This window comes from Bufo gargarizans, chromosome 5, assembly GCF_014858855.1.
Source record: "Bufo gargarizans isolate SCDJY-AF-19 chromosome 5, ASM1485885v1, whole genome shotgun sequence".
Lineage (NCBI taxonomy): Eukaryota > Metazoa > Chordata > Amphibia > Anura > Bufonidae > Bufo > Bufo gargarizans.
In genome coordinates, this window is record NC_058084.1 from 55,250,264 (window position 1) to 55,322,352 (window position 72,089).

Sequence of the window (72,089 nt, forward strand, 5' to 3'; positions counted from 1 at the left end):
TACTTTCCTTAAGCATTTGCAGAATTTCCTTCTGGTGAATTTTTCTAAACAGTCATATTGATTCCTGTAAAATCAGTACTTTTTTAAGGTGGAATTCCCTTCTAAAGGGGTTCTGCCATGGAAAAGTTTCAAAGGGCACCAAAAACACATCATAACAGCTAAGTTATCTGGAGTCAGAACCTGAGATTCCAAAAGTGGCTCAGTGGTTAGCACACCTTGGTTGCATGAAATTTGTATGTTCTCCCCCTTTTTGTATGGGTTTCCTCCCAAAAACATAATTTAATTAGCAATTAAGGGAGGCTGATTCCCAGGGGCCACCGACGAGGTACATAATGATCTGATACTCTCGGCTTTAAATTAATGCTTGGGGCATTAGACACTTCTGCACCTGGCTGTTGGCTGCAGGTGTCCTCCAGAATTCAACTGTATGGCAGTCCTCAGAATGCTTGGGGCCCCAAAGATCAGGGGAACCCCCTGCTGCTGCAAGTGATTGGCTGAAAAACTGAAAGCAATGACTAAACCAGAGGTGGACATAAGGCCTGTGCAGCTGGTTCCTTTGCAGAGGGGTCCAGTGGGAGAGGGGGACCTTCCCTGCTGTAGAGTAGTTGGAGAAGTGCCCAGGCTGCACTGCTAAGCAGAGAGCGTGGTTTAGTGGGCCAATGGGAGCAGAGCTTAGCGGTGTACTGGGGTGGAGCTTAACAGGTTGATGGGTTGGAACTTACCAGTGAGTGCAACAGGGTGGAGCATAGTGTTGTGACTGGGCTACAAAACACCACTTTTTTTTCCCCAAAATGCCAAATCTGCCTCTGCCTTTAGCTACTCCCTGGGTGTGCCTGGTCATTTCAGAAACAACCTTTGTGGACAACTTTCCAGGGAGTACTACTTGAAAAATATAATTCACTTTTATGGGGACAAAACCTATTTATTCTCTTCATCCAAGGCAATAGAGTGTAAAATTACAGACCCATATTTTAGACCAGTGAAAATAGATAATTTTTCAACCCACAGACATGAAATGTGTCAATAACACCCTATAGCTTGTCCCTATACAGATATACAGTAAATGGAGTTGTATTACAGATCTTGAACCAAAATTCTGAGTTGATTAATCTAAAATTTGTATAGTGGTTGAAGTGCTGATACAGAGCTTGTGGCTCATCAGGGAAGTGGTCATGCTTTCCTTGGAAGGGGTGTGGCTTATCAGGGGAATAGGCATACATTCCTGGGAAGGGGCATGGATTAAAATGCAACCATGTCCACCAAAATTGTACCAAAATTCTAATGCAAAGTCATATGTGGTATAAAGTTAGATTAGAGAGCCTAAAGCAGGCATCCTCAAACTGTGTCCCTCCAGCTGTTGTAAAACTACAACTCCCACAATGCCTTGCTGCAGGCTGTTCAGGCATGCTGGGAGTTGTAGTTTTGAAACAGCTGGAGGGGCGCAGTTTGAGGATGTCTGGCCTAAAGGGTCATCTTTAGACTGCCTAGTCTAAGTATATGCTGTCTCAGTGATACCCAGGCTTAGTTAATCTGCCTTTACGTTTATACATGGGAATTACAGCTTTGCATTTGAAAAATAGAATTGTGACCTCTATAATATTATATGTATAAAAAAAATACTCCAAAGTCAAGGTGTCCAGTGCTTCAGGTGCAATGTGCATGTACAGACCAAGAAACATGTCTAATGTGACATAAGCTACAACATAAACAATAAAAATAAAATGAACAGAGATTAGAAGTCTCACATGGGAGGTGTTCTGGGAGCAAAGCCCCATTTGTATCACAGTTATTGCAAGATTCCTCAGGGGTCCCTGATTAGTAGTGTTGATCACGAATATTCGAATTTCGAATTTTTATCGCAAATATAGGTACTTCAAAGATTCGCGAATATTTCGAATATAGTTATGTATATTCGTAATTTCGAATATTCGGAAAAAAAATTCCCATTTTTATTTTTAAATCAGTACACATGATCCCTCCCTGCTTCTAGCTTGTGGGCCAATAAGAAGGCTGCAATATACTTGACTTTAGGAGTAGTAGTGTTTTCTATATTGCTATATATTCTTGTTTTAGAATATTACGAATATTCGAAAAAACGAAGTTATAGCAATATAGCGAATATTTGAAAAAAACGAATATAGAGCAATTTAGCAAATATAGTGCTATAATCTTTTTTTTTATAATTGTAATTTTTTTCCAATCTGAACTTCAGATGAGAAAAAAATTACAACTATTAGACAAAGAAGATTATAGCACTATATTAGCTAAATTGCTCTATATTCGTTTTTTCGAATATTCGCTATATTGCTATATATTCTTGTTTTAGAATATTACGAATATAAAAATTTGCAATAAAAAATTCTAATTACGAAAATTCTAATTACGAAAATTAGCGTATTACACAATCATTACCTTGCCGATTTTTCGAGTAAAAAAAATCGTAGAATATAACGAATAATCTAATTTGCGCATATTCGATGAATATTCTACAAAATATTCGCGAAATATCGCGAATTCGAATATGACCCCTGCCGCTCATCACTACTGATTAGTTCACCATATGGTAGATCTACTTTAAGGGTGTATTCACATGGCCATTTTCAGAACCATTCAGTCTATGGGGCTACACAAGGTCATTTTTTAATGGCCAGTGAATAGTGGCCATCAAAAAATAGAACGTTCGTGTTAGTGCACCCATCTAATAGACGTTAAAAATTGGTACAATGGGAAAATAAATTACAAAGATAGACAACCTCCCCACAAGCATTGGCTGGGAATACTTTCTATGCACTGTATGCAGCAAGTTCTGACGCTCCAACCGTTGTGATGTCACATGACCGCACTGGGAGCATCAAGTCCTGCTGTATCCAGTGCAGTGCAAGTGTTCCAAGCCATGCCTGTGGTGAGGTGAGTATATATATATTTTTTGACTTGTCGGCACTACCAGGGATGGGATGTTTGCAGCTCTATATATGCTGGGGACACTATAGGTGCAAATATTTATACTGGGGGCCACCATGGAGATAAATACTTATACTTAGGGCCACTATGTGGGTTATTATCCATACTGGGAGCACAACTGGTGCTGTTATCTATAGTGGGGACACAACTGGGGCTGTTATCTATACTGGGGGCAAAACTGGGGACTATTATCTAAACTGGGGGTACTAATGAGGGGCATTATTGATACTGGGGGAACTTTGGAGCACCATAATTTATACCTGAAGCTCTGTGCGGGGTTTTATGTATACTGGGGGCATTATAAATGCTGGGGCACTGTGGGGGGGTATTAGTATATACTGATGGCACTGTGGGAGGATGTATAATATATGCTGGGGTTAAAGGTTTAAAAAAAGCCAATAAAATTCATCCATGTCTAATGTCAGTTAAAAACGGATGCAAAACAGGCTTTAAAACGGATATATGGAGAGAAAATGGATGTACACACTAATGCCAAATGGTCATGAAAAATTCATGTGAATGCACCCTAACACAGGGAAGCTCTGAATATATTAAATGCTCATCAGAAACACGTGTGACCATTTGATGTGATATTTTTACTATGTTTGCTGTAAAGAGCAGGTCTGATCATGATTAAAAGCAACCCACGGAGAGGCATCGGTGGAAGGCCCCTCCATTGATCTCTGGCCCAAATGCTACTAATCCATTCATGGTTTTCACCTTGATTTCCATATGAGAGACCAAAATGATCGGGTACAACAAAGTCGATGTGTATCTGAAACAAATACATTGAGGAAGTTATTTCCATAGAAATTTCTTGAAAAATGTATAAAAAGCAACAAATTAATTCATCTTAATCTTAAAGGTGTTGTCCCACGTAAAATATTCTACAATTTTCAAACCAGCCCTTGGAATTGAATACTTTTGTATTTGCATGTAGTGTTGAGCGAAGTTATAAAAACTTTGATTCGGCTGCTTTGCAGAATTTCACGAAGAAATTTGCTTTGTGACAAATTAATTCCTCAGAAAGTGCATTTATTTGTAGGTATCGGGAGCAATGACGGGAAATGATGATTGCCTGCCCCCCCCCTCATCATTGAACGCCTCAGATACCACTTTCATCGCTGATCGCAGCATCTGATGTAACAATGTAGGCCTTATGGGGTTAAAAAAATAAATAAAAAATATGTCATCCATTTAAGCAAAAAGAGTCTGCCGTGGCCATCTCGATTGGAGATCTCACCAGGGATTTTGCACTGTGCGTGATGTCATACGTCACTGCGCATGAGATTTTCCACGGGATCTTCAATCAAGATGGCCGTGGCGGCCTCTTTCCACTCAAATGGATGAGGTGAGTTTGTTTTTTTGTTTTTGCTAAATTTCAGGGAAAATTGATTCGTTACCACGAAGCATGAGGAAATTCGGCTTCACAGCAAATCGAAATTCAGATCGGTCCACTTCAGATACTTAGATTTGCTCAACCCTATTTGAATGTGATTAAAAATTTTGTATAGCCAATGAGTAGAGATGATCGAGTAGAGATGAGCAAATCAAAGCTGACGAAGTCGATTTTGTTCCGAATTTCAGAAGAAATTGAATTCTGAACTAATGTGAATTTCCTCGCACTTCGTGGTAACGAATCGCAATTTTTCCTAACATGGCGGCTAGCCGGCTACAAAGGCGGCTAAAATGGCGGCTACACGTATGAGGAAATGGGGCAAGGAACTCTGGGAAGGCGGGATGACCCATAATGCCATGCATGCAGCCAATCAGCAGCCAGCCAGCCTGGTGATGTCACAGCCCTATAAATACAGCGGCCATCTTAGAGTCTGCCATTCACTATCGTACTTTGTTCAGGGACAGACATGTATGCAGGTGCTAGGGAGAGTGAAAGAAAAACTAATTGTTAAAAAAAAAGGAAAGAAGCGATTTACTAGTACAGGGAAAGCATAGTGAGAGGAATCATTTCACAGGCAGAGAGAGACGTGTACAGATGCTAGGGAGAGTCATAGGAAAATCCTCATTGTGAAAAAAAAGCTATTTACAAGTGCAGGGAAACATCACTTGGGGATCCAGATAGTCTCATAATACAGCTCTGTCATTCCAGCAATTAGTTATTGGGGCGCAAATGCGATGTTGAAAAGCCTTTAGTGGCTTTTATCTGTGGAAAAAGACAATTCCATACTATTTCAATACAATACGAGAAATATTTACGCAGATCACTTTTGTTATTTGCGCTAAAAGCGTTTATTGCCATATTTCACTACAATACGAGAAAAATAGACGCAGCTCACATCTGTGTTATTTTGCGCTAAAAGCGTTTATTGCCGTATTTCTAGAGAAAAATAGACTAAGTTCATATTTGCTGTTATTTTCCCTAAAAGCATTTCTTGTCATATTTCACTACAATACGAGAAAAATAGACGCAGCTCACATCTGGAATTATTTGCGCCAAAAGCGTTTATTGCCGTATTTCTAGTGAAAAATAGACTAAGTTCATATTTGCTGTTATTTGCCCTCAAAGCGTTCATTGTCATATTTCACTACAATACGAGAAAAAGTCGGAGTTCACATTTGGTTTAATTTGTGCTGAAAGCGTTTCTTGTCATATTTCACTCCAATACGAGAAAAATAGACACAGTTCACACTTGGTGTTATTTGCGCTAAAAGCGTTTATTGTCATATTTCTAGAGAAAAATATTGATTTGTCAACACTATGTCACCATGACACTCTGTGGCTTCCTGATGCTGCCATCTCCACACTATGTCACCGTGCCACTTTGTGGCCTCCTGATGCTGCCATGTCCACACTACGTCACTGTAACGAAGACGGAAGTTTGTCGGTTTTGAACTGAAGGGGTTTGTCGGTTTTGAACTGAACAGCCGGGAGCCAGAGTGATTATAGCTCACCGTTCGGTTCTCCGTTCGCCAGTTTAATCCAAAAGAAGTGAAATGCTGTAGCTGAGATTCTCCCAAGTAGCGATCAGTTACCCAAACAACAGCCAAAACATGATGAAGGGTGTAGCAGACAGCTTTATTGATGCCATACTGGCTTTTATGGAAGTCCCCCTGCAAGAAGACCTCCCACAGTATACAAACATAATAACCAATCACATTGTTCATTTACAGTCTAGAGACATTCCCAACCAATGTACACAACCCCCCCACACCCTCTGCCTGTGACAAAATCAACAACACAATAGACATTGTCTGTGACAAAATGAACAAAATAAAAGTTATGAATCCAGGGGGTTTATACAAGGTTACAGTCTGCTGTCCAGGCAATAACAGGGGTTCTGTTACAGTCACCTTGCCACCCAGTGGTATCATGCTTCTGTTGCTGTTGTTGCTGCCATGTCCACACTATGTCACTGTGCCACTTTGTGGCCTCCTGATGCCACCATGTCCACACTATGTCACCTTGCCACTCTGTGGTATCATGCTGCTGCTGCCATCTCCACACTATGTCACCTTGCCACTCTGTGGCCTCCTTAAGCTGCCATGTCCACACTATGTCACCTTGTCACTCTGTGGTATCATGCTGCTGCTGCTGTTGCTGCCATCTCCAGACTATGTCACTTTGCCATCTGTGGCCTCCTGATGCTGCCATCTCCACACTATGTCACCATGCCACTCTGTGGCCTAATCATACTGCTGCTGTCACCTCCACACTTTGTCATGGTGCCACTCTGTGGCCTCCTGATGCTGCCATGTCCACACTATATCACCTTGCCACTCTGTGGTATCATGCTGCTGTTGCTGCCATCTCCACACTATGTCACCTTGCCACTTTGTGGCCTCCTGAGGCTGCCATGTCCACACTATGTCACCTTGCCACACTTTGGTATCATGCTGCTGCTGCTGTTATTGCCATCTTCACACTATGTCACATTGCCACTCTCTGGCCTCTTGATGCTGCCATGTCCACACTATATCACCTTGCCACTCTGTGGTATCATGCTGCTGTTGCTGCCATCTCCACACTATGTCACCTTGCCACTCTGTGGCCTCTTGATGCTACCATGTACACACTATTTCACCATGACACTCCATGGTATCATGCTGCTGCTGCTGTTCCTGCCATCTCCACACTATGTCACCTTGCCACTCTGTGGTATCATGCTGCTGATGTTGCTGCCATCTCCACACTATGTCACCTTGCCACTTTGTGGCCTCCTGATGCTGCCATGTCCACACTATGTCACCTTGCCACTCTTTGGTATCATGCTTCTGCTGCTGTTGCTGCTATCACCACACTATGTCACCTTGCCACTTTGTGGCCTCCTGATGCTGCCATGTTCACATTATGTCACCTTGCCACTCATTGGTATCATGCTGCTGCCATCTTCACACTATGTCACCTTGCCACTCTGTGGTATCATGCTACTGTTGCTGCTATCTGTACACTATGTCACCTTGCTACTTTGTGGCCTCCTGATGCTGCCATCTACACGCTATGTCACCTTGCCACTCTGTGGCCTAATCATACTGCTGCTGTCAACTCCACATTTTGTTATTGTGCCACCCTGTGGACTCCTGATGCTGCCGCCACCTCCAGACCCTGTCATTGTGCCACTTGGTGGTCTTCTCATGCTGCTTCCACCTCACCAATGTCATAGGTCCACCCTGTGGACTTCTCATGCTGTTACCTCCCTCCCCCATCTAGGACGGGGTCGCTATTGTCCTTGTTTAACCTTCTTTAAATCACTATTTATTTGTCCTTTCTTCTGATCAGTCAGATGAAAGGAAAAATGAGACACACAAAGGATCCTGTCTGTGTAGCAGCCTGTATGGTCCCATTAAAATTGGCTTATGATTTGGTAGCCAAAAGCAGGAGTGGGTACAAAACACAGAAAACATGCAAATATTCCATGCATGTGTCATCTCTGTTTTAGATCCACTCCTGTTTTTTTGGCATTACCAATACTCATGGATTACTGAGAAAATGCTGACCGAGTAAAGGCGGATGCTCTACAGACAGGATCCGTTTTTTGTGGGTAATTGTTCTGACGGATCGAAGGAAGGGCAAAAAAATCAGTGACTTCAACACAAACTTACTACTGACACCCTCTCCACTCTGTCGGGGGGCTCTACTTGTATAAGCGTTTAATAGAACAGGTTCTGTAGACATATATGTGTAATCAGCTGACGACGGTGTAAAAGGAGTGCGCTTCTTCTTGACGCTAACATGGACCTGTAAGGCTGAGTTAATACTTGAGTCAGTTTTGGCCACGTGAGTGCTCAAATAGGTGAAGTGTGCAGTGATTTTAATAGCGACGCCTGTCATCTGCATGTCATACTGACTGACATTATTTTTTCACTACCAAAGCAGACTCCCTATGCGTGTTACTGCAAGGCACAGTGTTCTACACCTTTATAAAGGACCTCTGCAGCCAGGAAATAGCAGTTTTTTATTGCGATTTGTCGTGAATATACAAATCGGATTCCAAAAAAGTTGGGACACTAAACAAATTGTGAATAAAAACTGAATGCAATGATGTGGAGATGGAAAATGTCAATATTTTATTTGTAATAGAACGTAGATGACAGATCAAACATTTAATCCGAGTAAATGTATAATTTTAAAGGAAAAATACGTTGATTAAAATTTTCACGGTGTCAACAAATCCCAGAAAAGTTGGGACAAGTAGCAATAAGAGGCTGGAAAAGGTAAATTTGAGCATAACGAAGAGCTGGAAGACCAATTAACACTAATTAGGTCAATTGGCAACATGATTGGGTATAAAAAGAGCTTCTCAGAGTGGCAGTGTCTCTCAGAAGCCAAGATGGGTAGAGGATCACCAATTCCCACAATGTTGCGCAGAAAGATAGTGGAGCAATATCAGAAAGGTGTTACCCAGCGAAAAATTGCAAAGACTTTGCATCTAGCATCATCAACTGTGCATAACATCATCCGAAGATTCAGAGAATCTGGAACAATCTCTGTGCGTAAGGGTCAAGGCCGTAAAACCATACTGGATGCCCGTGATCTCCGGGCCCTTAAACGACACTGCACCACAAACAGGAATGCTACTGTAAAGGAAATCACAGAATGGGCTCAGGAATACTTCCAGAAACCATTGTCAGTGAACACAATTCACCGTGCCATCCGCCGTTGCCAGCTGAAACTCTACAGTGCAAAGAAGAAGCCATTTCTAAGCAAGATCCACAAGCTCAGGCGTTTTCACTGGGCCAGGGATCATTTAAAATGGAGTGTGGCAAAATGGAAGACTGTTCTGTGTTATCAACGCTCAGTTCATGGCATGGGCAGCTTGCATGTCTGGAAAGGCACCATCAATGCAGAAAAATATATTCAGGTTCTAGAACAACATCTGCTCCCATCCAGACGTCATCTCTTTCAGGGAAGACCCTGCATTTTTCAACAAGATAATGCCAGACCACATTCTGCATCAATAACAACATCATGGCTGCGTAGGAGAAGGATCCGGGGACTGAAATGGCCAGTCTGCAGTCCAGATCTTTCACCTATAGAGAACATTTGGAACATCATAAAGAGGACAGTGCAACAAAGAAGGCCCAAGACGATTGAACAGTTAGAGGCCTGTATTAGACAAGAATGGGAGAGCATTCCTATTTCTAAACTTGAGAAACTGGTCTCCTCTGTCCTCAGACGTCTGTTGAGTGTTGTAAGAAGAAGGGGAGATGCCACACAGTGTGGAAAATGGCCTTGTCCCAAGTCCCTTTTGGGGATTTGTTGACACCATGAAATTCGGATTCAACATATTTTTCCCTTAAAATAGTACATTTTCTCAGTTTAAACTTTTGTTTCATGATTTATGTTCTATTCTGAATAAAATATTAGAAGTTGGCACCTCCACATCATTGCATTCAGTTTTTATTCACGATTTGTATAGTGTCCCAACTTTTCTGGAATCCGGTTTGTATTTGGATCAAAGCAAATTGTCTCGGAAAATTCAGCGAACCGGCCGATTAGAATTTTTGAGAAATTCGCTCATCTCTACTAATGAGCTATTAAATAACTTGTATCTGTATAGCACCACCTGCTGTTTGTTCTTTTTCTTATTTCTTTGTCCTGCTCACTGAGATGGCCGCACATGCTCAGTTTCATCCTTCAACTGCCTCCTGGGCTGAAATCTCTGGGGGAACCCAATAGCAAGTGTTCAGTTTCCCTGCAGCTCTACCCCAGGGGAAAGAACCATTAAATAGAATTCTTTTAAATCAATTAATTTTTTTTAAAGAAAACTTGAAAATCACTTCTCTAAAGCAAACATCTCATTTAAAAGGGTTTTCCAAGATTTTATAACTAATGCCCTATCCTCAGGATAGGTCTTCAGTATCTGATCAGTAGGGATCCAACACCCAGAACCCCTACGATCAGCTGTTTGAGGAGGCACTGGCATCAAGTGCCATACATAGCATAGTGGCCATACTTGGTATCACGCTCATTTACAATGGGGCTGAGCTGCATCAAGGCCATGTGACTGATGAACGTGCCGTCACAGGCCAGGGAAAGCTGAGCGCCGCTGCCTCCAGTGATCACATCCCAACGCATGGGCATCTGACCACTCTGCTATACATTGGCATGGGCATCTGACCACTCTGCCATACATTGGTTGCAGCAGGACATTGCTGCGGTCCCATGGCCCCATGACAGAACATTATTGCTGGACTAGGCAAAGAGCAGCAGGCGATCGGCCAGAGGTGGCCAGAACTACGAAAACATATCAGCAGGCTATGCTATGCAGGGGTGGACTGGCCATAGACCCTACAAGGATTTTTCCTGGTGAGCCGAAGCCCTGCAGGCCACCCAAGCTCTTGTCACTGCCGCTAGCCTGGTACATACTACTAGGGTAACCCTAAGGGTCATTATTAGAGGACGTTCAGGCAGCATGCTGAAGGTATGGCACAAAACCTCATAAAGCCTACAAAATACTTCATGAAAATTAGAGCACAAAAGGGTAAAATCTTCTCAAGTAGAGCCCATCTCCATGTAGTGGCTTCTGACAAGACGTGACACTTGCCATATAACTTTCCAGTTTACAGTGTTTTTGTGTCTGCCAAACCACACTTTGGCTTTACACGAGAGGGTGATAATATCTTTTAATTAATTGAAATTCCATGCTCTGTCTTTAAGCACGTCATAGATTTTTTTTTATAGTTTCATAAATTTAGCATAAAATTCCATATTTAAATGACAAAATTGATTAAAAAGTGTGTAGGAAAGGTCACCAGTCTAAAGGGGCCCTTGATGTCGGCGACGCCTAAGTAAAAGTGTTATTTCATACAATTCACCCTTTATGTGACTTTTTTTAGTTTTATTTTATGTAGGTAAGCTTCAGTTTTGTGATGTTATATAAAATTAGAAATTACTTTTAGTTGGTTGCTATGCAGGGCTCTTAAAGATGTAGACACAAAGTTAACATATCGTATGTTTGTTGCTTACAGAAGTCACATGGACCAATGACACAATATGCAATTTTTGCCCTTTAGGACTAGAGGCTTTTTTATTTGTTTGCATCCCTGTTTTCTGGTAGTTTTAACTATTTTATTTAGCTGGTCGCTTTGTTTAGATATGAGGTCTTGTTTTTTGAAGCTCAAGTTGTATTTATCATATTAATCTTATTGTACAGTTGATATGATTATGAAGATACCAAATATACATACTTTCTTGAAGGGGTTTTCCAGGCTCCTGATATTGATCCTCAGGATAGGTCATCAATATTAGTTGTTGGGGGTGTTAGGTGTCAGACCCCCCGATTGGACATTGATGACCTAATCTTGAGGACAGATCATCAAAATCAGAAGCCCGGAAAAAATAAAACTTTGAAAGTTTTAGGGTACTTTCACACTAGCGTTATTCTTTTCCGGTATTGAAAACCGGTAAAGGGTCTCAATGGAGGAAAAAAACACATCAGTTGACGGAGCTGCCTGCCCGATCCAAACAACGCTAGTGTGAAAGTACCCTTAGGCTGTGTTTAAATGGTGCACAGTCCCGGAACACACATCAAACATGTGCATAGACCTCCATGTCTATAGGCCCTATGGATAGAGGTTCTATGGATGGAGGTTGTATTAAGAGTTATTCAGAGTTATGTTCACTCTTTTAATTTTTCCCAAGATTTCCTGAGATGTGTGGCATGAGATGAAAAATAAAAATGTACACGGCTGGCAGATGTCTCCATTTGATGCCATAGGCTCTTATGTAAAAAATGGATGGCTAGCACATGTCTTTGAACTATAAATGGCAACTCAAGGCAAACATTATTACAGAAGTCTCAATGAGCTGTCAATCCTGTGACACAATGAACTACTTTGGCCAGTTGATCTTTTGAACCAGTCATCAAGCATTCTGGGTGTTATTGTGACACTATCCTCTGTGTATCCAAAAGCTCGCCTGTGCTTAATCAGCTGTCTTCAAGTTGTCAGGAGGAGATTAATTGGCCCCTTCTGTCCTGCAAATAATAAAAAGGACCACTTCATTTCCCCCCACAGTATAGCACTCTATTTAGATATAGAAATGAATAGTCAAATTAGCATATAAAATAAGGGGCTCTGCTGGTGTCAACACCCTTCATGCCGAGACTCAGGAAGATGTTTGCCTTTGAGGCTGATGTTCATATTGACTTTAACACTTTGCTTTATTGCCCTTAACAAAAAGTCAATTAGGGATTGCTTGCTTAAAGTATAATGATGACCAAATGGCCTTGTACTTGTGGAAATGCTCCCAATAACAGCAAACACAACTGTCCCAGAATGGACCTAGAGGGTCAATTAAAGAGTCCCTGTCCACTGAAATCTGGAGGTTATGGAGACAGTCAAACCATATATGATGACCTTCCTACTTCTTCTCTTCTGGATAGGACCATTGCATGGCTATTAGCAAAGGTGGGTAGTGGAGAACTCCACATCCCCAGAGTGGTGTAAACTCCAAGGCACATTCCCCTTGTGCTGTTCCTATAATTGGGCCCTGTATGTATAAATAGATGAAGGAAGTTGTTAAAATATCTTACTCGAAGGGGTTATACAGGTGTAGAGTATTTAAAGGGGGGCAGTATAGCATATAAAACTTAACGTTTAATGAAATAAATTAAAGAGCCCCTACAAGAACAAATAAACCAAAAACAAACCTAAACCAAAAAATAATAATCGTGCTAGGAGAAAAAATCTGCAACCCCATAAGAGTGTAACAATGATTCTACTAGCAACAGGTGCATGTACATACAACAACCCAAAAGGGGTGTATCTACAATCAGACTGGTAGAAAAAAATGGGTCGATCTTACCTGTCCCATTGAATTGCGTCATGCGAATATGGTTCAGACACGTGTCCACTCAATAAAGTTTCAGGAATTCCTGTGCTTGAAGGTGCTTGCTGTCGCATTCACAGACGTACTAATGCATAGCCAGTGTGAAGACAGGGCTAGGGGTACTATACTGTCTCTAGCATGCCCTACTCAGGCCAGTACACCCTGATGACCTCCTATTCGCATGATGCAATTCAACGGGACCGGTAAGATCGACCCATTTTTTCTACCAGTCTGATTGTAGATACACCCCTTTTGAGTTGTTGTAAGTACACTAGTTGCTACTAAAATCATTGTTACACCCTTATGGGGTTGCAGATTTTTTCACCTAGCACGATTAATTTTTTTTGGTTTAGGTTTGTTTTTGGCTTATTTGTTCTTGTAGGGGCTCTTTATTATTCTTTAATTTATTTCATTAAAAGTTAAGTTTTATATGCTATACTGCCCCCCTTTAAATACTCTATTTCCAAGTTTGCAGTATATTGAGGGAGGTCCTCACCTGTGCCTCCCTCTCCTAGACGACCTTTTTATTTTTGTTATCCAGGTGTACTCTCCCATCCAATCTTACATTGGGCATGAAGAGACACAACAGCATGTTGGTTGGTTGGAATTCTGATGCGACCATCAAACAGCCAGTAAGCATTGTTCATTGGTATTCATAATGAGACCTGCACATTATACTCTGTGGACATTTGATGGTTGCCTTTGCAACCCGACCATCCAGAGAGCAGTTGCATCTTTGTCATACGGAGGAACGTAAACCTAAACAACTCCTCTAAAATTTTGCTGTCCTCTGATTTTGTGCTATTTCTGCTGTGATTCCTACAAATTACTGGACTGAGAAACACAAACAAACAGTTGATTATAACCCAAGCCTGGGTAATAAGTACAATTCACTAAATTGAGATATTTCTTAAAGGTGGCTGTCCCTTGAGTTGCACTGATGGTAGATATAATCAGCTGCAGCTCCTGTCAAATGGTCCAGACCACCCAAAGTTCTGCAGAGGATGTTGCTGTAACACCAAGCAGTTTTTTCTCACGCAAAAACTGACAAATCTTTTGTAAAACAAACAACAACTAAACAGTTATTCTAAGCACATTCTAAACACATCCTGTGTTTACAGCGTCGCCTGCTCCCTACTCATATTACTCCACCATTGGGATGTTTCATTTGAGTAATGGCCAACATCACTCTAAAATGTTTACCAATTAGTTCATAATTATACAAGAGATTTATTTCCACCCCAATGTGACCATGATTCAATTTGTTTCATTATCAGGAAAATATAGGCAGTATTTTTTATTTTTTTTTCATTGGAAATATTTTTCCTTTGCTTGGCCACAATTTTTTTTTTATAAATACCAAAACTGTGAAGATGCCCTGGACGATGTAAAACATCTCCATCAGTTGGCACCAATTGAGAAACACTAGAAGCAAAACTGATACAGTGCACAGTGCACAGTGCGTAATCAGGACCTGAATAGGGTCCTAGGCGAAAACAAAATGCCTCTCAGGATGGTGGTCTAAGGATTTTGGTATTTGTCTACAGTGGGGGTGAAGAGAACTGGCAATCCCAATCCACATGGTAAAAACCTGTTTTATCAGGACATATTATAAAAAGTCAGCACGAAAGAAGGTCCAGTTTCAGAACTTAGCACTTAATGAAGAGCACATTACTTCACTATGTATCAATGGTTGTAGTATTCTTTCACATTTAGCCTGCAGGAATAAAGCAGATTGCCCAAGGATCTATCAACCCACATTATTTATTTTAGTCATTATATAGCACAGACATATTCTGCAGCAGTTTTCAGACATTACCATAATTTGCTGTCCACAATCTAAGTTCTCTATCAGTATGTCTTTGGAGTATGGGAGGAAGCTGGAGACCATCTTCTGGGACCTTCTTTAGGAAATGGGGTCATCCCATCAGGACAATACTTCTAAAGAACAGATTACTGTAGATTATAGAGTGTGAACTTCCAAACTTGCTCTTCAAGCAGCATTTACCCCTAAAATATACATCCCCTGTAATAATAATAAGTTATCTCAAATTGTTCACTTGCTTCTGAATGTCAATCATTCAATGATGACCTCCAAAATAGGCTTTAAACTTGATTCTCTTTGGCTGGACCATTGGGGATCATAATTCAGAATGTCTTCTTTGCCTGACTGTTGAGTGATCACTTGGTCTAGGGCTGTAAAAAGAAGGCAAACACTTTCAAGTTCAGAGGGCAAAAAAAATAAAAATTGGTTCTTAAAGGATATAGGACACTATACTTTCAGCACCTGTTACTTTAGCAAAGATTAGGAGACAAACATATAATCTGAGCACTAAAGGAACAGTGGATGAGTACTAATAAGACCTGACAAAATTTACTTATTCGCTCACACCAAGGTCAGGCTCTTTAGTGAGTCACAAGGATCTGAGGATTCTTTATTAGATGAGCGAAGGCCACATATTGTTACTTTTCCAGGTTCTCTAGTGGAATGGCCACCTACCTATCTACCACTATCAAAATCTGTATAGATGTCTGGCAAGGGTGTTCCTACAATAAAGGTAGCCAATGGGGCAGCTATAAGGCTCATTAAGAAAGATGGACCAAATCAGGTTGGTATATCCTTCTTCTTTTTGGGCAGCGTGTACTTGTACAAGGCTTCCTCACCACAGTGGTCTCCATATTAGAAAACAAGTGAAGGGAAAAGTAATTCAAGGGGCATGAGTCTTTTTAATTTTCCTTGTGATTTGTGGGATGATTAACAAGAACCAGTACTACAGTGACATGGATCAGCACCAGAATAGGTTCCAGAATGTGCCCCAGTCTGTGCTGGTTATGAGGCCTACTGTACTTTATGTTCACTTCTGAGACATGGGTAAAACATATGTGGGGGCTGCAATGGTACCATTAGGTATCTTGTGATAAACCACCAAGAATAGCCAAGAAATCTTAGCATAATCATTTTGACCCTTGGATACACAGGTAGAATATATAAGGTACAGCTAAATGTTGACATGGATTTGAGATTTAGTCAATATCTTGTCTCAGTAGTCCCATATTATTTACTAAGGACATGTTGATGAAATCACCCAGAATCAGGTTTAGATCTGTTCATGGTCTTCTGAGGGTTTTCAAAATGTTGGGTCACTACTAAAACTCAGTTTCAGTAAAAAAAAATCCAAAAACATCAACAGCAATTATAACTCAAACACTTGTTATGACATTCCCCCAAATTAGCTCATAATGTGCTTATCTTCTACTAGACCTTTGAGGCTTTATTGCATTATTGGCCCATTTAATCTTTGGATCATCTGGTACACTGGTAAACAAGACCAACCCTTAGCCTAACATCTTTGTATAATTGCAGTCTTTTTGATGAACATTGTGGCTGTTTGACCTTCTTGAATCTCAGCCCATAACATCACATTGTTCTAAAATCTGTCTTCCCTCAGCTTGAAATTTCTTTATTCATGCTTTTTGAAATTTCAAGTGTTAAGGTCAGCGATACAGAAATAATTGAAGGAACAGGTGCAAGTAAATGGCCAAAACAGAAATGTTAAGCAGCTTGGCACATTCTGTATACCTGTATGCCAACATATTAGCATGGTGTCTCGACAGTCTCACTAATGAGCTGGACAACCCGTTCCCTTCGGGAAATTTAACATTTCTTTCACAATTTAGCGCATTAAAAATGCAAAAGGAAACATGGGTCAGATGACATCACTTCCTCTCTGTAGAACATGTTGGAGTGAACGACCCTTTGCTGTGTTGGATCTATAATGATAGACAGACAGGATCCAGGAATGAATCGTAGAGCACTTTTGTATAGAGAAGCACAGTGAGAAACTGGGAGTAGTGGTGACATCGACGTTGAAAAACCCCAGAAAGAAAAATAAATTCACCCACCAATGGAGCCCTCAAGGCTTTTGAACGGATGTGACTATTGTCGGTTCACACACCAATCTGGCTCCTTTCCTGCTGGCTACAGTCATTACATGCCACTATCAATGTCAAGACGTACATTGTGATAGTTTGCAGTCTTAGCTCTAGGGCTACATTTTTTTTTTCTTTTTGAAGACTGAGCCCTGTTGTGTTATATAGTGAGCTCTGGTCTGTTGTTAAGCAGAAGTTCTAACATTTAGGACGAAAATAGTACTTTGCCAACTTCCCAAGTGAGAGCTGATGGTGGCAAGCTGTCAAATTTCACGTAATGGAATAAGCACGCAAAGGGTGTACTTTTTTTTGTTAAGTGCTATAAAAATGGCATAAAAAGTCTCAAAGTCTCTTAGAGCTTAACAGATGTAGCAGAGCTAAGTCTGTCATGTTTTTTTTTCTCCATAGTCTTTATTTAATTTCTTACCCCAAAATAACATATCTGCATATGAGAAAGGCTTCCCATACACGTAGTAGGTGCGATTGACAGTTGCGCTGCTGAGTCCATGGACAGAAATGGAAAAATATCAGATCCCTGTCGTTTAAAAGGAATCTGTTCTCATTACCCTGGAGTATTATCTTCAACTAAAGGATCTGGATCACTATTTTTATTTTTTTTACTGCCCCCCCATGCTGTGCCACATTAACATAAAAGAGAGGGCTCCTGAGCGCATGCACAGCAGTCCCAAAAATGTATTTCACTGCAGTTTTGAGTAATGACAATGGGGGAATTGGGGACAGTAGAAAAGTAAAAAATAGCAACATGGACTTTTTCTCTTTTATAGAGCTTTGCGCCTTCATGTGACATCGCATAAAACATAGCGCTTGCATGAAAATGCATACAAATGATGCACCCCTTCCCTAAGAATAAAATTTCAGGATGTGCAGTCTAATCCAGTTACTGGTAAACATGTGAGTGACCATTCCTGTAAATTGCCTGTGTGATTAGAGGTGCAGCTACATATTTCATATTCTGTCCTCACAACGATTGCAATGCTTGGGAAACTCTCCAACATTGGAGCCCCTACCATGCATTGCCAGTAATAATGCAGCAATCAGCATAAATCAGAATGCGTTAAAGGGAATGTCCATGACTGCACTTCCAGTCGCTGCATGTAAACTTCCTGCATAAATGAAAAAAAAAAAACAATAACCTGACCTAGAAGGGCCACATAAATCTTAAAACATCACCTATCAAAAATATGGGTAATGCCCAAACCATACAATGATCACAACCAAATGTAGTTAAAAATATATCTTTATTAATACCATGATAGGTGATGTTCCTGCATAAATGGGATCATTGGCCAATGACTGGCCTTAGCAGTGATGTGTACTCAAGTGGTACGTGCTTGCTGGGTTATGTGCATGCTTGGGGATGCATGACATGACCACTGGCAACATGTCATGCGTCCCCAAGCATGCACATAACCCAGCAATCACGTACCACTTTAGTACACATCACTGCTAAGGCCAGTCATTGGCCAATGATCCCATTTATGCAGGAACATCACCTATCAAGGTATCATTAAATTGGATGCAGTTGTGCAAGTGAAAAAAATTTAAACAAATTCCAATATACACTACTAACCATTAAAATTGCTCTTCGTACATTAATCTTCGGTCTGTACCTTCTCTAAAACTCCTAGTCCACAGTAATGTTTCAAGTAAAGTGATCATGACACATAGTCCAAATGCTGCAAGTAATCTCTTTTGAGACTAATTCTTCCTTCACCTTTAATGGTCGATGTATTAAATTTTTTTAGTTCTATATTTGTTTTAAGGATTGTTGTTTTAAGGGAAAATGTCTGAATCTTGGACATATCCTTAAAAGAAATTAACAACAAACTTGCTAATGAAGGTGTCTAACAAAAAGTGTCTCCAATGAAAGAACCAGTGAAATGTGCCCTTGGTGTCACCTTGCCATGTTCTTGGCTCTAACTCATTTGGTGGGGACATGCTATTTATAATGTTTAGTCAATGTAATGAACATGAGGAGGATGACCTCCTGACTCCATATCCACTTGTCTTTCTAGTGTATTAAAGCTATGAAAACTTACCAGTAGATTAAAGCTACACATTAGATAGAAGTTGTTTGATGGTTCCACATCAGTTGAGCAAAAAAACAAACATCTGATGAACATTGGTTTCACAGACATAACCATACACACTTTAGTCCATGTTGGGTGTTACAATTGTTTAACCTGTCCATACATGTTCAATGCAATCAGGTTATGGACAACAGATCTTTCTGGGAACATTCTTTTAAAGAAAGGACAAAAATATTAACGCGGCTGACTTCTTTTCAAAGAACAATAATGGTCTATCATTGGTCGGCTAAATTGATTGTTCGTTGTTAAGTTTCAACAGACGAACGTTGACCTAAGTCTAATGTATATGGCCACCTATAGACAACAAGCAAAACAAATGTGATGGCCCCACAAGGACTTTGAAGACCTCAGATCTGCTGAGCTCAGATGTGCTATTCATTATTTTCCAAGCATCACTGACCCCACCGACATCTGGAAAGTAACAAAATGAGTCCTAATCAGCTTTGAAATAGTTCCTTGCTCTTCCTGACTGCAAAAGAGGTCAGCTTCCAATGGAGGTAATTAGGTGGCTAAAAAGGGAGTCTCTCTCTATATATAGAGTGTCGGGTTCCTTCATGGTGTCCATAATTTTGTTGGAAAAAAATAGCTTACATGACTATTTTCCATTAAATGTGATGGAACCTTTCACATCTAAGGGGTTTCAAGACAGATGTGAACAGAGCATTATATGATGCAGTCTGCTGTTATACTGACAGGCAGTCCATTAGGCGTTGTCCTAATTAGCCCACTGGATGTCATTGCAACCTACTGACTCTGCCTAAGCATTAGTGTTGATCACGAATATTAGAATTGTGAATTTTTCTCGCGAATATAGGTACTTCGAAAATTCACAAATATTTAGAATATAGTGATATATATTCGTAATTTTGAATATTCAAGCTTTTTTTATTGCAAATTTTTGTAATGCAAATTTTTATTGCAAATTTTTCAATTCCAAGTAAAAACATGATTCCTCCCTGCTTCTTGCTTGTGGGCCAATGACTCATTGGCCCACAAGCAAGAAGCAGGGAGGAATCATGACTTTAAATGAGAAAAATGATGAATATTCTAAAAAACTAATATATAGCACTATATCGAATATATTCGTAATATTCTAAAACAAGAATATATAGCAATATAGCGAATATTTGAAAAAAAAACAAATCTAGAGCAATTTAGTTAATATAGTGCTATAATCTTCTTTGTCTAATTTTTTTTTCATCTGAAGTTTAGCAAATATATTAGCTAAATTGCTCTATATTCGTTTTTTTTGAATATTCACTATATTGCTATATATTCATGTTTTAGAATATTACGAATATTCGAAAAAAAAACTAATATATTCGATATAGTGCTATGACTCATTGGCCCACAAGCAAGAAGCAGGGAGGAATCATGTTTTTGCTTGGCAATTGAAAAATTTGCAATAAAAATTCGCATTATGAAAAATTAGCATTACGAAAATTTGAATATTACGTAATCATTACCTTGTCGATTTTTCGAGTAAAAAAATCGTAGAATATAACAAATATTCGAATTCGCGAATATTCGCCAAATATTCTACAAAATATTTGCGAAATATCGCAAACTCGAATATGACCCCTGCTGCTCATCACTGCTAAGCATTACCTGGATGCGGCGCCGTCTGTCATACCACTAGTCACTATTGATTGTGGCATCTAAGAGCTTAAATGGTGGCCGTCGCAGTGGGAACAGCTGCTGTACCCACACCATCCCCGCATCATACATACATGGTATAGCAAATCAGGAAGTTTAGCAGCATAAGGGTCCATTCACACGTCCGTATAATGGGTCCGCATCCGTTCCGCAATTGTGCGGACCCATTCATTCTCTATGAGGATGGAATGGATGCGGAGAGCACACTATGTGCTCTCCGCATCCGCATTTCTGGAGCGTGCCCCTGATCTTCCAGTCCAGAACATGTCCTATTCTTGTCGGCAATTGTGGACAAGAATAGGCAGTTCTATGGGGGTGCCGGCCGGGTGTATTGCGGATCCGCAATGCACTACGGACGTGTGAATGGACCATAGAAAGGTTAAAATTCTTCATGCATTAGTCATTGAAAAAAGTAGCCATGGATGTAAAGGTGACCATACACATTAGACTGAGATTAGCTGGGTTAGCTGAACCCTCAGATTTTGTTGGGAATGGCTGACCATCAAATGTTTATTTAGATGTTCACTTGCCTTTTGTTAGGTATTGCTAAAACTGCGCAAAAATTTGCAACTTTTATTGGCTCTGCGCTATGCTCGCCAGTTTTCCTAAAGTGGGCGTGTTTTCTTATGTAAATGAATCTCTAGACAGATTTACAATTTAAAAAAGTCGCAAAAAATTGTTCAAAAAATTGCACAAGTTCACTCCAGTGAGGACCATGCTTATCTCATGCGACTTTTTAATAGGACATGCGACTTTTTCATAAAGATGTGCGACTTGTGTAAAGCCGCTTACTGACGGATAAGCTGCTACCGTCAAACCACATTTATCACAGCATTAAAGGACCATTAATAAATCTGACATTGGACATATGTAAAAGTGGAGTAAGATGTAAGTGTAAGGATAAATCTGGCCCTATGTCTGGAAAAAAGAAGCTGGCATATGGAACTTCAACATGATCAATCCTTTGTTATCAAAGAAACTAAGCCACCACTGTGATTTGGCTCTCCCGACTCAGAGGACATGCATGCTTGGCCAAATAAAGCAGGTATGTGTATGGGGGAGTCGGAGGGGAATAGCTAGCTTGGCTGACAGCTATTGAATGGCTAGCTTTACCTGGCTATAGATGTACTGATACAATATGAGTCAATATCAGTGAGTAGAACTAAGTGAGCATATGCACTTCATAAGAGAAACCAGTCAACGTTGGTTCATACCTTGTCGAAGCATTGAAATATGTAGGAAGACATTGCCTTACTTCAGTGTACTTCATCAGCCAATAACAAAATTACAGGCAAACCCTATATACTGCGTTATGCATTGTTCAGGGTTCAAGTGTCTGCTACACGTTCTATAGGTGTCGGCTGAAAGATGGTTGAGCTGACAGCTATCCCTCCTGGTATACCCGTACACAGGAACGTATATGTGTATGCAATAGGGCGAGGAGAGAAAGCTGCTGCCAGACACTTCTGGAGGCAGCTTATCTCCCAGGAGAACAAAACAGTCAGGCAAAAATATTCACTTCGCCTGATCCTTCCCTCCCACAACATCATCTGTAGGCTGGAGGTGAGAGCTCCCCACCATTAGACAATACACTGATTTGTATTTTGGCCTTAACAAAGGGATTCAAATAATTCCAAACATAGAAACCTTGTGTTATGCTCCACCATTCTTTTAAAAGGCCTGTCCTGGTGTGTCTTTAAAGGGGTCCTCCGGGCTTAACCTTTTTTTGGTCATTAGAAGCTAACCTGTGGAGGAAAGATTATTGGTCCCATACTTATCTTCCACAGTGCAGCCGTTCTTGAGATCTGCCTCCCGGTCACGTGGTCCCTCCAGATGGCTTTTCTTGGCTTCCGGACGAAGTCCGTCTTCTTATCTTCCTGTCTTCGCTTCCTTTCTCCAGCAGGAGACGGATCGTCATGAGTGACGTCACCGCCTCCTGCTGGAGAAAGCGCCGGCCGGCAGTCTTCACAGCACACTAGCCTGAATGCTAGTGCACATGTGCAGGACCGCCGGCCGCTCTCTGTATCGCACGGGCTTCTATGAGAAGCCTGTACTGACTCCGGCACAGCGCGATGTATGCGAATGGCACATGGGTTGGCACTGGATGGCACAAGGGGTGGACTGGATGGCACAAGGGGGCAATGGTTGGCACAATAGGGGAACTGGATGGCACAAGTGGGGCACTGGATGAAACAAGGGGGCATTGGATGGCACTAGCGGCACTGAATAGCACTGTTATGTGGCACTGTGGATGTCACTGTTATGCGGGCATTGTGGATGTCACTGTTACGAGGGGCACTGTAGATGACACTATTATGGGGGCACTGTGGATGTCACTGTTATGGAGGTGCTGTGGATGTCACTGTTATGGAGGCTCTGTGGATGTGACTGTTATGGGGGCGCTGTGGATGTCACTGTTATGGAGGCGCTGTGGGTGTCACTGTTATGGGGGCACTGTGGATGTCACTGTTATGGGGGCGCTGTGGATGTCACTGTTATGGGGACACTGTGGATGTCACTGTTATGGGGGCGCTGTGGATGTCACTGTTATGGGGGCACAGTGGATGTGACTGTTATGGGGGCACTGTGGATGTCACTGTTATGGAGGTGCTGTGGATGTCACTGTTATGGAGGCACTGTGGATGTCACTGTTATGGAGACGCTGTGGATGTCACTGTTATGGAGGCGCTGTGGATGTCACTGTTATGGAGGCGCTGTGGATGTCACTGTTATGGAGGCGCTGTGGGTGTCACTGTTATGGGGGCGCTGTGGATGTCACTGTTATGGGGGCACAGTGTATGTGACTGTTATGGGGGCGCTGTGTATGTCATTGTTATGGGCGCTGAGTATCAGTGATAGGGCTCGTGCACAAAACCGTAACTGTTTTGCGGTCTGCAAGTCGCGGATCCACTAAATAAGGTTACTGTCCATGTGCAATTCACATTTTCTTGCAGTCCCATTGAGTTCTATGCGTTTTAGATCTGCATTATGAGGACCAGAATAGGACATGTTCTATCTTTCGCAGAACTGACATACGGATGTGGAAAGCACATGGTCGTCATCGGTGTGTTTTTTACATCTGTATGTCAGTCCCAGTAAAGACAGAACATGTCCTATTCTGGTCTTCAAAATGATGACCTAAAATCCATAGAACTCAATGGCACTGCGAAAAATGTGGATCGCAAAATGGATACGGTGCATAAGGGTTTAGATACACAGCTCAGCAGGCTGTATCATACAAGATAGGCTTAGATACACCACTCAGCAGGCTGTGTCATACAAAATGGGATTAAACTTCTCAGCAGAAAGCATCATACAAGATGGGATTAGATACACAGTTTAGCACGCTGTATCATAGAAGATGGGATTAGATACACACTTCAGCAGGCAGTATCACACACAACAGGATGTGTATCAGGCACACATACAGGATAGGATTAGATACACATGTGATTGGATACGCTTGCTGATTCCAGCTGTTTATCACACTCTGGTTTTAGTAAGGGAAGAGTCTGTGGACGGTCAGTGATGGGATTAGATACACCGCTCAGCAGGCTGTATCACACAGGATAGGATTAGACAGAGGCGGCTCTAGACTTTGTGAGGCCTTAGGCAAAACTTGAACATGAGGCGCCCACGAAGATCATTAGGATGCTCGTGATCCTCCGTACGGCGCCCCGGCTTAGTCCTCAAGAAATAAGCTGTGTCCACCACCCCACGGAGCAGTGGTGTGGTCAACACTCCCCCTCCATGTATCTCTATGGAAGACTCGGAGATACACAAGTGCTGCTCTCCCATAGATACATGGAGGGGGAGTGTTGACCACCGCTCCGGGCACAAGGAGATCCGGAGTACCATACAGTAGATCGTGGGGGATCCCATCAGGCGTACCCCTTCCCCCACCCGATCAGACACTTATTTCCTATCCTTTGGATAGGGGATTTATTTTCCTATCCCGGAGTACCCCTTTAATATGCAGACATCACAGTAAAGGGTTAATATGCACAGTGACAGCATAGTACAGGGCTTATATTCACAGTGAATATTAACACTTTGCATTAACCCTTGCCCAGTTCTCTAAATCGACCTTCCCCCTGCACACCGCATTTTGCTGTACTCGCTATACAGCAGCACATACCTGTCACATCCAGGGCCCCCAGGTGACGTCTCCTCTGATGTAGATCTTCTCTGTCATCATCTTCTCTATTCAGTCCGGACACTTCTCTCAGCCGCCTCGTCTCTGCAGAGTGTGACACACAGACATCTTAGCTTCCTACATTTCTATCATCATCTCCCAACCAGGATTCCCCACAGTGTTATCCTGCTGCTCGCTGTGCCCCCAATACCCCCAGATACTATCCTGAAGAAATAATAGTGCCCCTCATAGTAATAGTACTCCTCATAGTCCCACCAATAGTAATTCCCATCTAGAATGCCCTCATTAGTATTACTGCCCCCCACACTGCCCCATTAGGTAATTTGCCACCCACACTGCCCCATTAAGTAATTTGCCCCCATATTGCCCCACATTATGTAATTTGCCCCCCACACTCCCCCATTAAGTAATTTGTCTGCCACACTGCCCCCCCATTAAGTAATTTGCCCTCCACACTGCCCCATTAAGTAATTTGCCCTCCACACTGCCCCCATTAAGTAATTTGCCCTCCACACTGCCCCATTAAGTAATTTGTCCACCACACTGCCCCCATTAAGTAATTTGCCCCCACACTGCCCCACATTATGTAATTTGTCCACCACACTGCCCCCATTAAGTAATTTCCCCCCCCCCCCACCTTGTACTTGTTCCGCTGATCTGCTAGGCTGCTACGCGGGCATGAGTTCAGTCACTTCAGAGCGCAACCCCGTCCTGCGGCGTGTGATCCCGCGAGACCCGCCGCGGGAAGTGACTGAATTCATGACCGCTCAGCAGCCTAGCAGATCAGCGGACAAGTACAAGGGGGGTAGGGAATAGCATTCGGGGCACTGGACAAAACATCCGGGGCTCAAGCCCTGAATTTTTTACCTAAGGAAGCCCCTGATTGTACTTGCGGCGGTGTCGGGTGGGAGCTAGAGCAAGGCCCCCAACCAGCGCGAGTCCTTAGGCGGCAGCCTAAGTGGCCTAATGGAAGAGCCGCCTCTGGGATTAGATACACATGTGAGGGCAGTAATAGGATTTAGACACTGGGTGAGAAGTAAATTCATGTCTGGGTGTAGAAAGACACAGGAGTTATAGATGGAGTAGCTGCTGCAGACAGAGCAGAGTGGGGGGGGGGTGTCCAGCCTGTGACTCATCTCTGTGCAGTGCAGCCAGGCTTGTGTATCAATAAAGTTATGTATTCAACAAAACAAGAAGGGGAGAAAGTAAACAGATCTGCCAGGATAATGCAATGTCTTCCAGGGGGAAGGAAGGCTCAGACATGAAAAACAGGTATTGGGGGCATATGTATCCATGGTGAGGGGTGTTAGGAGCACATAAAAAGAATTTAGATTTTGGGACCGGGCAACCTCTTTAACCGCCTCCGGACCGCCTAACGCAGGATCGCGGTCCGGAGGCGGCAGCTGCAGGCAGAGTCACGCACGGATGCGTCATCTCGCTAGACGCGAGATGACGCGATTAGCCGGCCCGCACATGCGCATCGCGGGCCGGCATTTGTTCGAGGGGGGTCACGTCATCAGCTTGCCAGCCAATGATCGTGGCTGGCAAGCTGATGATTTTTAAAAAATCCAATCAGAAGCCATCTAACACATTATATTAGTAAATATAATACTGTTAAATGGCTTCCCTGCTCCTCTGCTGGTCCTTTTGGTCGGTTGGTTCCAGCAGAGGAGCAGGCTTCACAGTGAGTACACCAAACACTACACTTTAGCCCCAGATCACCCCCCTGCACCCCAATTAACCCTTTGATCACCCCTTGATTGCCCCTGTCAATCACCTAGTGAAAGGAAAAAAGTGATCAGTGTAAACTGTCACTTTTTTTTTCCACTGGTATTGACCGTTAGGTTTTAGGATAGTTTAGGCCCCTTGGTTAGGTAGTTTAGCGTATCGCTAATCAGCATTTGTACTTTTATAGTATCTGTAAGTGATCAAAACTGATCACAGTCAGATCTATAATAGTATTAGTGTCACCTTAGCTCGCCCTCCACCCAAAACGCAGTGTTTGCCCGATCAGGCCTGATCGGTCGCCCACACGTGCGTTCACCCACGCCCGCCCCGCCGCAGTGACAAAAAATATATTTTTTTTGATCACTGCACAATCACTTTACACGCGCTGCGGCGATAAAAAAATCAGTTTTGATATTTTTATCAACCGCAGCGGCCTCCGTTACTTCGCTAGCCTCCCATTTGTAAGACAGGCTTGCTTTTTTTCTTGGGTAGTCTCAGGGAATACCCCTAAATTTAGTTGCCCAAATGTCAAACAGGGGGTATTCTTCTGAAGAGGCCTACAGGCTTCTGACCCAGTCGGATGAGGAATGGGAACCCTCATCTGATGAATCTAGCGGGTCAGAATATGAACCTGTAGAAAGCAGTGGCACTCTGACCCAAAGTTCGGACGAGGAGGTTGAGGTCCCTGATACCAACAGGCATACCCGGCCCCGTGTCGCTAGACCACAGGTTGCACAGGATCCGCTTCAAGGGCAGCAGAGTGGGGCTGGCGCTGTTGGATTACGTGGTGAGGCATACACCAGCAGCGCAGCCCTCCCTGGACCTAGTACCAGCACTGCCGTACAACATGGTGAAGTGGCGAGCACCAGAAGGGCAGTTGAAGCTGGTACGGTGGCACGTGCAATAGTTACCCCGTCGCAGCCACCGCACAGACAGGCCCGTAGACCCCCTAGAATCCCTGAGGTGCTGGCAAATCCTGATTGGCAGTCCCCAACTTCAGCTGCACCATTAGTTCCCCCTTTCACCGCCCAGTCTGGAGTTCGGGTTGAGACAGCTCAGATCGGTTCGGCCCTGGGATTTTTTGAGCTGTTCTTGACTGCGGAGCTCTTGGACATAGTCGTGGCCGAAACAAACCGGTATGCCACACAATTTATAACCGCCAACCCGGGAAGCTATTATGCCCAGCCTTTCCGGTGGAAACCAGTCCAAGTTTCCGAAATTAAAACTTTTCTGGGCCTTCTCCTCAACATGGGTCTAACCAAAAAGCATGAATTGCGGTCATATTGGTCCACGAACCCAATTCATCACATGCCCATGTTCTCTGCTGCCATGTCCAGGGCACGATTTGAGGCCATCCTGCGTTTCCTGCACTTTAGCGACAACACCACCTCCCGTCCCAGAGGCCATCCAGCTTTTGACCGGCTCCACAAAGACCACTTCAACCTGAAATTTGCAGATTTGTATACCCCAGAGCAAAACATCTGCGTAGACGAGTCCCTAATACATTTTACCGGGCGCCTTGGCTTCAAACAATACATCCCAAGCAAGCGCGCCCGGTATGGGGTCAAATTGTATAAGCTCTGTGAAAGGGCCACAGGCTATACCCACAAATTTCGGATCAATGAGGGAAAAGATCAGACCCTGGAGCCGGTCAGTTGCCCTGACTACCTGGGGAGCAGTGGGAACACAGTCTGGGACTTGGTGTCACCCTTATTCGGCAAGGGGTACCATCTTTATGTGGACAATTTCTACACAAGTGTGGCCCTCTTCAGGCATTTGTTTCTAGAACAGATTGGCTGCTGTGGCACCGCGCGAACTAGTCGCGCGGGCTTCCCCCAACGGCTCGTTACCACCCGTCTTGCAAGGGGGGAGAGTGCTGCCTTGTGTAACGAAGAACTGCTCGTGGTGAAATGGAGAGACAAGCGTGACGTTTACATGCTCTCCTCCATTCACGCAGACACGACAATCCAAATTGAGCGAGCAACCAGAGTCATTGAAAAGCCCCTCTCAGTCCACGACTATAACCTTCACATGGGAGGGGTGGACTTAAATGACCAGATGTTGTCTCCGTATTTAGTTTCCCGACGCACCAGACGCTGGTATAAGAAGGTGTCCTTATATTTAATTCAATTGGCTCTGTATAATAGTTTTGTTCTCTACAGTAAGGCTGGGAGAACAGGATCCTTCCTCAAATTTCAGGAAGAGATCATCGAGAACCTCCTGTATCCAGGAGGTTCCGTGGCCCCATCCACCAGTGTAGTTAGCCGTCTACACGAGTGACATTTCCCCAATGTCATTGCCGGTACCTCAACCCAACCGTCACCCCGAAAAAGATGTCGTGTCTGTAGCAGGAGTGGAATAAGGTGTGACATCCGCTATTTCTGTCCTGACTGTCCTGACCACCCTGCCCTATGCTTAGGGGAGTGTTTCCGGAAGTACCACACACAAGTACACCTAGCATAGGGATCACATCTCACCAGGACAGGCACACAGGGCTATTAGGGCCCATTCACACACAGCTGCTGCAAACCTCTCCTTTCACCTTGGACAAAGTGCATAATGCACTTCGCCACATCTTTGGGCGATTTGCGCTTTGCACATTGTCCCATGGGGAAGGAGGTTTGTCCTATAAAGGTAAAAAATAAATAAAAATCACCAGTAAGCAAAAAGGTTAATGTTCAGTTCAAAAAGTTAAAGTTTATATGTTCTGTTCAAAAGTTATTATAAAGTTAATAAATTTATTGCGTTGCGGCCTGTTTTTTTCTTTTTTGTTTTGTTTTTTTTACCTACCAGGTGGACCAACCGATCGACTAGCTGCAGCACTGATGTGCATTCTGACAGAAGCATTGCGCTGCTGTCAGATTACACGCAAGTCGGTGTATGCGGCGCTGCAAGACGAGATTTCTCCTCTGCAGTAAAAGATACGTTTGCCGAGGCTTATGAGCTGAGGAGGTGGCGGTGTTCATATGCTTTGGCAAACACTTTGTATATAAAAAATAAATAAAAAATCCCGGCAATGATTTATTTATCCACATCGATTGGGCATTCGAGCTAAGTGGGTACGGATGTTGGTCGGAGCTCCTATGTCCTGGCAGACGCCTTTCCCCTCCTTTTTTTTTTTGGCAGAGATTTTTTCATCCACATTGATCGATGCGAATGAAGAAATCTGTGCCATTCATTTTTTTCTTTCAGCCCAGAGGCTGAACGGAAAAAAAAAATCTCTTACCTGTATGCTCAATATAAGGAGAATAGCAGAAACTCCTAATGCTGGCCATACATGTAATGATTGCTGAGACCCTCAAATGCCAGGGCAGTAGAAAACACCCCACAAATGACCCCATTTTGGAAAGAAGACTCCCCAAGGTATTCGCTGGGGGGACATATTGAGTCCATGAAAGATTGAAATTTTTGTCCCAAGTTAGCGGAAAGAGAGACTTTGTGAGAAAAAACAAAAAAAAATCAATTTCCGCTAACATGCCAAAAAAAATAATTTTCTATGAACTCGCCAGGCCCCTCATTAAATACCTTAGGGTGTCTTCTTTCCAAAGTGGGGTCACATGTGGGGTATTTATACTGCCCTGGCTTTTTAGGGGCCCTAAAGGGTGAGAAGAAGTCTGGGATCCAAATGTCTAAAAATGCCCTCCTAAAAGGAATTTGGGCATCTTTGCGCATCTAGGCTGCATAAAAGTGTCACACATGTGGTATCGCCGTACTCAGGAGAAGTTGGGGAATGTGTTTTGGGGTGTCATTTTACATATACCCATGCTGGGTGAGAGAAATATCTTGGTTAAGTGCCAACTTTATATAAAAAAATGGAAAAAGTTGTCTTTTGCCGAGATATTTCTCTCACCCAGCATGGGTATATGTAAAATGACACCCAAAAACACATTCCCGACTTCTCCTGAGTACGGCGATACCACATGTGTGACACTTAGGTGGGCAAATGGGCTCACATTCCAAAGAGCACCTTTCGGATTTCACAGGGCATTTTTTACAGATTTTGATTTCAAACTACTTCTCACGCATATGGGCCCCTAAAATGCCAGGGCAGTATAACTACCCCACAAGTGACCCCATTTTGGAAAGAAGACACCCCAAGGTATTCTATGAGGGGCATGGCAAGTGCCTAGAATTTTTTTAAAAAATCATCATTTTCCGCTAACTTGCGTGAGAGAAACCCCTGATGCGTGAGAGAAATATTTTGGTCAAGTGCCAACTTTGTATAAAAAAAATGGGAAAAGTTGTCTTTTGCCGAGATATTTATCTCACCCAGCATGGGTATATGTAAAATGACACCCCAATTTTCAGGGGTGGCCTACTAACAGGGTCAGACTAGACAGTATATGGTCAATACAGGTGAAATTAGGTGTAATGTTGATGTCATGTTTATCCCATATACAGTATGTCTGGAAATGCTCCAATGTATCTGCTGAAGGTGTCTATAGACTATAATGGGTCTGAAATTTACCAAAATAGTCTTTTTGTGGCATAATTTTGGGTGGTATGCTTCAGCGTACCTTTCAATACAAAAGGATCCCACAAAATATACATGCAAACAATTAGGTAACGTATGCAACCATTTTTACTGATATTACATAGGAGGAAAAAAAATAATGTGAACAGAATCTGTCCATTATTTTTGGCAATTATGAACCAATTGTATACAATTTGCTAAACTGTAAAAATGCAACCAAATTTATTGGCCAAAAGAATTGTCATTTCCTTTAAAATTTATGAATTTCAAGTTTCAAAATTTGAACCTTCAAAAATGTTCCCAGAAAACAGATGAAATGATACTAATAGGCGCTGTCAACATCATGAATACAAAGAGATATAAAAGTACAAATAATTATTTTATTCTTGATGAACAATATGAACTGTTATAAAGTTTCACATTTTGGCCAGTATCAGTAAAATAAAAAAAACACATTTCAAAAAGAATAGAGAACCAAATGATTTATCAGATATGTAAAATATAAAATATGTAAAAACTTTAATCATTGGCATACAAATAAAACACAATAATTAATACAATAATATAAAAATACAGCATAGCCATTATGCTTTTATTTAAAGCACGCCTGGCATTTATAATTGATGACCAAAGAGCCATCACTAAAATTAAAAATAAAATAGTTTATAAATAAAGTTGAAGTGTATTGCTAGAGCCGACTGGCCCACTTACTAGGAACTTTTCCAGAGGAAAAAATTAGAAAAGATCCTATCATGTATGAGGCCTAAAAAGCTTTCCAACTCCTTTCCACCTTGACCACCCAGACATAAGCATGACCAGTGAGGTATATGGAACATAACACTGTCAGGCAAATGCACAATTTAAAAAGTGCACAAAAATAGCCCTGTCCCGAAACGAGGAGAGCCCTGGTTCAAAGTTGTGTTTCATTTTCTTGAAAGTATTTGGCATTGAATACGTGAAAATGAGCCACAATTAGTGTTTGTTCAAGTCCCAGCAGCAGTATTGCAATTCCCATAAAGACATGATTTCATGTCCGTAATACTCCTAGACAAATAAAAATAGTCTCTTAAGGCTTTCGACAAGTTTGCATACAGGCAATTGAGTATCATCATACTTCAATTCCCAAGTTGTATTGCTGTTCCTTCTTCCTCCTGCCACATTTTGTGATTAGAGCCACGTACAAAGTCAACAGCATCACCCAGTAGCACGCGTATAGTATTGCACCGATTATGAGAACTGTCTGTTCAGATTCTGCAAATGGCTTTTTTGTTTCCTTCCATATGGTGTAAATTACACCCCCAGAAAGGATTGTAAACCAAACGGTTATAGGAATCAATCCTATAAAGTTAACAACAACAGTTTTTCTTCCCGATGTGCCCCAACCTGCTTTGTTGATGGTCGCGATGGCAAACATCTTGGCAGGTAGTAAACTAGACATGTAAAGCACTGAGTAGAGCGACATAAAAACCATAACAATATTTCCCCGTAGAGCGCTGGCAAAAGAAGACTTGATGAGGCCAACAAATTGCACAGTCAACAAAAAGAGCAAGATGTTCCATATGCGACCTCGGTAGAATAACTGGATTACAGTGGCTATTAGAAAAAATGGGAAGAATCCGGTGATCACAGCTTCATAGGTCATCCATAAATGGTGTTTGTGGAACCACATGGAGTTGTATAACCATTCACGGAAGTAGGACTTGCTCCAACGTGTTTGCTGATTAAGCCACCTTAGATACTCAATAGGGGTTTCGGTAAGGCATTTGGATCGTGCTGTGTATTTAGTTGCAAAGCCAAGACTCAAAACTCTGTTGGTTAGATGCCTGTCGTCTCCAAAACTACACTGGGAACCCAAAAATTCTTGATTGTACCAATCTTCTATGAATTGATGCAGCAGTGAGTTTCTGTACATCCCAAGAGGTCCACTAATGCATTGGACACAACCAAAGTAGGACTGGCAGGCTCTCTCGATGTTGAAGGCCATCCAGTATCTCACGCTACTTAGAAAAGAGATCCACGAGTCATATTTATTCAAAATCTGTGTGGAGAAAATACAAATTATTAGTTTATAGGAAAATTAGATAAGAAGTATTTAATTTTATTCAACTCCTTATAAGGCGATTGAGGTTAGAAAAAGATGGCTGCTTTCTTCCAAAAACCGTGCCACTTCTGTCCGCAGGATGTCTGTGGTATTTCAGCTCATCCCTATTGAAATGATGCTGTTTTTGGAGGAACATATGCATGTTTTGCAATCCCATAAGATACATTTTCTAGTTTTGCATACAGTCATTCAACTTGCATCCATGATTCAAAAGTATGAGTTTGACATAGACGTAAGGTACAATTAGAAAATGACACTAATATAGATCTAAAAATACAAAAAGGCATTATACATCAGTATCCTATCTAAATACATGGATGAGAGTTAATACAGAAATAATGACTCTGGTTGAGAATGACATCAGACTAAATTATATGTATGAGGCAAAGGAACAATAGACCAGTGAGCAGAACATCAAAAGGAACATCTAAAGTATTTCTCCTCCATTGGTCATATTTTATTGTAATTGTAAAAGCACAACCGCTTGTCTAGCTGGGCTGCACTTCCTGCCAGTCCTCAGGATAATCATAAATTAGAATTTCAGCAAACCCCATGTCATCCAAGTGACTACAAGGAGTATTGCTTTCAAAGGGATAGTGCTAGCCAAAACCAGCAAGGAGCTCCTGGAAATGACAGGCTATACACAGTCTGGCTAGGGTTACAATCAGACATCTCTATTGGCAATAGACAGCCGCCAACCTTTTTGTTTGGGAGACATACAGTATAATATCCATAGAGCCCTACAGGACTGCTGAGACTTGCATCATTGAAATGTGACCAATTTAACTTGGAATTTGCTTGAGCCAGAAGCAAAATGGGCCTGGCACTGATGCAAACATTGGTCCCTGGATCATTATCTACTATTCATAGCACATCCCCTTTGCCAACTTTGAGCCACCTTCAGGCAATAGAGGAATGAGTGCGACAATTTTCTTTTCACCCCTACAAAAATGTTCCCTTGTCAAACAATAATTTGACATGTATTTCCATGGTTAAAAATCCCAAAGCTGATCTTCGGATTTCTGCTGCAGATGTGCCGCTCATTGGAGGTTGATGGTCTTTGGGTTTCGTTGCAGATTCTATGCCAAAATCCTGGTCAGTGATGACCCTTTTGAACATAGAACTGCAATTATGCTCTTTGCTTGGGCTATATCTATATATTTTCCCTGAACTGGAATCCAACGTTTAGTGAATGTTTTTAATATCTTTATGAATATTGTCCTGCGGCATACATGGACATAACCAAAGGGTGGCAAGTCACCATAAGCAGAACTGTAGTTAGACTCAATTTGCTGCTTTAGAACTCTATACACTCTGGCCCAGGAAATATGGCTTGTTTTTACCTCGGCCCCAGAACTTGTGCCCATACATCTTCAGCCCCCCTGCCAGGAAGCTGATTTGCCTTGGTTACGGTAGTTAGATAGACAAGGGCAGAAAAATAAGGTTATCCTAAATATGCCTCAGTTCTTATGTACTTGGATTCACTGTATATACAAATACATGACTGACTAGTATATAAACTGACAACGTAAAAAGAAAATTATAATAATTATCACAATTTAAATTTACCTGCACATCTCCACCTACTCCTCCCACCATGTGGTCTTCTTCCAATACTTTAACCATCTCAACGGATGAAGCTGGGTCAAGAACTGTATCCGAATCACATACCTAATAAAAACATAAAAAAATTTAAATATTCAGGATATGAAAGTTAAACACAGAAAAAGTAATTTATAAATCTATAACGATATTGACATTTTTTTTCTGTTTCATTATGAATTTTTTTATTATGTCTTATTTAAATTATCTGATTTGGTTTTTATGATGGCCCAATTTTTGGGGAATTTTTGCTGTAAGCTTTTGGTTCTGTCTCTCATATAAAGCTGTCATGAGTTAAGTATAACTGAAGCACGATCCCCATCCACTTGGACACTGCAGGTGCTACGTATTGTCGTGTTGCAATGGAAGAGGAACACAAACTCTAACATGGGTCTCTATGCCTCGTTTCTCTGATGAGATGACACCGCTTTCAGCAACAGGCTCTTATTGTGTCATTTTTATTGCTATCTCATTGCTCAGCAAATAGAATATTTGCAGCTGTTCTGCGCTTGGCTGAAATGAACAGAATATTGAGTCGTAAAATCTAAATAAACTCAGTCAGGCCCGACCAAAGACAGAGGAGAAATGTGTAGTCAAGAAATACAAAAATACTCAAATTGTTGCTTTTTTTCAACCAATCAGCAGGCACATAACTAGCACTCATGTAAACGTAAAAATAAAAAAGTTATGGCTCCGGGAAGGCAGGTAGTCAAAAACGAAACTGAGAAAAATTGAAAATGGCTGCGTCAGGAAAGGGTTAATGTTAAAATCTTGCATTGAGACACAGAAGCAATAAGTTATGCCTCTACCACTCAGATTCATATTCACAGGTCAACCATGATGGCCTTTGAGAGGTCCTACCCTTTGAGGTCAATGAGGTTCCTTAATGAAGCAATACTTGTGATGAACAATCTCCTGCAATTTTGTGTATACAGCACTTATGCAGACCTATGTGTTTCCATGGTTACCGAGAACAAACAAATATGGTCCGTTCCTGCAGTAAAATTTAACTTCGCTCTCTCCGCTCCATCCTCTTGCTAACTTATACACAGTAGAAGAGGAGCAGATGGATGAGGCACTACATAGGAACTGTTTATAATTGGTGTAACCCAGGGAAACTCATTGGTCTGCATCAACGCGGTATAGGCAAGTTGTGTTTTCCTCAAAAATATTTGCTAAGTTGCTTCGTTCTTAATTTCCGATGCGTCATTAGGCATCAAGACATTCGACTGAGCTTTGAGAAATACGTCTTTGGCTTAAAAGAAATAATTCCAGACGTTACACCTCCTTGCACATCCCTTTCTCTACATTAAATGGATAAGGCCTGCTTTTTTTGCTCAAATTTAACCCTCCTACACGACTGTTCATGCCGAGCCAGAAAATAAAAAGAATAATCGAATAAAACCTGCCTTACACCGAGAGCCTAGTTTTCCTGGAAAAATGCCACTAGACTGTTTAGGGATTAGAACACTCACATATTTAACGTCAAACATTGAAAAAAATTTCACCAGATGTACTCTATGTGCTGGGGCAAGGAGACCCTCCCTATACAACAGGATCCTAGGGGATAAGAGGACCCGCCTGACTCGTAGCTATGAGACAGTCAAATGGATTTGGAAGGTGATACGGCTGAGGGATTTGGGGCGGACGATTTTCTCAAGAGAAAATCATTTTGGGTTTCACCTTTGCCAACAACCAGAAGATCTAGAATGCTGTGTGCTCGTCATGGCTACAGACGCTCCGCAGTCTAGGGCTTATGGGGTTAAAGCAACTTGACCTCAACTTACATTACAAGATGCTGCCAAACTTCAGGTGCTGGGGAGTAAAAAGGGAAAAGTGTACGCCATATGTAGCGCCGAAGAACATTCCCGACATGTGTTTCATCTTTGTGCTTTTTTTTGTAAAATATAAGGACAGCTTTGTTTCAACTGTGGGAAAATATTTTTGGTATATTTTCTATAACTGGAGCTAGAGGTTTAGGGTTGTGGCCGAAATATAAAAATAGTGAATACAAAAAATAATAATAAATCATATTTTAACTTATTTCAATGCTAACTAGCACAGATCGCTTTACCATAACTTGCTTTTTCCCTAGTAATGATGTAAAGGTGTAATTGTCCCCAGTAAAAGTGGCCCTTCGGCTCAAGAAAAAAATCCACATTAACTGGGGAACCAACAGAATATTTACATGGTGACCTCCTTTTTAGCTTTAGTTTTGTTAATTTTCAGGCTCCTCTTCTGTTATCTAAGTTGGCTTCACCACTTCTCAGACTATCTGATGTACACTGTGCATTAGTGGTCCAAGACAACTTTCTGTTCCCCCAGTACTGCTCTTGGATTGGCCATCATTGTCCATGTGAGCAGTACTGGCCAGCCCAAGGGCAGCAGGAAGTGTCTAGAACTAGCAAATGCACAATATACATCAGATAGTCTTAGAAGCGGTGTGGCCATTTTGGATGACCGAAGCTGCAGCTAATAAGATGCCACCAGATAAGTGTTTTGTTTGTTCCCCAGTTAATGCGATTTTCTTTTCAACCAGAGGGTCGCTTTAACACCACCTTCAATCTAAAGGCTTAAAAATATTGTAAATACACGTCCATCTCCTTGTTGAGCCCTCATGGTTGTTAAGTGGAGCTAAGTTGAGATATCTAACAAGCCTTCTAGCTGTCCTGACTACTTTAGGCCCTTTCACATGATTGTGAATGAACATTTGTAGGACTATTCATTCTTTGGATCATCTTTCCATCTAAAGATCCCACCAAGCAGCTGAAAAATGAGCCATTGGCTAATTGGATACTTAATGGAACCACAAAAATCGTTTGTCTTCAGCACACCTCCCCTTGTAAATAGGGAATGTACTGCCGTCAAAGATAGGCTCACTTCTTTAAAACCATTGATTGATACATTGGGGAAATTTTGCGTGCATTCATAGGTATCATAGCAGAGGTATAACTTGAAGCCCCTGGACTCTATCACATAGTCAAATACATAGCCCACCTCTATAATGTACCATTTAAAGTCCAATGGCAGGTGTGCCTTTAGGCCTTCCTAGATGTATCTGTTATCTCTGCACCTCTTTAGTGAGGCCCCTTCACTGTAGCGATATTGAGGGCCTATGCTCTATCATTTTCTAATGGAGGGTAATAATATTCATATTCCTTTTTTTTATTATGTTGATAGAAAAATATAATTTTTTCTTGTAAAACAAATGTCTCCCAAAAAAAAGATGTTCAGGGATAAAAAAAATCTCTTAAACATGATTAATATTAGATGGGCCCAACAAAGCTCACATAAACCTTTAAGGTTTTGTATATTTTTTCAGTAACTTTTTATAATTTTAATATTAATATTAGTTATATTTTAAGGGACAGTAATAGGGGGGGTGGTACAAGGGGTGGGGGTGGGAGGTACTTAGAAGATCACGTCTATTGCCTGATGTATTTCCCACCATTACCTAATTCTAAAACCAGCTGTTTTAGCAGCTATGCTCATGTCAGTAATGTCTTTATATGAGGTCCATAGCCTACTTGCCACCTGGCTATAAAAAAAAATAAAGTGCCCCCTATGTAAGTATTAGTTAAACCTCTTCAGGTGAATATTAGATTTGCTCACTCTGATTGCAAGTGAGTGAATGCATAATCCTCTAGGAGTGTCATAGCTTTCTAGGAACACATGGAGGGGAGGGGGAGGAAGGACTATGGTGGAAGGTGGCACCCTGTCGGTTCTCAGGATGACGTTATCCACTTTCATTTCACTTCACAGTTTGCTCGGCCTCTTTGTACAAGGGGGAAACCAACTTTCATGGGGCACGATGTGTCTTAAACAGCCTGAATGGTTCACTGTGTCGACTTAGAGCCTGGCATATCCTGTAACACTCTACACGGATTGTACAAAGGGCCTTTTATTTAGGACATATTTCTGTTGGCGAACATGCAGCAACTTATTACCTACCTGCACATAATCCACGCTTAGGCCCAGAGCTTTGAAGGCAGTGTACATCACTTCACGTTTTCCTCCCCACTTTTGCATGATACACACGTATCTGTTGTTTAGAACCAGCTGAGTGACTTGTTGTTTGCTCTCTTTGTGCGACTCTTCTGTTTCCCCGGGACCTTTTTCATGGAAGTTATTTTTCCAGACGTAAGTGGCGCTTCGATCGCTCCCCATAATCTCGCTAAATATATCCATCATGTAAAGGTCATCTTCCGAGTTACCATCGATGACCATGATGACCTTCATTCCTGGATAGGTCAACCATTTCACAGACCGTAAACATTTTCGTAAGTAGTCAGGGTCCTCTTGATATGCAGCAATACATAGGGCAACTGATTTGTTCAGTTTGATAGGGGTTTCAAGAGATCTCTTCATCTTTCTGTGCTCTAGGTAAGCAAAGAGGCTTTGGATGAGGAGATGTAGTGCTAATATGGCACCATATAGTCCAAAAGAAAAGTAGTAGTTGTCCGTTTGGATAAACTGATACCCGACAATATAAGCAGCTGTAATTCCTAGTAAGAGGGACACTCCGAAGAGGGTAGTTCCGATTATTCTAAGGATACATATAAATCGTTCACAATGCATCTGAAAAGACAAAAATATACAATCACACATGGAACATTATGTCCAATTATTCTTAACTATATGAATGCTGAAAGTCACCGTGCTGACCCCTCACCCTACAGAGGTATAACAAAACTTGATGGCTTCTAACATCAACCAAAATTGCGAAAAGTAAATGAGTACTTCAAATTAGTACATAAGACAAAGACCCATCAACGTCATATCTAGTAATCATAAACTCATTGAGTACACATAGACTGCATGCAGATGTTTCTACCAGAAAAGCTTTGGATGTCAGTTAGACATACACTAGTAAATTTGAATGTCAGTCCAAAGAATGATTAGTCAATATATCTAGGTCTATACTCATTTGTAGCTAGGTCATATTGATGAGTCATGAGTGGCAGACCAATGGAGGCCTCCTTCTGGATCTGACCTTGATGACATATCCTAGCAATATGCAATCAATGTCTAAGATGAGACAACCTCTTTATGCATGTTCTAGCTTTCAAATAGTTGACATGTCTAGCTCTATGCTCATGTGGACCAAGGTCATATTGGTGAGGCATGACGTTTATCAACCATGTGAATGTTTGTTTGAAGATTATATTCATGGGGTTTTCATATCCCATTTCCAATGGTAGAACTTTCTTATATTTCCTTTTCGTGAAGACAGTGATAGCACATGGCTTAGTTGTTTTGTTTATTACAAAAAACATCTCCCGTAAAACAAAGACCAAACCAGACCAATGCCCAAAACATGTCAGATCAGGTTTTTGGTAGTGTTGATCGTGAATATTCTAATAGAGAATTTTTATTGCAAATATTGGCACTTTGAGAATTCGCGAATATCTAGAATATAGTGCTATATCTTCGTAATCGCGAATATTCTAGATTTTTTTTCATCAGTACCCATGATCCCTCACTGCTTATTGCTTGTGGGCCAATGAGAAGGCTGCAATATCTTTGACTTTAGAAGTAGTGTTGATCGCAAATTTTCGTATCGCAAATTTTCCGATTGTCAATTTTCGCAATCAAGAAAATAATGACTGGAGTTCACGAATTCCAGAATTCGCAAATATATGATGAATATTTACCCAAATATTCGCAAATTCGAATATTGCCCCTGCCGCTCATCACTGGTTTTTGGCAGTTTTCTACCTATGACCAAAGACAATAAAAGACTTTTATCTGTTGTTATGGACGTCATACATCATTAATATCTGTTGACAAACCTAGACAGATAATTTTCCCTTCTTCTCAATACGCTTGCATGCTAAGCTCAGCATGTGCATGTGTTGTGAATATGGAGAGGGGGTAAGTTGCTATCAGACATCTCTGGAGCCAACTTATTATCCCAAAGAACAAATGGATCAGTGTTAAATTTCAACATGACTCATCCTTCTTACCTCCGACATCATCTATTGGGAAGATTTGGGAAGTTTCTATACACATAAGATAATCATTCAATCCTGCCAAAATTGGGGGTTTCAGTTGACTTTTCTCATATGTGTACAGGACTTTAGGCCTATAGCTATAGTATGTTATTGAGGAAGAGAAAGCTTTAGTACTGGGAGAACTAAAATAGGTTTTAATATCTTCAGATTATCACTATTAGGGCTCATTAACATGTCCACTATGACATCCACGACAAGATGGTCAGTGGTTCATCTGTGAAGGTGTCTGTGAGGGAACCATGTTTGTGCTCCCATAGCAGTGAATGGAGGGTGGCATCGCCTACAAGGCTGCTCTCCATTCACTTTGGGGGCCTCCTTCTGAATATAGGAGGGAGTTCCTGCACCTATGTGACCTTGATGGCATATCCTAGCAATATGGCATCAATGTCTGAGATGAGACAACCTGTTTATGTATGTTCTAGCTTTAAATAAATAGCCATTATAGTTTTTAAAATTGGGTGTAGCCTCTATGTAGAAGGACTGAACAGGCACTGCACCGATCTTATAGGTAATTCTTTCCATCAGTCTCAAGAACCCCCGAGACAGCCCAGATTATGAGCTTAGGTGGCAGTTTGTTTTTATTTGTGGGTAGAGATTGAGGTCCTGGGAACGGTATGATAAGCTGTCTCTGGCCTTTCTTCCCTTTGTATTTTATCAGCCAGCTGAGCATGCTCTGATTTCTCTCCCCTCACATCATCTCTTGGCTTCAGCCAGCTTTTGGAACACCACCCCGTTACATCATGCAACTGCAAATTCTGCCTTTCCTGTACAGCTAGAACCAGCCCAAACATTACTTAGACGCAGGCCGACTCCAGGGTTACAATGTCCATTGTAGGATTAGCCTTGAGTTAAGACGCTTTTTTCCAGCTCAAAGCACATGCTGAAGTCGTTTGAATGCAGGAAGAGAAAAACGTCAGTGTATATTTAATAACTAGTCCTGCAGCCATAACGGAAGAATTCAAGATTTTCCTGAATTAAAGTTTGTCCAGTATTAAATTTTGCTGCATATTTGTGTTACTAAAATTAAAGCTTCAGACGTAAGTTCGTTTTCTTTTGCGCAAGCTGTAGAAGAATAAGGGCCTAAAAACTTCATGGAGATGTTTGATATGTCTCCTCCGCGGCTCAGATGGTTGCTTTCTCTTCTGACCTCTCTATATACATGAGCCAATATTAATGTCAGGGCGTTAAGGTGGTCCACCGTCCTACATATTAGATTAAGGTCAGACAAACCCGACAATTTGGTGAGACTGGCCAATGGTCTAATATGTATAGGGGGTGCCCTGACTTTCCACTGACAGAAGAATTAGACAGTTGGATGTCAACATGCACCACATTTTCGTGATAAGTCGCCTCCAGAGAGGTATCTTACACTGGCTTAATACTCTTTCCCCATTTACACTGCATGCATGGTTAACCAAGCCAAGTAAAAATGCATGTATGGGGGATAGCTCTCTAGCCAAACAAGCATTTCTTAAGTGTAGAGCCACCTTAAAACACATCTGGCAGTCACCTATCTCCTTGGTGAAAAAATGATTGGAGATGATAAAATAAAAAGGGATTTTGTGGCGCAACTCATGGGGATATTACAATGTCATATCTGTCAACTTTTTGATGTCTTAAACCGCCTTTAGTCATTAGGTTCATGTTGGTCAAGCATGCCAATTTTAATGACATTGGCCAAAGATCTTATTCTATGGGGGCATATTGACAATCCTCCAAAAGATGTTTTCCTATCTTAGACATATCTGGCCATGAAGCAGGGTCAAAAACTCAAATTTGAGATATATCTGAGCACTCAGCTATTTTCAGAACTCCCATAGAGGTGACTGGAGGGTGGCTGTACTTGCATGGTACACTCACCTTCACTCTGGGGGGGTCTGTTCTGTAAATAGGAGTGGGTACCAGAGGTGGGACCTGCACCTATCTGACATTGATGGCACAGCCTAGCAATGCGCCATCAATGTCCCAGATGGGAATAACCCTTAAAAGTTTAAAGTTGTAGACAGATAAGACATTCTGATATCGCCATGACTCCTTGCCACATGATGTGGGTGACGTCTATAGATAGAGCGTTGAGGACCTCAGTTCAGAAATAGTAGCATCTCCAGGCAGAAGACATCCCTAAAGCTCCCAAAGACACTCAAAAGCGGCATCAAACTTTTTGAGACAGGTTGGCTTGTAGGACGGAGCACAAAAATGAGTTTTTTCCTCTTTGGTGGAGTTGTTTAGTAGCAGTATGTTGCAGCAGCTCTGCACAGTACATTACAGAAGTCTTCCCGAGAAGAAGGAACCATACACATACGACTTGTTCGGTGCCAGAAAGCCAGGATATTTAAAGGCCTCACTGTGCTACTGGAATGTGATGAATTTACCTCAAGAAGCAGGTTTTTTTTTCCCCACAAAAAAGTGCCTGTACTTTCATAGAATATCACAAAAATCGCCTTTCAGGACAAACTGCGATCCTGGGAAAAAGGACAGGGGAGCAACGAGACCAGCCCCTGTTATGGGAAGTGCCCAGTGTATATCAAAGGTATGGTTATAGTAAACATTAGCACTGGGCAGGGTCATCCATCAAAGGTTCTGGTGTGCCACATGCTAATATAATGTAATTAACATCAGGGGCCGGGGCATGTAATGTTATGGAACACAGTCTCTAGTCAGACCGCATTTGTGTGAAATTAAAGCACAGCAGAATAAACTAGGTTTGCTTGTCTCCATAGGTATTATACTGTTATGAAATGTAAAGGGTTGCACATAATCATAAAAATATGGCTGCTTTCTTCCAAAACAGCGCCATAGTTGATCACAGGTCGTGTGTGATATTGCAGCTCAGCCTCATTCATCTCAGTGGTCTTGTGTTGCAAGACCAGACAAGACATTGACAGGTAGGGTACTGTTTTTGGAAGAAGTCAGCCATGTTTTTTCTATCTCATACAACTGAGGCCTGTTTAAAACGTTAGTGAATCATAAACGTGTGCTGTTCATGTTCTCCATGTTCTTATGATTTTCCACTGAATGTGGGCCAGTGGAAAAATGGAGACGAGATGATATACTTAGGTACATACTGTGGACCAAACAAGCCAGTTGAAGTCTATGGGTCTGTGAAAACCACCAACACAACACAGATGGCATCCGTGTTCTGTTAGTGTTTGTGGAATACAGATGACTCACGGTGGGCAAAAAATGGACACATGGACCAAACAAAGATCCTTCACGGACATCTTCACGGATAAACCACTGACTATCTTGACACAGAAGTCATCACGGACATAGACATGTGAAAGAGGTCTTAATGAACTTTGCATAATATAGGTGCTTATCCTAAATTATTATCTAGCTCCATAAGGTGCATGATTTATGGTCATCAAGTTGATACCGATTTTATCAAGCCATTTGTAATATAATTTTTACTCATATATGGTCACCACTAACATTCCAAGGGTGGATGTCAGGTTCCTGAGGAGCACACATGTCTCATAATACATATGATTAGATATTTTGCTATGAAAGCTAGGTGACAACCCCTAAGGGAGCTGTAATTGAGGTGTAATATTTACCTAAATCAAAGAAAAAGATGACGGGGCTCAGACCATTACCTCATGCCTGTACTAATGACCAGACACCAGCAGGATGATTATGGAAAAACACTACAGAACTGATGTTGCCACCAACCTTGTGAAGCATAAACTTGTAAAATGTATAGCTCGAGCATTTAACTTTTATTCATTTATGTGAAGTAAATCCAAGTCATCGCTGTAAAATAAAACATTCTAATAGACCTTTTTTGTAGGTGAGACATCAAAACCTGCAGTCGGTTTGGGACTACTCAAATGTTTAATTGGCATTGCATGTCTATTTGCAGGTTTCTTTCAGTCTGATACAATGAAGACTCTTAGCAAAGACTGACGTCTCAAGAATATTCTGTCCTCCCACTAAAGGGCTACCTATACTACATGAAGACCTAAAATTTAGAGCATCTCAAGGGCGTTTATCTTATACAGGCAACCCATGAAGATGCTCTTGGGTCCAAGGAGAGATGGGCCTGACTCAGATTGACAAAAATCAAAGCATCTCAAGGGCATTCATTTCATAGAGGCAGCGCTTAAAGATGCTCTTGGGTCCAAATAGAGATGAGCCCAAGACTGGCCCATGCTTTAACTCAATGAGTAATCAAGGAAGAGGGAACCAAGCTGAGGGTTAAATCTCTTCTATAAAGCATTGATTAAGTGGGATAACACATGCTTGGAGGACCCTCCTGTTCCAGGTCAGTGGTATTAGGATGAGACACATGGACAGAGCTTTTTTATATGTACATCAAGGAGCTCCAACTTTTTTATCCATACCCATAAAATATTTAAATCATGTGTTCTAACAGACTTCTAACCACATACATGTGCACATGGAAAGCAAACAAGCTTGAAACAATGCTATACTGTTTTGAGTGAAAAAAGTAAAGTGATAATCCTTGTAGAGCGTAAGCACATAAAATGAATAGGAAGAGATGGATTAATATAAAGAATGTAGAACTAACTTGATTACCCACCAGAGCCTGTGTGGCTGGATACATACACAATCTCGCTGTGGAAAATGATATCATGTCTGCAGTGGTCCCAAAGATCATTTGCCTCCTGCCAAGTGTTAGAGAGGCCAGGCATTATGGAATTAGGATTAAAACTGAAAGTTCTGGGAGAGAAAAGGAACTGCCCAATAGAGATGAGCAAAAATAGAACTAGCTATTGTGAACATGTCAATGCCTGTAGTCAAAGTCACAGTTGATTCCTCATTTAAGGTCCTTCTACATGGTCTACCAAGGTCTATGCCTCTGACATTTGTAGTGTCCAATCATTCTGTTACGATGCAAGTCAATGAGACAAAACTTTGGACAACTTGTTCATGCATGGGCGTTCCAAGGTTGAGTTGAATAAGGAAAATGAAGATTATAGAAAGAAATAAGAAATAACTGGCCCTTAGAAACTAGCAAATATATAACTAAATAGGTTGAGTTGAATAGAGAAAATGAGAAAGAATGAGAAGATGTCATGGGTGATCCTAAGTATCTTACAATAGGTAAGTACTTCAATGACCATCGTTTTTCATTAGATGTGTGACCAGTCTAAGGCTCTTGGTTCTACTATATATGACACCATGTCTTGAGTATTATATTAATAGCCCTATTGTAGGTTGCTGATATTTGGTGCTCTTATGAGATTTGTCCACTGCACCTTTTCTATTGACCATACTTGCTTAGGCAGGGTACTGGCTCTCCATAAGGAGACCAGCCCTGAGTGGAGACTTACTGGAAGCACTCCATGACAATGCTCCATGGGAAAACAATGCGCTCAAGAGAAAAGAGAAACATCTCTCTAGCACCTTGTGGAAGTGGCCCCTTAGTCACAATCTCACTTTTTAACAAGCTTCAGGAAATGACAAGGGAAAATAGCCAGGCCAATATATGTCCATCCAATCCAAGAGATTGCACCCAGCAAGCCAAAATCCTACTCCATAACGATGAGGGGCAAGCACCCTGATATCTGGCCTGGCTATTTTCCTTTGACCATACAAATGCATCGATTCCAACTGCTTGCTGTGAAACAATCGCTAAAGACCTCAATTGACAAGTAAAAGTCTTTCCCAGGTCAATGAGGCGATGAGGAGGACGTGACAGTCGAGAGGTGTTGGCCTTTGTTGGCCATATGCTGTCTCACTCATCAACTGCTCAAACACATGTTTCATTGTTGGATATGGCTGGCATGTAAAGCTGTCAACACTTGCTGAGATATTTCATGGTGGTAACCCCAAAAAGTAGCGCCAGTATTGGAATGGTTAATGTGGGAAACGTGTTCCACGTGGTACAGCTGTCTGCTACATAGTATTTCAGCACTCAGCTTCTGGCAGATACATTACTATGAGTTGCTCTGCATGACAAACCCAACTCTGCTTTACCAACAAACTCAGCCATGTTACACCCATATTTATAGATTCATATTTATAATACAGATAACGCATTGAGTTGACACATTCTTCTGTTTTTCTTGTCCACGTCTGGATTCATAAGATGTCATATATAACAAAATAATGATGAGACTTGGTTGCATGGGAAAAATATTGAAATTCTCATTGCGGGCGGTGTAATAAGTTTTACATTGCTGCAAAATGTAAAACAATTCCTTTTCCAAAATAAAAAAAATATATATACAGTGATGGTCAGTTCGCAGTGTTCGCCAGCAAGACTCACAAGTCCGGCGATGCACAGGTAAGCCCTTACCTGTGCCGGGAGCCGGTCTGAAATCAAATGCAGTTACCGGGAGCAGCCAGTTTCGAGAACAGCCGCCGGGGGCCTTCATCGGGCTGTTCTCAGAACTGCCTGCTCCCGGTGACCGCATTTGATTTCAGACCTGCTCCCGGCATAGGCACAGGTAGCATCGCCGGACGGGTGACTCAAGATGGCAGCCCGCATGTGTTCACTGGCGAACACTGCAAACTGACCATCACTGTATATATACAAAAACTGAAATAAAAATATTAAGCTACTAGATACTCCCCCTAGATGGAAACAGACTACCCCTAAATTGTAATTTTCTAAATGACCACTAGGGGAGTTTGGCAATTGTACAATCATTTGTACAAAACCTAAGGGCCACCAACTGTAGACCATAACTACGTCATCCTTGTTGTGACCATGGTTCTCATAGACCCATAGACTATTACATAATAGCGCATGCTTCCGTGGTGTCACCATAAACCCACTATCTGTGTGAATGCAGACATTAAAGTGGTTTTCCCATCTCAGACAATGGGGGCAGATTGCTAGGATATGCCCCCAATGTGTGACAGGTGTTGGTCCCACAGCTGGGACCCACACCTACATTTAGAACGGAGCCGGGAAATGAAGGGAGGGCACACCCCTATTCGCAGCTGCCCTCCATTCATTTCTATGGGGCCGCTGAAAATAGCCGAGCACTGGTTTAGCTATTGCCGTCTGCCCCGTAGAAATGAATGGGAATGGTGGCCGCGCATGCACGATGCGCTCCCATTGACTTCTATCGAAGCAGTGCTTGGTGGTGGACAGACCCTGGGAAATCTGGGGTCCTCTAGCCACAGTGCTCCATGCTTTGTTCTTGTTGTAGGTGCTGGTCCCAACGGTGGGACCCGCACCTATCAGACAATGGGGGCATATCCTAGCGATATGCCCCCATTGTCTGAGATGGGAATACCCCTTTAAAGTCAGTCAATCACGGACAGCACATTTCCATGAATCACTAACATGTGAAAGAGGCCTAAGGGTGTACCATGGCGGATAGATAGATAGGAAACCTGTTCACAATGGCCGTACTACTGTTGCTTCCGTGGTCCATAGATACTACATCACTATTATTCTTGCTAGAAGACTATAGAAGGATTTAAGCCAGACAAGTTCTATACATAGCTAAGTTACAGATAACAGAAGAGGTGGTTGTGACGCCTTCTAATCTAGAAAAATGCCCCACAATGCCTAATGGAATCTATCTGCCCAGATAAGAGCTTCCTCCCAATGTCCTACCATCCCCAGGATGAAGGCCCTGCAATCTCCGAGCTGTCACCACTAGAGTAAAACTCTCCATGCCCCTCTGTTATCTCTCCCTTCAGCTGTAACCTATAAAGTCTAGGGAACCCCAGCCTATATCCATCCATCCAATCCCAAGAAGGAAGACCACTGCGTCACTAAGGGGAGTCTACACCCCCCTGACGTCAAAGGTATTCCCCCACATGGATCTCACGGATCAGGGAGTACAAGAGGCAACTTCATTGCTTGCAAGGCAGGAGCTGAGCCAAGTCTCATACACTGGGCTCTGTGTAGAGAGAGAATTTCAGGATTAAATGGCCCAACTCACCGCTGAGCAAACAACAAGAACCCGTCTGCTTGCTCCATACAACCCAATGTACTTACAGACTGCCTCAGGTGACACACACAGTGACATCCAGGGCAATCACATTGTATGACTTGTCAGTCCATGGGCTGGTCTATTCATGACCTTGCTTTTCCCATAGACTGTAATATCCTCAATACTGTTGCTTCCAAGACAGTTCTGGTTCTGAGCCCAAGCAGGGAGGGATCATCCATGTGGTTTTATAATACAGTGTGGCTATCTAAGATGTTGAGTACCTGCCAGTAACCTCACCCTGGCCAACATGAAATAGTCTTGAATTAAGGAGGTACAACATCTGCTACATTTCAGAGCAAAACTACGGAGCATGGCGGGGATCTGCAGCAGCAACATCTGCAGAAGTCTAGCATGCAGGGTGAAATCTGTCTCAACCAAAGCGGGGATGTATCCAACCTTCCAGGCCATGTTATACATGAGGCTACAGACCATGACAAGGAACTGCAACAGACAGCAGTCTTCTTGTGATGAATGATATACTGCATTCAAAGGGTGCAAGGAGGTTTTGGGCAGTTCATGCCCCCTGGATACAATGCATAGGTTCATAGGATGCATCCAATTACCTCTGCATCCTTCATACAAATTACCCTAGGAAACCAGCATTTCATACAATGTATCCTAAGATGCATCCAATAGTTCAAGCATCCTTAATACAATGCTTCCTAGGGTATACTCTACAAGGCATGCAAGCTTAATACAATGTATTCTAGCAAGTACTACATAGCTCATGCATTCTTGATACAAAGCATCCTGGGATGTATCCAACAGCTTCTAAACTATACAATGTACCCTAGGATAGATACAACAGCTTATAAATGTTTGACACATTGTATCCTAGGAAGTATCTAACACTTTATAAATGCTTGATACATTGTATCCTACAGCTTATAAACGTTTGATACATTGTATTCCGCACTTACAGCTTGCATGACACATTTTCTATGCATGTATTCTGCAGTCCATCCTCCCTTGATACAGTATCTCCTTGAGTAGATGTTTCCACATCTCCCACCATGTGGTGCCTAACAACTAAAGCCAGGAGAACCCTGAGAAGGAACTGTGTGCAGAAGATGCTTGTCTTGATACAATCTATGTCAGCACTAACAATCATGTATGCATTAGCCAACCCTACCTTGATACAATTATCTCGGCAGAAGCTTTAGCAGCCTTGACTTCTTTTCATTGAAATGCTGAGCTGGTGAGGTGTGAAGTCACCGCTGCCAATACATAGACCCCCCTGACAAAAGCCCACCCTGCATTTGCAATTCATCATAATAGAGGTGTCTGTGTCACATCACCCTAAACCCTTTTGTCATTGCCTCTGAGGTTTGGATTTGACACCCCCCATGCTTAGACAAGACCCTGGCACGTACTCCTCCATCCCTGCAGGCTATAAGTGGCCCTCTCTCACCCCCCTCGTCTTCTCCAACTTCCCAGTCCTAAGGAAAGACACAGAGGAGAAATGAATGGACACATTCTATCAACGCACCTCTCCAATGTGTATCACTTCAGTCTATTTACAAATACAGCGGATACATTGTAACACTCTCACCTGCATCTCTATAGAACACTACAACTCTCAGCATGTCCTGACAACCCTGGGCATGACATCCCAAGACTGGTAACACATTTAAGCCATCCATTCTGAAACTCTTAGAAACAAGAAAAGAAAAAGTTTGCAGGACTTTTTTTTTGTTTTACCTTGAGAAACCCAGGGTCCCAGGAGCTGCAGTCTGATGTGTGGTCTTCAGTGTCCCAAATCTGAGGTAATGTCAAAAAAAGATCAGCTTTGGTTGAGGCAGTAATAAGGCAAAGGCTTACCACTTCAAGCAAGCAAGTGGTAAAAATATTTTTTAAAAAAATAGAGATGTCCAATTTCTGTAAAAATAAAATAAAAAAATCTATCTAGACTAAGTAGAAAATAATTGCCTTAAAGGAGCCTTTTCTTTGTCATTGCTGGTAGACAGGGAGCCTGGCAGTGCACATGTAAGTGGGCAATCCAGATGTGCTGTACCATCAGTGTGGAGCTCACACACCACTCTGAAGTCCTCTTTAAAGCCAATGTCTCCTTGTAATCTTTTCCAGACCTTCTTTTGACGTTTCCCCCCCTTCTCTCCTTTTGCTCTGTAGGCTTTCTTCCTCCTTCAACTAGAGGGGGTCTTTAAACCAGTGCAAATTGCTGGTGGTGATCCTGACTTTAATAGGGGCGGAGGGACCAAGGAGGTGGGGACTTGTGAAGAAGAAGAAGAAAAAAAAAAAAAAAGTCGCTCATTCAAAGATTTTCTTGACTTGGCTTAAAAAAAAAAAAACAACGCAATTCACTTAGCATAATTGCAACCATTTGCAAATCAGGCAAATACACATATGTTGTCACCACCTGGTCTCCTCTACGTGGAGATCAGCACTCAGGAGGGAGACAAGACTTTGGGGGCTTTTTTTTTTTTTTTGCTAAACTTTTTAACCAGAACTTTAGCCAAGTTTTGAGACTCCTTGCCAAAGAGAGCTAATGTCATCCCCGCAATAATATATCACAGCATTCATTTTACTAATAACCCAGGAGGAGGAAGGAGCTTGATCTATTCTCTCCAGATGTGAAGGGGTTAAACGTTAAGACGTTCAACTTTACTCTTCTGGGATTTATTTTCCTATTGGAAGTTCGTAGGGGATGTAGAGAGGCTCCAATATGTGCTGTTTTTTTTTTTTTTATGGTACAGATTTCCAAGAAATAATGCCCCCCTGGACAGTGGCAAAGTTTATAAAATCAGATTTAACTCCTCTCTGGAGGGCTGTTATTGCTCAGATTGAATGTCATTCATTTGCAGGGTCGCTATAGGAAGCAGCCGCTAGATGGCGCTGTTGAGAAGTTTATGGAGGCCACATAGCATATTACATAGCTGGAGGCTACACTATTCACTACTGTGTGTCAGTGTAAGGCAGGCATTCACAGAGCTGATGAGCTGGACTCGTCCTCCACGGATTGGAAAGTGCTGTGGGATATGTTGGCGCTATAGAAATAAAAGAGTATTATTATTATTATCATCCTGGCTTTACATGCATTCAGGGAGCTGATGTGCTGGACTCATCCTAGGTTTACAGGTATCAAGAGTTTTATGAACAGCTGAAAAATTAAGACAGATATCCTAAAATTACTATTAGTGTTTATTTAAGAGTCTATCAGATGTAAATGGTTAAAGATATATACTGGTTGGAGCCTAATATTCAATATGTACCCCTCCCCCCGAACCAGACCATAATCTAAGGGTTAGACGCAGGGCTGTGCAAATGACAAGTATTGCAGGGTTCCTAGAAAGTAATCAATGCATTTTGCAGTGGGAGTTCATGGGGATGTGGGTTATTGCTAATAACGGAGAGATAGAGAGATATTGTAAGCGCTTATATAGCACTGCTATATTCCACAGCACTTTGTAGACATTTGCATCAGATAGAGATAGATAGATAGATAGATAAATAGGTAGATAGATAGATAGACGCAGTGTCAGACTGGGGTACCTAGGGCCCACCAGTAAATTTTATTTTGGGGGCCCATAGTACAGATACATTCAAATATAGTAAATAATCTAACAAGTTTTTTATATGACCATAGGCTGCTGGAGGTGCTGTACATTGAATATATGTATGTAGTGCAGTAAGTCTACTGTGTTATGTGCCACTTGTGTAGGAGGTGGGAGACTAGGGGCCCACCTTGCTCAGGGGCCCACAGGGGGATTCCACTGTACCCCTGTGGGCCAGTCCGAGGGGTCCGAGGATAGACGGATGATAGATAGAAAGATGATAGATAGATAGATAGATAGATAGATAGATAGATAGACGGATGATAGATAGATAGATAGATAATAGATAGATAAATAGATAGATAGACGGATGATAGATAGATAGCGATAGAAAGATAGGTAGATAGATAGATAGACGGATGATAGATAGATAGATAGATAGATAGATGATAGATAGATAGATAGATAGATAGATAGCGATAGAAGGATAGGTAGACAGATAGACGGATGATAGATAGATAGATAGAGATATTAGATAGATATGCCTTTAGGGCAGCATAATTCTTAATCCTGTTATGTGGGGGATATCCCGGGGTGCTGTGCCCATACAATAGCTGTCATGTCTGCCGGAGGGTGCATTGTGCAGGGCAGGGGCACACGTGGTGCTGTGCTCTATAGTGGCCTATGTACATGTGTTTCTCCATTGTCATAGCAATATACAAAGCTGTGCTCCGTTGTCTGCCCTGCACACCCCTCACCATGAATCACAGCCAAGTGTGAAAGATGGATTTCATAGCAGCCTCTCCCCCTGTGTCTTCTGTGTGAGGGGCAGTGAGCAGGCAGTGCTGGCACTGTGGTCCGGGTGCCCTGTGTCTGCCAACTTCTGTGCCATTACACAAGATTGTAAACTGTTAGTGAGCACATCCTGGCAGAGGTCTGCCCTCCCGTCTGTGCACCATGAGAGGGACCATGTCCGGGAATTATCCTGCACCATGCCGAGGACATCACTGCACAGCTACAACCTCACATAGACTGTACTGGAGAAAACTGAACCATGGCGGAATATTCTACTATCTATCTATCTATCTATCTATCTATCTATCTATCTATCCATCCATCTTATATCTATCTATCATCTATCTATCTATCTATCTATCTATCTATCTACCTACCTTCTATCTATCTACATATCTATCTATCTATTATCTATCTATCTATCTATCTATCCCATATCTATCTATACATCTATCCATCTATCTATCTATTATCTATCCATCTATCTATCTATTATCTATCTATCTATCTATCTATCTATCTATCTATCTATCTATCTATTATCTATCCATCTATCTATCTATTATCTATCCATCTATCTATCTATTATCTATCTATCTATCTATCTATCTATCTATCCATCTATCTATCCATCTATCTATCTATTATCTATCCAGCTATCTATCTATTATCTATCTATCTATCTATCTATCTATCTATCTATCTATCTATCTATCCATCTATCTATCTATTATCTATCCAGCTATCTATCTATTATCTATCTATCTATCTATCTATCTATCTATCTATCCATCTATCTATCTATTATCTATCTATCTATCTATCTATCTATCTATCTATCATCTATCCAAATATCTATCTATCTATCTATCTATCTATCTATCTATCTATCATCTATCCAAATATCTATCCATCCGGCTATCTATTATCTATCTATCTATCACTATCCCATATTTATCTATATATTTATTCATATCTAATATTCTATCTAATATCTATCACATATATTAAACAAGTAGTAGCAGCAGCGTTGGATTTGCCATATGATGGACCTCATTGACTGTATTGGAGGCCATTTGGTTTCTGTCAGGGAACCCTCCACTTTAGCAGACAAGGCAGCGCACCCTACATCTCTACTTCACCCTGCTTTATTAATGGAATTTAATTGAGCCTTCAACTCAGATGTGAGCCTAGCTTTACAAGCACTGCAGCTGCTGAAGAACCTCTCTAAGGGAGAGAGAGCACTACCTCCTGTAAATGTGATCTGTGACAGTCTCTGGAGGAAGAGATAAGTAGCGCCTATTAGCATTGCTCGTCTCCACACAGTCCTCAGAATCTGTCAGTGGAAATTTGCGTTGACTTGTGCTGTAGGAAGATGATAATTTCCTCCTTCCTTACAAGGGCTCACTTTAGATCCTACTTTAGACAGACAATGCAAATCTACTGAACTGTCCTGATGATCTTCACATGTAAATTTCATGGATTTACACATCAAGATTCCTGTGCTTGCAGGCTGTGAAGACATGTTTTTACATGTCGGGAGGAGCTGCATTTAATTGGAGAATTAGAATCGGAAATTGAATCTTCTAGACCAATTTCTTTACTCTACACAGATGTCAAGATCTTCATGAAAGTTCTGGCATTAAAACTTTAGAAGGTCATCAATGATTTGATTCACCCAAACCAGAATGGCTTCATGACCTATAGTCATGTTTCTGAGTGTTTTGTACTGATGACCAATCCACTATCTGATCAGTCAAGGTCCGACCCCTGGCACCAGTGCCGATCAGCTGTGTGAAGAGGAGCGCTACAGCCTCATCCTAAGCCAGTGATCTCACGTTCATTGGTTTCATGGCCGATGTGCAGCTTGCTCCCATTCAAAACCAAGCCCAGCCTCTTTCTAAAGTATAGCACTGTTCTCGGTAATGATTCTGGAAATTGGTTCTGGAAATGATTCTGGAAATTGGTTGAAACATAGTAGTCACATCCTATGGAAGTGTTTGGCTCAACCCTGAAAATAACGCTAGGCTTGCTGTGGCAGGAGGTAGCCTCCCTTAGACTCAAAGCGACACAGAGGCTCAAACAACAGCTCTCAAACATCTTAGGCGTAATATGAAAATTACGGTAGGTCTCATCAGAGACTGTAAAAGTGTTCTAAAATTATTCAGCTGTTCTGCTGTACAAGAGACGGCCCTACCTTAGTGTGCAAGTAACCACTAAGATGTGCTCCTCTTTCAAAGACTGTATTCTTGACCACCTCTTAAAGTGAGAACAACCACAAAGAATATTGTGCCTCCAAAGGTGGCCATACACATTAAAGAGTAAAGTTGATCAAAATGGACAATTTCAACCAAAACGAACATTCATCAGGCGAAATTTAACACCTTAGCTGACCAATGAGAGATTGTTATTGTCTGAAAAGAAGTCAGTCCTGTTAAGTATTTTCATCCAATAGTCAGATAGTTCAAAGAAAGATCGTTTGTAGAAAAAGATCCTTCTTTGAAAGAACGCTCCCAGATAAATCTTTTGTCCATCACCTGTTTTCATTGAACGTGTATGGGCAGTTTGAACAACTGTAATGGCCACTTATGGACTAAAGTGGGTATGACCATGTCTGTGAAAGGAACGCTCACCAGATGTTTCTTCAACTGCTGTTCAACCATCAACCAACATCTGTCTAAAATGGGCATGGCCATCTTAAGTAAGACATTGTTCTTGTTTGCACCAAAAAGTGTTTGCAACATTCCAGAGTTGAAATATAAAAACTTAACAGCTAATAATCAGTTTTAGCCGACTGATGACAGACCATTATCATTTGAAAAGAAGGTGGCTGTTCTCAGAAGAACGACCTAGCAATTTTGTTTAACTGCTGCTAGAACAATTATACCACATCATTGGAAGTCAACTTACATCCTTACTTTGTCGAAGTGGCCAGTGGAAATGTCCCACTTGTTCTGAATAGAAGAACTATCTGCTGAAATATCTGGTTATTCTGAGAAATTCTTTCAACTTTGTGAACCTTGGATCATATTCAGGGAACCCCCTGATTTTCTTACTCTCTTCCCTGTAGCCCCAAGAGATGTAAACCCAGATGTTGGGCGTTCCATAGGTGGTTGATCAATTTTGATCTCCGATTTAGCTTTTTTATAACTCAACCCCACTCCCCCCTTTTTTCTCTTGTCCATTCTTTATCCTCTTTGTTATATTCTATTTGTTATATTTCTATTTTTTACTTATGAGTTCCAGCAAGACCCTATATATTTTTTTATTTGTCTCTTTGTATCTTTCATAACATTAAACATTAAAAGAAGTCAGTGTTTTATATCCTCATCCCTTAGTTGGATGAAAGATCTTTTGTTTAAAGAAAGATCATTCGTGAATAAAATATCTTTCTTTAAAAGAACATTCCCAAGAAGATCTTTCATCCATCGCCCAGTTTCACTTAATATTTTTTTTTTGTTTATTTTTTATTTTGTTTTACCCGCCCACCACCCCTAGTGAGAGGGAGAGGGATGGAGAGAGAAAAAAAAAATGAATATGTATGGCCAGTTTGAACAAGTGTAATGGCCAATATGGACTGAAAGGTACAAAAGTTGTCTCTTTCAGTGACGGGTTTAGGGTGCTCCCAAGGCCACGCTGGGTTCCCTGGACACTGTTTAGATGTCACCACATGTTGCTGCTCTCCGGAAGGGATGGTAAGGTGTGGTGCACCCCAATGGGAAATAAATACAGAGAGCCAGGGTTTGCATTAAACCAGTGTGTTTCTTTACTAGAGGAACTCAGGTCCAAAACAATATAGGCAAGGCACTAAGCTGGCTTCTCCCTGGCAGAAGAAGGTTTTGTGTTTACAAAAGGCCTGAGGTAGCTGTCTTTTTCTCTCTCAGAAGGCTGGTAACTTGGGATGGTGGCCCATGGTCTGTGACTCAGTCATCCAGCTGGTCTTCTGGTTAAAGGGCTGTTGACCCAGGGTCTATCTCCATATTAGTGTCTTCTTCTGGTTACTTGTGCAGTCGGACAGAGTTGCTTCTACTAAACACTCATCCCCATTTGCAGACTGGTAGAGCCTCTCCTACGAAAAATTGGTCCATGTCTGCAGACAACTAGAGACTCTAACTGTTCTCCTTATATACAGTTCATAGCTGAACTAAAACCTTTAATTGGAAGAGGGGTGGACTGGAGAAACACAGTCTAAATAGAAACAATGTCACAATTTCATTAAATTTAGACTTGTATAGTGTTTCAAAGGCTATACGAATGGCTGATCAGTTTCTCCAGGCATAAACAGGTCTTCAGACATAAACAACAGAGCTAAACTAGACAGTCGGAAGGTCAGTGTGTCTGATTTTCCCTCAAGGTAAAAAGTTACAAATGGAATGTCGTAACACGTTCCAACCTGCACAGCATTGACTGGGGGAGATTATGTCGAAAAATGATGTATTTGGGGGAGATTTATCAAAATTGGTGTAAAGGAAAACTGGCTTAGTTGCCCATAGCAACCAATCAGCTTCCACCTTTCATTATCCAAAGGAACTTTGAAAAATGAAATGTGGAATCTGATTGGTTGCTATGGGCAACTAAGCCAGTTTTCCTTTACACCAATTTTGATAAATCTCCAGCTTTTGTCCTTTCTTTTTTTAATTTTTTTATATTTTATTTTATTTCCATCATCACTACAGAATAGAAAAAAAAATTCAACATTAAGAAGTTAAATTTTTTGTATATCCAATACATACCATTTTTTTCTATACACATACAATTACAAATATCTTCATTCCCCATTTACCCACCCCCCACGCTTTTGTCCTTTCTGAAAGCGTATTAAATTCAATTCTACAGCCAGATTGCAGATTATTTTTGAACCCCACGTCGCATATAATACTACAGCTAATATATTTTATTTTAGTGATAAGAATATGCCCTAACATTTACTGTATATCCTTCTCTGTTTCAGTAAAATACAAATTGGGCCCCATTTATCAAACAGTCTAATAGTAAAGCTGTGTTGCCCCTAGCAACCAATCAGAGAGCAGCTTTAATTTTTCCAGCGCAGCTTAAGAAATGAAAGCTGTGCTCTGATTGGTTGCTATAGGCAACACAGTCTTACTATTAGACTGATGAATGAGGCTCCGCGTCCCCCCTGTAATCTTTCAGTGTTGAATACACTATGATGCTCTTCCTGCCAAAAGAACAGGAAATGTCTTCGAATATCTCTGGTCCACGGCCGCTAGACAGACGATGTAACAAGAGCCAATCTATGACACATCCAGACTAATTATAAACCTCTATTCAAGAGACGAGGTCTCTCAGCTCCACCGCATCTCACATCTCTGCTGTCATCTATCTCTTCTTCCCAGCATGCTGCCCTTATATCTTCATAAACCTGGATAATAATAGACTTATTAAACATGACAATGCTCCCTCCACCATGAGTGTAATATATCGAATACCCAAGGATGTAATAAATTAACACATAACACAATGCTCTTCCTTTTTTTTTTGTTTAACACATTTTTAAAGAATTTTTGATTGTGTTATTTTAAATTTTCCGTGTCACTATCTATATTTACACAAAAACCATAAAATCCTGCAGTTTTCACACTGACCACTAAGCCTAATAATAGGCGCCACTTCTTGGTCTGTATAGATCACTTTATTGCAGTTATCTGCTTATCTGTCATTCTAATCCGGCCTGTAATGATATCACCTCTGTGTATAGATAAGACAGAATCCTCTATTCACAGTAGGTGATATGACAGCTTATCTTCTCCCTCCTGACCTCTGCACAGAGCATTGCATTTGCACCAAAAAACTGGCGTACATGTTTTGTGCTGCACTTGTCATTTGCTTTACACACTTTTCTAACCTTTTTACGTCTCCTCCATCATGGGAGCATGGCTTTGTGGAAAAGGGGCATGACTTTACGGGAAAGGGTTGTAGCTTAAATGGGCCTCTGTGCACAAACAAATGTGCCAAAATTTTGGTGCATTTTTGAAATAAACTTAGACCTGACAGTCTAATGATGTGCCAGCCCGCATCAGCCACTGTGACATATCCTGCACAGTTTAAGGCCTCATTCACATTTCCGTTTTTCACTGACATGTGCTGTCCGTAATTTATGCAGACAGCACACGTACCCATTGATTTAAATGTGTCTGTTCACATTTCAGTATTTTTTAGGTCTTTAAAAAAATCATGGGGACATGCACTACTTTAATCTGTGATGCGGACCAAGCACGCCCATTGAAGTCTATGGGTCCGTGAAAATCACTGACACAACACGCATGGCATCCATGTTGTGTCCGTTTTTCTTGAGATTCTTTGGAAATACATTTTCAGCTGAGCAACGCCACTGAATTACGGATGACACACGGATGGTGAAAAAAAGAACACACAGAACAACCATGGATCCTTCACGGACATCTTCACGGATGAAACACATATGCTTTTTTTCATGGACGTGACACTGACACGGAAATGTGAACGAGGCATAAAAATGTCTACCTTGGCACCGTCTGGTATTAGCAATCTGTTTCCCGCAGGAAAAAAAAAAAAAGCATGAACCCAGAGCAGCGTAATCAACATGAGCTCAGTCCTAGTTAGGCCATGTTCACACTTTGGCCCCTTTCACACGGGCGAGTTTTCCACGCGGGTGCAATGCATGATGTGAACGCATTGCACCCGCACTGAATCCTGACCCATTCACTTCAGTGGGGCTGTGTACATGAGCGGTGATTTTCATGCATCACTTGTGCGTTGCGTGAAAATTGCAGCATGTAGTATATTCTGCGTTTTTCACGCAACACAGGCCCCATAGAAATGAATGGGTCTGAGTGAAAATCACAAGCATCCGCAAGCAAGTGTGGATGCGGTGCGATTTTCACGCATGGTTGCTAGGAGACGATAGGGATGAGCAACCCCAATAAAGTCTAATCACTGTATTATTTTCCCTTATAACATGGATATAAGGGAAAATAATAACATTCTTAATACAGAATGCTTACTAAAATGTGCCTTGAGGGGTTAAAAAAAATTAAAAAATAACTCACCTCATCCTCGCAGCCGGCATCGTCTTCTTTCTTCTTCTTTCAGGACCTGCAAAAGGACCTTTGACGACGTAATCGCGCTCACCACGTGCTGACGTCAGCGCAGTTCCTGCTGAATAAAGATAGAGAATTCGAGATTATTTTATTGAATGCGAATAATCGGCAATGCAAAAATCGCGTAATGCAAATTCGTAACGCAAAATACAGGCGTGGGTCACTTTGGATACATTTTTCAAGCTGGTATAAGTTTCCTGAGACTGGAGAAAATGGTTGGCACGGCAGAACATGAGAAAAGCTTTATATGCAGATAGAGTGCTCCAATATATTCGACATTGATTAGAATTTTTTTTCGCACTACATGCAACGTCACATTTTAGCAGGTCTGACTAGAGGTTACTGATTGGTGCACTACAGGTGAAACTCAAAAAATTGTGCAAAAGTCCATTTATTTCAGTAATGCAAATGAAAAAAAATTGCATTACTGCAGCTTAAAATTAGAATTTTGTGAAAAGGTTCAATATTCTAGGCTCAAAGTGTCAGACTCTAGTCAGCTAATTAATCCATACCCCCTGAGCAAAGGGGACCTCGAAATTGTGACTTTGGGGTTTCATAAACTGTAAGCCATAATCATCCAAATTATAACAAATAAAGGCTTGGAATATCTCGCTTTGCATGTAATGAGTCTCATATGTTAGTTTCACCTTTTAAGTTGCATTACTGAAATAAATGAACTTTGCACGATATTCTAATTTTCCGAGTTTCACCTGTAAGTATTGTTGTGAACTTGACATTGCTTCCCTCTCATTGGCCCACAAGCAAGAAGCAGAGAGGAATTATGCGTTCAGATGGAAAAAAATGCCAAATATTCGATATAACGAATATATAGCACTATATTCTAAATATTCGCTAATTCTCGAAGTGGCGATATTCGTGATAAAAATTTGCTATTCGAATATTCGTGCTCAACACTAATTCCATAATGTGGACAATAATAGGACATGTTCTAATCTTTTGCGGAATAGACATACGGAAACGGAATGCACACAGAGTAACTTCTGTTTTTTCTTTTGGGCGCACCCATTGAAATGAATGGTTCCGCATACGGTCCGCAAAAAAAACGGAACGGACACGGAAACAAGAATGTGGTGTGCTGCGTTTTTGTATCCTTTTTTTTTCTAATGTACTCCTCAAATGTGAACCCACCCTAAAGGACAAGACAGTCACCAGATGAACAGGCAGATGCTCATTCACTAGATGACGGTATCTTTGATGCGGACACTTAAATCATCGCACTATAGATTACTCATTCTCATTCAGCAGAAGTGATTGCAGCTCCCCGTGATGGGCAGGCAGCTTTCGGGAACAAACTTTTTGTAAAGATGCCTTTACACAGGCTGAAAATCAGGGCAAATGCCAGTGTGAAGGTGCTGCCAATCACCAGACGAACTAGCAAATGCCCTAAGCTGAATGCTTATGCTGCTATAGGGGCCGACCTCTGTGGTATTCTGGAACCAAGCCCTTAAAGGGTTTTTCCAAGCTTCTGACATTAACAGCTCACGTACACGACCGTATGTATTTTGCGATCCGCAAAAGATACGGATGACGTCCTTATGCATTCTGTATTTTGTGGAACAGAACAGCTGGCCCCTAATAGAACAGTCCTATCCTTGTCCGTACTGCGGACAATAATAGGACATATTCTATTTTTCTGCAGAACAGACATATTGTCATATGGAAACGGAATGCACATGGAGTATCTGCCATTTTTTTTGCGGACCCATTGAAACGAATAGTTCCGCGTATGGCCTACAAAAAACAATGGAACAGACATGGAAAGAAAATACATTCATGTGCATGAGCCCTAATGTAGATAGGTCATTAATATCAGATCAGCGGTGGTCCGACACTCGGAATTCCCGCGCATCAGTTGTTTAAAGAAGCTGCCCGTCCAGTGAGCCCAACATACTCTTCCTAAGCCAATGACTACATGTTGCATAAGCGCAACTCAGTCGCATTCAAGTGAATAGGTTTGAGCAGCAATACCAAGCTACCCAGTCGATGGCACTGTGCTCGGTAAACTACGAAGAAACCGTGGCACACCGGAACCCTGCAGCCTCCTCAAGGAGCTGCTCAGCAGAGGGTCCCCAGTGTTGAACCCCTTATCTAATATTGATTACCTATCCTGAGGATAAGTCTTCAATATCAGAATCTCGGAAAATCCCTTTTAAAGGAGCTTCTAATGGATATGGGGACTCTTGGTCTCAATTTCAAAAACAAGAACTCTTCATTCTACACCTACACATACCTACAGACACACATACTTATGCCTGACAGATACTTGACGTGAATTTTTTGCAACTAAAAAAGTTTTTAAAAGTTGCACTTAATAAACATGCCACAAAAGTGATCTACTCTGAAATCCTGACCAAATTTTGCTGCATCTATTGGTGGCACTGGATGGTGCAGTGATTATAAATAGAGATGAGCAAATAGAATCAAGTGGAATTCGATCCGAATTTCAGGAAAAATTTGATTCGCAACAAATTGGTTGAACTTGGTAAAGTTATGTCTTTTTTCAACTATGTAACTATGAACGCAAATTTCCTCGCACTTCGTGGTAACAAATCGCAATTTTTCCTAAAATGGCCGCTACACGTGTGAGGACTGAGGACATGGAGCAAGAAACTCTGGGAAGGTGGGATCACCCAGATTGACATGCATGCAGCCAATCAGCAGCCAGCCAGCCCTGTGATGTCACAGTCCTATAAATACAAATAGCCATTATACAGCTCTGTCAATTAGTTCTTGGGGTGCGAGTACTATGTTGCAAAGCCTTTAGTGGCTTATATCTGTGGAAAAAGAAAAATATATATGCAGTACACTTCTGCAGTTCTATGTTGTGAAAGCGTTTAGTGGTGTATTTTAGTACAAAAAGAAAAATATATATGCAGTTCACTTCTGCAGCTATATGTGTTGAAAGCGTTTAGTGGCCTATTTCAGTACAGAAAGAAAAATATATACGCATTTCACTGGTGCAGTTATTTCTGATAAAAGTGTTTAGTGGCCTATTTCAGTACAAAAATAAAAATATATTCTCAGTTCACTTCTGCAGCTATATGTGTTGAAAGCATTTAGTGGCCTATTTCAGTACAGAAAGAAAAATATATATGCACTTCACTGGTGCAGTTATTTGTGGCAAAAGCGTTTAGTGGCCTATTTCACTACAGAAATAAAAATATTTAAGGGGTGTTTTCATTTGCTTTTAATTTATTTAGTTTAGCTAACAGTATGTCAGACAGAGAAGTGCCAGGTCCTGCACAGAGGAGTGGCAGAGGCCTAAATGTTTCTGGGGCAGGCAGAGGTCGCAGCAGAGTAAGGGGGCGTGGCAGCAGGAGTCGCAGCGAGAGGCCTGAGCTCCCAGTGTCATCTAGCGGTCATGTCTTGACTAGCAACCCAGCGGTTCTTAAATGGTTGACTCGATCATCTACTTCGTCTCAACTGACATCAGACACCCCCAGCCAAGAGTCGGTGAGTTCCTCTGACACGTCGCTTAGTTGGCATGGCCTGATAACAGTCCCTGTGCCCCCACCTGTACTGAACCTTTCTCTCTTATTTTTAGTTCCCTCACCACGAGAAGTATTATATGTTGTAGGCTCGGCTCCGGTTTTCAGCAAGGAACAGCTACTAGAGGGAAGTCAATAGCTACTGCCCACCCATGATCTGAAGGACACATCCACCGCTTCCACCGCTAGGTGGGCAAACAGTGATGAGGAGAGTGGCGTGGGAGGTGGTGTTGCGAGGGGTTAGACTCCTGACCCAGAGACCGCTGAGGAGGACATCAGTGACGTGCAGACAGTACTCGATGATGATGAAGCTGATCACACTTGGGAGCCGGGTGCAGAAGGGGCTTTATCATCATCAGGATAAGAAGGTGGCAGCTTGCCCGTGCACCAGCGGCAGAGCCAGCAAGTCGATAGGGTGGCCAGGAGTCAGCAGGGTGGCAGCAGTGGGGGGTCGGGAGCCAAACGTGCCTGGGGTAGACCACCTCCTTCGCAGCATCCTACCTGCCCAGGAAGTAGTGGTGCAGGGGTTCACGGAGGCAGTGGCGGTAGCAGTCAGTCAGTGCGGACTGTTGGGGGTAAAATCACCTCCTCAGCGGTGTGCCTGTTTTTTGTTAAGCCGCCGAAGCAGGTGAACGTGGCCATATGGGGAATATGTGGGCAGAACGTGAAGCGTGGCCAATGTGCCAATGTTGGCACTACGGCCCTGCAACGTCACCATACAGTGGCCTGGGAGAACCGTGGCTTTGATGTGGTGGTCCAGCCTGCTGCAGCAACCGCTGCATCACCCAGTGGCACACACCTGGTTTCAGCCACTCAAGGCTCCACCACCTCAGCAGAAGGGAGCTAGCTGTCATTCCCATCTTCTGCTGATCCAGATGCACCTGCTCCTCCTCCTCGTAACTCATTCCATCACCAAAGCGATTGCCAAGAGACAACAGTATGCATGCACTTATCCAACAGCGCAGAAGCTGATCGTGCTCCTGTTCAAGTTGCTGGTGCTGCAGTCCCTCCCTTTCCAAGTGGTGGACTCTGCACCTTTTTAGAGAACTGACGGCTTGTGCCAAGTCGAGCCGAGAGTCCCAAGCCGTCATTTCTTTGCCAAAAAAGCAGTACCAGACCTGCACAAATATGTAGAACAGAAGGTGGGCCAGTCCTTGAGCCTGTCGTGTCTACCAAAGTGCACGGTAGCGCCGATATGTGGAGCTACGGTCAGGGACAGTACATGTCCTTTACGGCCCACTGGGTGAATGTGGTTCCTGCACAGCCACACCAGCAACTTGGCCAGGTCACGCCGCTTCCGCCTCCACATTGTCACGTCGTTGGTTCTGCAACAATGTCGGCCTCTGCCTCCTCATCCTCCACCATGTCCTCAGCCTTACTGCAGGGACTAGTAACAGTGCCCCTCCAACATACCACATGTGCAGGGCACGGCGGTGTCACGCTGTTCTGCACCTCGTTTCCCTGGGCGACCTGAGTCACACAGAGGAGGAACTGCTCAGAGTCCTTCGTCAAGAAATAGAATCCTGGCTTTCTCCCCGACAACTGAAAACCGGAACCATGCTGACCGACAACGAGAAGAAAATTGTGTCGGCGCTGCGTCAAGGAGGGTTGAGCCATGCGCCCTGCATGGCACATGTGTTGAGCTTGGTTGTCAAGCGTTCCTGAAGTCTTCCACCTATCTGCAAGACATCCTAAAAATGGCCAGAGCACACCCTCCTTGAGCTGCAGCGGCAGAACGGCATCCCCCAACATAGGCTGATATGAAAAGTTTCCACCCGTTGGAATTTCACCCTCCATATGTTGGACCGACTATACGAACAGAGAAAGTCTTGATGATGCAAGCGGATAGGAGTTCTCACCTGTGTAACTTCAATGTCAGCCAGTGGCAACTCATGCATGACACCTGCAGTTTCCTTCGGCCTTTTGAGGATGCCATGTTATTTGTCAGTCGCCAGGACTACAGAATGAACAACATCATTCCAGTGCTTTATGTCCTGGAACAGATGGTGGTAACAATAGCTGGTCAGGGGACTGGAGACGTGGCGCCTAGAACTCACGGCCACATGAGCCCTGTAGGATCTGAAGTGGAAGAGGAGGAGGGGGGGGGGCATTGGAGCACAGGCAATGTGTAGCAAAATGGGTGCTTTTTCTACTCAGATGACAGGAGAGAAGGAGCAGGAGCAGCCGGAGGAGCAAGGGGGAGATGAGGAAGACGAGGCAGATGACCCAGACACACCGTGGCAGTATGCAGTGGAGATGGAGTCAGGGAGTCCCTCCGAGTCACTTGAACAAATGGCCCAATGTATGCTCACTTGCTTGCGTAGTGACAGCCGAATTGTCACCATTCTGCAGAGGGATGACTTCTGGCTTTCCACCTTGTTGGACCCTCACTACCGATCTAGAATGGGGGCCTTTTTTGCACCCACTGAGAGGGAGGACAAAGTGAACTACTATAGAGACATCCTATTGTCATGGTCTTACCTTCTGCTGTTCTCCTTCGTTTGACATGTGCTGGCGGCCATCTTGGTTTCTGGGTTTCTTGTAGCCTCCCACCCTGCGGCTTCTCCTTCCCACTGGGAGGAGCTGGATGCCTAGCTCATATATATATAGGAGGTCTGTGGCTTCAGTTCCTTGCTTGGTCCTCCTGTGTGCACATGCTTCTAAGACTGCTGCTGCTTCTGGTTCCTGATCCTGGCCTCGTCTGACTACCCCGCTGGTTCCTGATCCTGGCTTCGTCTGACTACCCTTCTGGTTCCTGATCCTGGCTTCGTCTGACTACCCCTCTGGTTCCTGACCCATGGCTTCGCAAGACCCTGCTCCGGTTTAGCCATCCGTTTGGACTTTTGCTTACAGCTTGATTTGCAATAAAGCCTTCTTATTTCCACGTATCTCTTGTTGTACGTCTGGTTCATGGTTCCGCTGCGCCTGCGGTGTCTCGGGGTATGACCGGTTCTGCCCCCCTTCCACAGCGCTTTGGGGGAGAGCCAACTCAGTGCCGAGGTTTCCTTAACCAGGTGGGCATTTATTTCGAGTTGCTGCCACATGCCTTTCCTACTGAGAGATCAAAGGTGGGCTTCTTGATCTCGCTGCTCTCGGACAAGGCCTTGGCCTGGGCCAGCCCTTTATGGGAGAACAACAATCCGGTGGTTGCCGAGTTTTCCGGTTTTGTTGCTTCTCTTCGGAAGGTATTCGATGTGCCGGCTCGTGCTGCCTCTGCTGCGAAGCTCCTTATGTCCATCAGACAGGGTTCACGATCCGTAGCTGAATACGCCATTGAGTTTCATACCCTGGCAGCAGAGGTGGGCTGGAATAATGAGGCTCTGGTCGCTGCTTTCTCTCATGGTCTCTCGGATGCCTTGAAGGATGAGGTTGCAGCTAAGGACCTACCAGTGGAGCTCGAGTCTCTTATTTCTTTCCTGATTTTGATTGACACCAGATTCAGGGAGAGACCTTCCTTTAAGGAGAGCCTGCGGAGGTCTTCTAACAGATTGGCGCCTACGTTTGCTGTCCCACCCGTGCCTCCCTCTCCTCCCACGCCTCCTGGGGATGACTTGTCTGGGGGTGAACCCATGCAGCTGGGGTTTGCTCGCCTGTCCGAGGGGGAGAGGGTACTCCGGAGACGCGAGGGCCGATGCATGTACTGTGGTCTCGGTGGGCATTTTCGGTTGGCATGTCCGAACCGTCCGGGAAACGCTCGCACCTGAGATCCTGTCGGGGGCAGATCTTGGGTGGAGTCTCCTCGTCCCCGGTTTCCCGTGTTGACAAACCACTGATCACTGTTGTCCTCTCCTGGGTCGGGGGCTCGGTGACGACCCAGGCATTGGTGGACTCTGGTGCTGGTGGTTTGTTCATTGATAGTGTGTTCGCTGCCGCCAATTCCATTCCTCTGCAGCCTCGAGGTTCCCCACTGGCTCTTGAGGCGATAGACGGCAGACCCCTTCTGCCGCCACACGTGACTCATGAGACCCTTCCAGTGGGGATAGCCATTGGTGCCGTTCACAGAGAGTCAGTCTGTCTCCAGGTTATTTCGTCTCCACACTACTCGGTGGTCTTGGGGTACCCCTGGCTCCAGAAGCATAATCCGACTTTCGATTGGAGATCGGCCGAGATCCTCTCGTGGTCACCGCAGTGTGGGGCTAGTTGCATCCATGGGCCTGTCAAGTTGCTGTGTACTTCCTCGGACTCTCTGTTGCCTCCTGAATACGAAGAGTACCGGGATGTATTCGATAAGGTGCGCGCGGTTGCCCTACCTCCGCACCGCCCATACGATTGTGCCATAGAGTTACAATCTGGTGCCGTTCCTCCTCGTGGCAAGGTCTATCCACTGTCGGTAGCGGAGAATGAGGCCATGGAGGAGTACGTGAGGGAGGCGCTTTCACGCGGACACATCCGCAAATCCTCGTCCCCGGCAGGGGCTGGATTTTTCTTTGTGAAAAAGAAGGGCGGTGAGTTGAGGCCTTGCATCGATTACAGGGGTCTCAATCGCATCACGATCAAGAACGCTTACCCGATACCCTTGATTTCCGAGCTGTTCGATCGCCTCAAAGGGGCCACGGTCTTTACCAAACTCGACCTGAGGGCGGCATATAACCTGGTAAGGATCAAGGCGGGCGATGAGTGGAAGACCGCGTTTAACACCAGGACCGGTCATTATGAATCCTTGGTTATGCCCTTTGGGTTGTGCAATGCGCCCGCAGTCTTCCAGGAATTCATCAACGATGTTTTCCGTGACCTGTTGCAGCAGTGTGTGGTGGTCTATTTGGATGACATCTTGGTATATTCTGAATCCATGGAGGCCCACATTCTGGATGTCAGACGAGTGTTGCAACGGTTACGAGAGAACAGGCTGTTCGGTAAGCTTGAGAAATGCGAATTTCACCGATCCCAGGTAACCTTCTTAGGTTACATCATTTCCGCTGAGGGGTTCTCCATGGATCCTGAGAAGGTTTCGGCTGTCTTACAGTGGCCCCAGCCCAGTGGTCTTCGTGCTCTGCAGCGCTTTTTGGGCTTCGCCAATTATTATCGGAAGTTCATCAGGGACTTTTCTATGCTAGCCAAGCCTCTCACGGATCTGACCAGGAAGGGCAGTAATTTCCAGGTCTGGCCGGTCGAGGCCATCCGAGCTTTTGAGGCTCTAAAGTCCGCCTTTGTGTCGGCTCCGATTCTGTCGCATCCCAACCCTGGGTTGCCCTTTGTCCTCGAGGTGGACGCGTCTGAGACGGGAGTAGGCGCCCTTCTGTCTCAGCGTAGAACACCAGAGGGTCCTCTGCTTCCTTGTGGGTTTTACTCCCGGAAACTGTCTTCCGCGGAGTGCAACTATCAGATTGGTGACAGGGAGTTATTGGCCATCGTGCAGGCCCTTAAAGAATGGAGGCACTTGCTCGAGGGTTCGGTGGTTCCGGTTCTCATCCTGACGGACCACAAGAATCTGACCTACCTTTCTGAGGCCAAGAGATTGACACCACGTCAGGCCAGATGGGCTCTGTTCTTGTCACGTTTTAATTACGTGGTCTCCTACCTACCCGGTTCCAAGAACATCAGAGCGGATGCCTTATCACGGCAGTACTCCGAGCTGTCCGGGGAGGAGTCGATTCCGACTTCGGTCATACCTCCGAATCAGATCCTGGCCGCCATTCGCACCAGCCTGACCTCTCCCCTGGGTGAGCAGATTTTGGCGGCTCAATCTGGTGCTCCCTCTGGGAGACCCAACGGCAGATGTTTTGTGCCTGAGGAGTTGCGCACTCGGTTGTTGCGAACCTACCATAACTCCAAGGCCGCGGGGCATCCTGGAAAGAATCAGCTGTCCTGGGCTGTTTCACGTCTGTTCTGGTGGCCTTCTCTACGTTCCGACATCGCCGCATATGTAGCGGCATGCTCCGTTTGTGCCCAGAGTAAGTCCCCTCGGCACCTTCCGTTGGGCCTTTTGCAACCCATAGCCACCGGGGAGCGCCCATGGTCACACCTGGGGATGGATTTCATTGTGGACCTCCCTGCATCCCGAGGCCATACGGTCATTCTCATGATTGTGGATCGGTTTTCCAAAATGTGCCACTGTGTTCCTCTCAAGAAGTTACCCTCTGCACAAGAGTTGGCCACGATTTTCGCCAGGGAGGTCTTCCGGTTGCACGGTTTGCCCAAGGAGATTGTGTCGGATCGGGGGAGTCAGTTTGTGTCCAGGTTCTGGCGCACCTTTTGCTCCCAGTTGGGGATTCATCTCTCTTTCTCCTCGGCCTACCACCCTCAGTCCAATGGGGCCGCAGAACGATCCAATCAGGCCTTGGAGCAATTCCTTCGTTGCTATGTCTCCGATCACCAAGACAATTGGGTTGACCTCCTGCCTTGGGCTGAGTTTGCCAGGAACACGGCGGTGAACTCTTCCTCTGGGACGTCTCCCTTCATGGCCAATTATGGGTTCCAACCTGCCGTGTTACCGGAGGTATTCTCTCCCCAGGATATTCCGGCGGTGGAGGATCACCTTTCCGTCCTACGTGCTTCTTGGGTACAGATCCAGAGGTCCCTTGAGGTATCTGCGCAGCGCCAGAGACTCCAGGCTGATCGCAGACGAGCGCCCGCTCCTTCCTACCAGGTCGGAGACTGTGTATGGTTGTCCACCTGCAACCTCAACCTTCGAGTGCCCACTCCCAAGCTGGCGCCTCGCTTTGTTGGTCCCTTCCGAGTGCTTCGCAGGGTAAACCCGGTAGCCTATGCCCTTGCGCTTCCTCCCGGCATGCGGATCTCCAACGTGTTTCATGTCTCCCTGTTGAAGCCATTGGTGTGTAATCGTTTCACTTCCTCGGTTCCTCGGCCTCGTCCGGTCCAAGTGGGCAATCGTGAGGAGTATGAGGTGAGCAATATCCTGGACTCACGCCTGGTCCGCGGTCGGTTGCAGTTTTTGGTCCATTGGCGTGGTTATGGTCCAGAGGAGCGTTCCTGGGTTCCCTCCGCAGATGTCCATGCTCCTGCCTTGCTCCGAGCCTTCCACGCACGCTTCCCTCAGAAACCGTTCCTTACTCCGCGGAGGAGGGGCCCTTGAGGGGGAGGTACTGTCATGGTCTTACCTTCTGCTGTTCTCCTTCGTTTGACATGTGCTGGCGGCCATCTTGGTTTCTGGGTTTCTTGTAGCCTCCCACCCTGCGGCTTCTCCTTCCCACTGGGAGGAGCTGGATGCCTAGCTCATATATATAGGAGGTCTGTGGCTTCAGTTCCTTGCTTGGTCCTCCTGTGTGCACATGCTTCTAAGACTGCTGCTGCTTCTGGTTCCTGATCCTGGCCTCGTCTGACTACCCCGCTGGTTCCTGATCCTGGCTTCGTCTGACTACCCTTCTGGTTCCTGATCCTGGCTTCGTCTGACTACCCCTCTGGTTCCTGACCCCTGGCTTCGCAAGACTCTGCTCCGGTTTAGCCATCCGTTTGGACTTTTGCTTACAGCTTGATTTGCAATAAAGCCTTCTTATTTCCACGTATCTCTTGTTGTACGTCTGGTTCATGGTTCCTTGACACCTATGTAGTCAGTTGGTCGCTGCCTATCTGCACCATCGTCCATCCTCTCGCAGGTCTGACCGGGGTGGCCCTCTGCACTCACTCTCCACTGCCATGGCTGATGGAGAGGGGTGGGGTGGCAGGAGCAGTACCAGCTCGATCACCAACATAGTGAAGAAACTACTCAGCAGCAGAAGGTAGACCTGGAACAGGACCTGAACCAGCAGGTTGTGGCATATTTGGATAGCACCCTGCCAACCCACATTGAAGATCCACTGGACTACTGGGCAGCTAAACTGGATTTGTGGCCGCAACTAGCACAGTTTTCCCTGAAAAAGCTGTCCTGCTCGGCCAGTAGTGTGGCATCAGGGCTGGTGTTCAGTGCGGCGGGGGCCATACTTACCCCAAGCAAAACTCGCCTGTCCAACCAAAATGTGGAGAGACTCACCTTTGTCAAGATGAATCAGATGTGGATCAGCCAGGATTTCCAACCACCAATGCCTGATACATCAGACTAGATCATCCATGGTGACACACCAACACTTTGACAAAAGAGACAGGTTTCTTCTGGCTACCTGCCTCAGATACTACTCTGATGCCCAGGGCCGGTTCTAGGTGAAATGGGGCCCTAGGGCGGAAAACAATAAGGGCCCCCCCCCCACATGGCACACAATAGAATTATATATATATAGTAGTAGTTGTGGCCGGTGCTGGGGGCCCCTAAGGAGTCGGGGGCCCGGGGGCAATTGCCCCC

At 43.1% G+C, this 72,089-nt stretch overlaps 1 protein-coding gene across 1 annotated transcript; it reads right to left on the reverse strand.

Moving 5' to 3' along the window:
* Positions 1-31,718: 31,718 nt before the first annotated feature.
* HAS2 (hyaluronan synthase 2) lies at positions 31,719-51,100 on the reverse strand. Its single transcript, XM_044293838.1, has 4 exons — positions 50,645-51,100; positions 38,959-39,585; positions 34,975-35,076; positions 31,719-33,342 (listed from the first exon to the last, which is right to left on the reverse strand). Exons 2-4 carry the CDS (start codon positions 39,583-39,585, stop codon positions 32,413-32,415), a joined length of 1,659 nt encoding a protein of 552 aa, XP_044149773.1. The 5' UTR covers positions 50,645-51,100; the 3' UTR covers positions 31,719-32,412.
* Positions 51,101-72,089: the final 20,989 nt, after the last annotated feature.

What these genes read in the sequence shown, in the direction of transcription:
- HAS2 (XM_044293838.1), bottom strand. Translation starts at nt 39,585, where the DNA reads ATGCATTGTGAACGATTTATATGTATCCTTAGAATAATCGGAACTACC. An exon ending in TAAGCGTGGATTATGTGCAG is followed by an intron (nt 35,077 to 38,958) that starts GTAGGTAATAAG and finishes TGTTTTTATTAG; the next exon opens with GTATGTGATTCGGATACAGT. An exon ending in GAGTAGGTGGAGATGTGCAG is followed by an intron (nt 33,343 to 34,974) that starts GTAAATTTAAAT and finishes TTCTCCACACAG; the next exon opens with ATTTTGAATAAATATGACTC.